Source organism: Pinus tabuliformis, chromosome X (genome assembly GCF_031772625.1).
Source record: "Pinus tabuliformis cultivar Carrire ecotype Pingquan chromosome X, CPIR1, whole genome shotgun sequence".
NCBI classification, from domain to species: Eukaryota; Viridiplantae; Streptophyta; class Pinopsida; order Pinales; family Pinaceae; genus Pinus; species Pinus tabuliformis.
In genome coordinates, this window is record NC_142308.1 from 1,642,492,946 (window position 1) to 1,642,565,034 (window position 72,089).

The following is a 72,089-nucleotide window of genomic DNA, read 5'->3' on the forward strand; positions in this document are numbered from 1 at the left end:
AACTAGTTTGACATCTGGTCAGCTAGCAACCTCTCCCTTAACCCTAAAAACCCCCAAAAAACCCACATTCCGCCCCTAACCCAAAGTTCCTGCGCATAAACATTAACCCGCGCCTTTATTTAACCCCGCAAACCCGTTTTCCTAAGTCTATAACCCGCCGCGCATATTAAATTCGGAATATTCCTGTGAATATTCCCGCCCGTTAACCCCATATCCCGTCGCGTCCGCCGCCAGCCGTCCGATCCACAACCCCGCAGATCTATGGCTGGCGGGCATCCTTATCCCCGACGCGCCCGGCCTTTAACGTCCGGGAGTTCGGCGGTTTTGCCGCCGTACTCCCGCCACGCGTCAGGCGCCGGGCTGTGGCGGAGCCCCTCCCTCCGAAACTGCCATCCCCCATAAGTGGTGCGCCACATACCGCTTACCGCCCGGTGACGTCACCAGCCCACGTCACCCCTGCACAGTCAACAGCCCACGTCACCCCCCTTGTACAGTCACCCGATGAGTCACCCGCCTGCGTGGCCTCCTGCCACGTCACTGCCACGTGTCCTGCCACCGTACCTGCCACGTCATCGACCGTACGTGATGACGTCATGCTGACGTCATCCCGCCACGTCACCATGCTGACGTCATGCTGACGTCACCCGTCGTACAATGTTGACGTCATCAGCCCTTTTTTTGACGCAGAGGCGCGAAAGTCGCACTTCGGAGCCCCGGAATTGAATTCTGAGGCAGTTTTTGATGAGCGATTTGCGCCGCAAATCGCTCATCGCAGGATTTTTTGGGCCGAAATGGAGAATCTTCAGGGAATCTTTAAGGAATCTTCACCCCATGCGGCCCCAGAAAGCCCGAAAAGGCGCAAAAATGATCAGTTTTCTTCACAGAGCATACCAAAATGATCAGAAGACAATTCCAGATGATACAGAGGCCGAACATCGGCCATTTACTGGTGATTAGACACGCAACACAGCAGATCAGCAGCCCAGATTTTGTCAGAGAGTATCAGTGGAAGAAAGGACGCCAGAAAGAATCAATCATGATTTTTTAGGGGCTCGAGGCACCTGAACATTGATGAAGCCCCCAGAAAATCAAATCGATAAGCATCAGCCCATCCTTGCTTTCAAATCACCGTCAAGACATTTAAGGCACCAGGACAGCAAGAAAGCATAAACCCATACCCATTTATTGCAGAAAGCACTGCAGCAAGCCACCGAGGACAGCATCATTCATTCAGTTTTGACACATCGGCCCTGAGCACGGCCCGAGACATTCTTTGCATTTATTTCTAGATAGGATTAGGTCAAGTAGTCATTTTTATGACCTAATTAGGTCAAGATGTAATAAAGGAACTCTGCAGAGAGTTTTGCCCTATATATACCACCCTCTGTATAGTTTTAAGGGTTGGTCAATTGATAATTTTCGCTAGAGACTCAGTGTGTATACCTGAATTTTTCTGTAATCAAAGATTGCTTAAAGCTTGGAGAGCGAACTGTCTAATGTTGATGAATGTGTTGAAGAGTTGAAGATGGAATTCCTGTGCTGCGGCCTGAAGCAATAAGTGCCTCTTATCTTTGTTTATGTGTTTGCCATTATCTGAATAGCAGGAAAAAAGAATAGCCTAGAATTAGTTTAAATACTCTCTATGCTCAATTCCTGCTGTTTCTTGATGTTTTCTTCTGAATGAATTGGTTATGAACATTGAATTCCTTCTGGCTCATGTTTACCCCAGTTCACCTGTGCTGGCCAATTATCTTGGGATTCTTAACTGCTCCTAGGTAGCGCCTTGTTGTTTCCTCTGCTAATCTGTTGGAGAGATTCTTAACTGCCTCTCTTTCTTTAGCATTCTTGCCATCCCTTGAAACCTGAAAGTTGCTTCTGCTTTAGTTATCTTGCTCCATTTTCCCCTCACTGTTATTAAGGAAAGACAGCAGTAGTTTCCCCTCCTCGACTCCACGCCCAATGGTTTGAAACATTCAGATTATACTCAGCCTCTCTACCTGAAAGTGTCAGTTTTCCCACCAAAACTCAATCAAAACCCCTGTGCATCATAACTAGCCTAAAATCACCCCCTTCAACAAAGCTAAATCATAAAGAGAGAGCCCTCTCTGACTGCAGGCAGGCTAGGGCCTGCAGTCCAAAGTTGGTTTGTGGTTACCTCGGCCGTATCCCTTTAGGAGTCAAAAGGGACAACCTGAGTGATAACATAATGGCGACTCCACTGGGGAATGAATCATGTGTCTATTAGTGTGAATCCTCAATTTTGACCAGTTCGCCTCGTTTTCTGGAGAAAGTCTTCCTTTTCTTCAGGGTTTTTCATGTTCAGCTCTGATCTGTGACGGTGGACAGAGATCAGGCACTTCAAGGTTACATCATCCACCTGGCGACTCCACACCATCCTCATAATAAAGACTCCGCTGGAGAAATGAACCCGAAGGAATTATATAAGCAGATCAGGTTCTTGATTTGGATGATCATCCAAGAGACCATGTTCTTTCTCTTGCACCAAATTTTGCTGTGCATATTGTATTTTAAAAGCGCATTTTATGTCAGAGTTTTGTGTTTTTCCTTTGGAAAAGATTGTTGAAAAGCATCCTTGCGCATCAGAGAAGCAGCTTTCAAATGCTGTTGAAGATCATCATATAGTCAAGGAGGAACCAAAAATAGAGTCCAGTCTTCTAGTTCCTGTACATACTCCCGTGCCTCGTAAAGTTCCTGAAAGATATAAGCTGCTCATTTTGCCTCCTGTGCTTGGTCCCCTGCCGGCAAATCATCCTGAATATCTCCCTAGATTTGATGGAGAGAATGGAACTACTGCCCAGAAACATATCCAGGCTTTTGAAGATTATCTTAATACATTTGAAGTGGAAGATGAAGATGTCAGTCTTAGACTGTTTGCCCTTTCTTTGCAAAGCGAAGCTGGGACTTGGTTTAAAGCGTTGCCTGAGGTGAGCATCTCTAAGTTTCAGTAGTGTGCCAAGCTTTTCCTTAATAGATGGATGATCAGAGGTAATCTCTTCTTGCTGATCGAACAATATAATCATTTAGAAAGGCATCCGGATGAATCTGTTCAGCAGTTTTCAGACAGATTCAATCAAGTTTATCAAGCCATGCCTCTAAATATAAGACCTCCCCTTGATCTAGCTCTATTGCAATATCCTAGAGCATTTGACACAGAAATGGAATTCTGTCTGAGAGAAAGATGCCCGTCCACCTTGAAACAGATGCAGGACATAGCTGTGGACGTGGAAGTAAATCTAAGAAGAAGGGAGGAATAGCGCAAAGCAGAGCAAGAAGAAAGATTTCATAGTGTGCTACAAAAGACAGAGGAAATGATGCAGCTGATCACAATGAAAGTAGAAAGTTCAGAGCACCAGAACAGATCTGTTTCACAACAGGAAAGTAGTGACATTCACGAACAAACCTGCCACAAAACAGATGACATATTCATCCAGCCATACATGATGGAGCAGTCTCCTGATATACTGTGTGAATATAATAGCTCCTCTTCTTTCAACTGTCTGCCCAAGGATGATCTGTATGATGAGGATTATGAGCCTAATGACCAAATCAGCCTTGCAGAGGAATAAGATCCTATTTTGGCAGAAAGCAGTGTTCAGGTTCAACAACTTGAACCTAATGATCAGCGTGCCCATCTTAGCTATGAAGAAAAGAAGGAAAACGCAGAGTGTGCCGATTTCAGTGAAGGAACTTTACCCTTTTGTTTTGAATCTTTCCAATTTATCAAGGATAACTATCATGCTATATATGATCAAGCGTCACCACCTATTGCTATTGACCGTCTGGAGATTAATCAAGATACTGTTCCAAAGGTATCGCCTCTAGTTCTGCAGCCCCAAAGAGCCATTGAATATCAGATTGAGGAGGACCCAGAAGCAGAAGCATATGACCAGATGATCCAAGTGGATCCCCTGCCTCTTTGTTCTCAGCCATCTGAATTATTCAAAGAAGAAGAAGACCAGCAGCCCGCACAGATCAGTCAGGCCCTATTCGAGCCAGATTGTAATAAATTGCAAACACCTCTGCAAGTTCCGAATGACCTATCCGCTGGCAGGCAAAATAATGAAAGAGATCAGTGCACGACGCCATCAACAGGCTGCAAGGCTCAGTATCGAGTTGTCAATGATCTCCCGACTCCAAGGCATGGTAGTGATCCTGAACCTTTGTACAGTTCTTTAATTCAGCCAAAAAATTGTATATATATGTTGCAGGACAGTTTTGTACAATATTTAAACACCGCAAAGGAGGTCAGTAGCTTCTTGATCTTCTAAAAGATTGACAAAGCCATAACAAATTGAAAAATCTCAGTTGATGTCACTAGCAAGCATAAGCAGCAAAGCCCACTCATGTTATTATTACTTAAGTGGCTGCATTGGTTATTTCACTTCACCTAACAACAAAGTAAGTGCTGGTTAGGGTAGGTAGGTAGGTAGGATCAATAAGGCACCCAGCCAAGAGAAATTAGCAGAACACAGTAACAGTTGAATACAAGGCAGCCTGACCTGCTGTTCTTGACTTTTCACAAGGAAAAGCCATCCCTAAGTGGAGCCACTGTTAGCCTCCTGCTGCAGCAGGTTAATCATCTTTCATGATCGACAGTTTTACATGCCAAATATGTCGTGCTATGCATGCTGCAATGCTCCATATTTGCTACAGATGGCCAAAAAGTATCCATAAGAGTAGGCTGGTCTAAGGGCCACTGCTGTGTTCCAATTTTGATTAAGCAATCCATTTTTGGTTTGAGGCAGTTTTTCAGTTGGAGGTACTCAGGTTGGAGTTCACTAACATCTTTTTTTCTCATCACCCTTATTATGTAACTCCCTATTAGTTTTTCCCTCCCCCTATTAAAATCATGTATATAAATCCCCCTATGTAAATACCCCTCCCTGGCATTATAGCCATACTTTCTACTAAGTCCGGGAAATCTCAGTCCATCTGGGACTGTTTTTAGCCCATCCGAGTCATTGAGGAACTAGTTTGACATCTGGTCAGCTAGCAACCTCTCCCTTAACCCTAAAAACCCCCAAAAAACCCACATTCCGCCCCTAACCCAAAGTTCCTGCGCATAAACATTAACCCGCGCCTTTATTTAACCCCGCAAACCCGTTTTCCTAAGTCTATAACCTGCCGCGCATATTAAATTTGGAATATTCCTGTGAATATTCCCGCCCGTTAACCCCATATCCCGTCGCGTCCGCCGCCAGCCGTCCGATCCACAGCCCCGCAGATCTACGGCTGGCGGGCATCCTTATCCCCGACGCGCCCGGCCTTTAACATCCGGGAGTTCGGCGGTTTTGCCGCCGTACTCCCGCCACGCGTCAGGCGCCGGGCTGTGGCGGAGCCCCTCCCTCCGAAACCGCCATCCCCCATAAGCGGTGCGCCACATACCGCTTACCGCCCGGTGACGTCACCAGCCCACGTCACCCCTGCACAGTCAACAACCCACGTCACCCCCCTTGTACAGTCACCCGATGAGTCACCCGCCTGCGTGGCCTCCTGCCACGTCACTGCCATGTGTCCCGCCACCGTACCTGCCACATCATTGACTGTACGTGATGATGTCATGCTGACGTCATCCCGCCACGTCGCCATGCTGACGTCACCCGCCATACAATGTTGACGTCATGCTGACGTCATCAGCCCTTTTTTTGATGCAGAGGCGCGAAAGTCGCACTTCGGAGCCCCGGAATCGAATTCTGAGGCAGTTTTTGATGAGCGATTTGCGACGCAAATTGCTCATCGCAGGATTTTTTGGGCCGAAATGGAGAATCTTCAGGGAATCTTTAAGGAATCTTCGCCCCATGCGGCCCCAGGAAGCCCGAAAAGGCGCAGAAATGATCAGTTTTCTTCACAGAGCATACCAAAATGATCAGAAGACAATTCCAGATGATACAGAGGCCGAACAACGGCCATTTACTGGTGATTAGACACGCAGCACAGCAGATCAGCAGCCCAGATTTTGTCAGAGAGTATCAGTGGAAGAAAGGACGCCAGAAAGAATCAATCATGATTTTTTAGGGGCTCGAGGCACCTGAACATTGATGAAGCCCCCAGAAAATCAAATCGATAAGCATCAGCCCATCCTTGCTTTCAAATCACCGTCAAGACATTTAAGGCACCAGGACAGCAAGAAAGCATAAACCCATACCCATTTATTGCAGAAAGCACTGCAGCAAGCCACCGAGGACAGCATCATTCATTCAGTTTTGACACATCGGCCCTGAGCACGGCCCGAGACATTCTTTGCATTTATTTCTAGATAGGATTAGGTCAAGTAGTCATTTTTATGACCTAATTAGGTCAAGATGTAATAAAGGAACTCTGCAGAGAGTTTTGCCCTATATATACCACCCTCTGTATAGTTTTAAGGGTTGGTCAATTGATAATTTTCGCTAGAGACTCGCTGTGTATACCTGAATTTTTCTGTAATCAAAGATTGCTTAAAGCTTGGAGAGCGAACTGTCTGTTGTTGATGAATGTGTTGAAGAGTTGAAGATGGAATTCCTGCGCTGTGGCCTGAAGCAATAAGTGCCTCTTATCTTTGTTTATGTGTTTGCCATTATCTGAATAGCAGGAAAAAAGAATATCCTAGAATTAGTTTAAATACTCTCTATGCTCAATTCCTGCTGTTTCTTGATGTTTTCTTCTGAATGAATTGGTTATGAACATTGAATTCCTTCTGGCTCATGTTTACCCCAGTTCACCTGTGCTAGCCAATTATCTAGGGATTCTTAACTGCTCCTAGGTAGCGCCTTGTTGTTTCCTCTGCTAATCTGTTGGAGAGATTCTTAACTGCCTCTCTTTCTTTAGCATTCTTGCCATCCCTTGAAACCTGAAAGTTGCTTCTGCTTCAGTTATCTTGCTCCATTTTCCCCTCACTATTATTAAGGAAAGACAGCAGCAGTTCCCCCTCCTCGACTCCACGCCCAATGGTTTGAAACATTCAGACTATACTCAGCCTCTCTACTTGAAAGTGTCAGTTTTCCCACCAAAACTCAATCAAAACCCCTGTGCATCATAACTAGCCTAAAATCACCCCCTTCAACAAAGCTAAATCATAAAGAGAGAGCCCTCTCTGACTGCAGGCAGGCTAGGGCCTGCAGTCCAAAGTTGGTTTGTGGTTACCTCGGCCGTATCCCTTTAGGAGTCAAAAGGGACAACCTGAGTGATAACATGTAGTACCAGTTGCAAGTGAGCTCAATGTTGACTGGAACTGCACAGAATGAAGTTCAGCTGGGCTGACTATGGAATGGAACTACATAATGCATAGTTAAGTCTAGTTGGGTTACTGGCTAGAATTACGCATTGTGTCGTTAGGTCCCTATAATACTAGTGTATTCCATTATTATTATTGTCATTGTAGCCCCTTATTATTATTGTTGTTCCCTTACATTATTATTGTTATGTTAGCTTTGACTATATTGTGACCCCTTAGACTCTTATATATAGAAAGGAGGTCTTTCCATTTGTATTATCCAATAATTGTTCATTTGTGTAATGTAAAGGAGGTTTCCCCCTTGAAGAGGCTGATTTTGAAGTCGTTGCTCTATCTTTTCTTCTATTTTGTGAGCTGGTTGCATAACAATTGGTATTAGAGCTTTGAATTCTAGGGTTTCACTGCTTCAAATAGGTCATCATGGAATTTTTGCTATAACTTTTTTTCTACGATGTTTCAAAAGATAAAATTAAAACTAATTTGAGCCGAAATCTTGATGAACCTCGCGTCTAAATTTCAGATCTTGTCTCGTTATATTTTTGGAGATATGATCCAAGGAAGTTAGGGTTTTTATAGGCTCCTGAATTATATCTCAAACAGGTCAGAAGGTCAAAACAGTGCCACGTGACACTTCGTACAAGTTTGTTCTACTAAACTAGTCTATAATGAGGTCATCATAGGAGATTTGGAATAACTCTTTCTTGGAGAATCCAATCGTGATTAGACTTGTGGATTTGGAACGAGGACTAAGAAGGCTACCACAGGAAGAAATTTCAAACCTTGGAGATCCAAAATTACAGAGATACAACAAATTTAATATCGAGCTCCTACTAAGCCAAAAAAGGTGTTTAGTCTTTTTAAAATTTTGCATATGTTTGGTTTGAAAAATTTAGTTTGAAGGAATTCAAAGGACATAGTGAACCATAATTATCATTAATTGATTCCCCGAAGAAAGAAAATGGAAACACCTATTAAGAAACCTAAAATTTCTAGCATGAATCATGAAGAAGAGGAAGAAATGCAACATGATATATCAAATTTCCGAGACCAAGTACAACAAATTTCACTCTCACAAAAAGTAACAGAAGCTAAGATGGATGTTTTAAAGAAAGGCGTGGAAGCTAATATGAATGGTTTAAAGAATGGCTTGGAAGCTAATATGGATGGCGTGGAAGCTAATATGGATGATTTAGAAGTAAACATTGAAGATTTGCATAAATACACAGAAGTTTGAAAGGAGGTTTGGCAAAGTTGCTACAAGAAATGCTTCCTAATGTCGAAAAGTTAGTAGAGGAAACTCATGATGAGAACAAAAGAAATGTTAGTCATGATTTCATGGACTCTAAAACTGGATTGAAGACCCACCATGTTCCAAAGATCAATATGAGGAAGTTTGATGGCAAGGGTCCTGTAACATGGATACTACAGATGGAGCAATATTTCGATCTCTATAATGTGCAAAAAACACAAAAGGTACACATTGTGACTTTATATTTGGAACACACTTAGTTTGTATGGTATCAATGGCTTTGCTCTCGTAAACAAATGGTCACTTTGGCAATTTTTACAGAAGAAATGATATCACATTATGAGGATAGAAAAAGAAATACCTTTTTAGCAATTGATAAATCTCAACCAAAAAGGTTCAATGGTGGAGCACATTGAGGACTTCCAAAAATTGAATATAAGGGTAAAAGATATTCTAGAGGAGCATAGGATTGATGTGTTCATAGAGACATTAAAGGGTAACATCCAACATGAGGTTCGCCTTTGGTAACCTAATTCATTGGAGAAGGCATTCAGGTTGGAAAGAAAAATTGAAAGAAAAATTATGGCAACAAGGAAGCCTACCAATCACAACTATAAAGATGGATGTGTTGTTTCTCCCAGCCTTCCACAACCTGAAAGGTTGACATGAAAAAAATTGGAAGAAAAAGGAGAAAAAGGGCTTTGTCATAGTTGTGATAACAAATACACTAAAGGTCATAAGCGTGTTGAGAAGAAATTATTTTACATAGATTGTGAAGAGGAAGAATAAAAGGAACAAGAAACTTCAAAAGAAGCGGATACACACTAGGAACAATGCCTAGAGAAAGAAAAAATGAATTTGACCATATCTAGTAATTCATTGGCTAAAATAACAACTCCTCAAACTATCAAGATAGAAGGACATATCAAGAAGAAAAAGGTAATAGTGTTGATTGATTCAGGCAATACCCATAATTTTATTCATTGTAAGGTAACTAAGTAATTGATTTGCTTGATACATCTAGCACTAGAGTATCAAGTGATGGTTGCAAATGGAAGAACCATAATTTTTTCTAGAAATTTCCATAATATAAAGCTATCCATGGGAGAATATGTTTTGAATAGTCCAATGCTTTCCATTCCAATGGGTGGTGATGATGTTCTACTAGGTGTCCAATGCTACAATCTTTGCGTACGATAGATTTTAATTTTCAAGAACTTTTCTTGACATTTTTTCACAAGGAAAGGAAGTTGAGTTAAGGGGTATCACAGGGAAACCGGGAAGATAATCAGCTCTCATGGCATGACAAAGCTTCTAAATAAAGAACAACATTTCGTAATTGCACAATTATGTTCGCTAAAGGTTCCCATGTCGAAATCATGTATTTCTCCAGATCTCCAAAAATTTTGGACAATCATTCCAAGGTATTTGAATCTCCCAAAGGCCTCCCACCTATTTGTGATCATGATCATACTATTCATTTGATTCCAGGAAATGTTCCTCCAAACATTGGGCCTTACAGATATCCATATTCCCAAAAGAGTGAAATTGAATGTATGGTTGCAGAAATGCTAGAGGCTAGTATAATTCAACCCAGTCAAAGTTCTTTCTCTGCTCCAGTAGTATTGGTGCACAAGAAGGATGGATCATGGTGCATGTTTCTAGATTATAGGGAGCTCAACAAGCTCACTATTAAAGATAAATTTCCCATTCCTGTCATTGATGAATTATTGGATGAATTACATGGAGAAATTTACTTCACCAAGTTGCAACTTTGTTCAGAATATCATTAAATCATAATGAAGACTGAAGACATTCTGAAAACAACATTTAGAACTCATGAGGGTCATTATAAATTTTTGGTCATGCCTTTTAGCCTTACCAATGCACCTTATACATTTTAAGGTTTGATGAATTCCATTTTCAAACCCTTCCTTAGAAAAATTTTGTTAGTAATTTTTGATGATATACTAATCTACAACAAGTCTTGGAAGGATCATGTTCAACATGCTAATAGAGTGCTCAAATTGTTAGAGGAGAAACAATTATATGAAAAAACCTCCAAATGTTTCTTTGGAGTACAAGAGGTCGAATATTTGGGTCATATTGTATCTCATGAAGGTGCTAAGGTAAATCTTAGAAAAATTAAAGCCATTAAGGAATGGAAAATCCCCACATCCATGAAGCATATGCGAGGATTTCTCGGGTTTATAGGGTATTATGGCAAGTTTGTTATAAATTATGGGAGAATAACGACACCTCTAACAACATTACTAAAGAAATATGCATTTTCTTGGAATCCAGAAGCAACGAAAGCCTTTGAAAAAATTAAAGAGGCAATGTGCCAAGCACCGGTCTTAGCTACGCCAGACTTCACAAAAACCTTTATTGTGGAATGTGATGCCTCAGGAAATGGAATTGGTGTTGTTTTAATGCAAGAAGAAAGACCCATTACTTTCGAAAGTCGTCCAATCAAAGGAAAGTATTTACACAAAGCAATTTATGAGAAGGAAATGTTTGTAATACTACATGCACTTAAGAAATGGCGACCTTACCTAATGGGAAGACACTTCAAGGTAGAAATAGATCATGATAGTCTTAAATACTTTTTATAAAAAATATTATCTTCAGAAGAGAAGAAAAAATGGGTCACAAGGATTTTGGGTTATGACTTTCAAATCATCTACAAAAAAGGGAAGCAAAATGTTGTTGCAGATGGACTCTAAAGAAATGATGAGGATGTGGAAGCATTTCTTAACGCCATTTCTATTATCCAACTAGATTGGATAAACAAAGCCAGGGATGAATGGAAGAATGATGAACAAGTGTGGGAACTCATTCAAAAATTACAACAACACCCCAGTACATCTGATACATTGAGCTGGAAAACTGATTCATTATGGTACAAAGATGAATTATACCTCTGTAAGAATTCCCAACTCAAACAAAATTGCACACCTCTCCCTTAGAAGGGCACACTGGATTTTTAAAAACTTACCACGGGGTTAAGAAGGAATTTTTTTGGGATGGCCTTAAATCTGATATTCAAAAGTTTGTGGTGGAATGTTTGGTTTGCCAACAAAATAAAGTTGAAACAATTAAGACCCCAAGTCTATTAAAACCTTTATCCATTCCAAGTCAATGTTGGGAGGAGGTTTCAATGGATTTAATTACAGGTTTACCCAAGTCCGAAGGAAAGAGTGTCATCATGGTGGTAGTTGACAGACTTACCAAGTATGCACACTTTTGTGCATTATTTCATCCCTTTAAAGCCAGTATAGTAGCTACTGCATTTATGGAAACAATTTGATGAGCCCCATCATTGGGTAACTATATGGACCTTAATACACCTCATATGTTATTAAAATCAACTCTTCTCATAATTCCTTACATATTTTTATTAAATTTTTCTTAATGAGATGAGTAAAAGTGAGATGTTATGTCTAGTGGAATAATGTGCATTGATGGCATGATTTTGAGAGAAAATCATGGCAATTGGCTAATTAAGGCCAAAAACTCAAATGATACAAGGAGGAGAGATTGTAGGATATAGATCCTCCTCATTTAATCCTCACTCATTCTAATATTCCTCCATCAAATCACACTAGCTCGGAGTTGCAAGCAGTCGAGCCATGAAGATCAAAAGGCAGCTGAGCCAATGATAGTTAAAGAGTCAATTCATCTTGAGTTTGGGAGTCGAGCCTCCCTAGATTTAAGAAATTCGTTGCAGACTTCAGTTGTATAAATAATGAGGCCTAGAGCCTCATTAAGATTCATATTTTTTATGTAAGAGCACTAAGCATTTTTGAGTTCAAGACTTTTGGAAGCCATTGTTATGTAATTTTTCTGATATGTTAATGAGAATGAGCATTTCCTTGATCCAACACTGAGTTGTCTCAAAGGGCTGAAGCTCTTGGGTTAGGGCCCAACCCTAGCAGCAAAGGCTCCTCTTCTTGTATTTGTATGTTTAGTTGATTTCATAGATTAATGGTTGAATTGGTTTTCACATTATTTGATTGCAAGTAGTTGTGGATTTTATTAGTTTGCTTCCATTTGTGCATTGCTTTACCAATAGCTTAGGAATATAAAGGAATACCAAAAAGCTTATAGTTGATAGCTTTGGCCTGACCCCTCCCTTTAGGGACCATTGTTTGAGGAAAGAACTCCTATGCCTCCCCAAAAAGATAGAATTCATATTTCTTATGGAATTTAGGGTTTTTTGCTGCTTAGGCCAACATATTTTCAGTTTTCAAGAATAGGATTTAATTGTCATTTCTGATATCTTCAGCCTTGCATTAGATCTCATAAGGGTTTCACATTATTCTTCAAGTTTTTCCATGTATGAAATAGGCAACTAGATAATGAAATTATGTTTTCTTATTTGATTGAAAGTCTTTCTCATTAGACATGATTCATGGATAAATGCCAGTACTTGATGCAGTTGTTATGAAGAATTTGGTATCTATGGATAAATACTAATTCCTTAGACAGTAGCTATATCTAGAACAACAGTTTAAAGAACTTTAACCTTTTTCTATAAACAATAGATAAGAGAAAGAGAATGAGAGGACCTACTTGTACTTTCGCTTTCCTCTTGTCTCCTTTGTATCGGTCCTGTCGCTCCTTCCCTTACTTAACACGCTTGAGAAGTACATGTAAACATAAATAGAAGACAAAGAACCAATCAAAGCAAAAGATCCATTGATTACAAGTAAATGGAATCAGATACATCCACACATATAAGCATCACATATCAAGATAAGCATATGGAAAAAGGTGCAAATACTTTATTGAATAGAAGGAAGAATTACAACCATGAAGCTTGATTCGAAGTCACTCCTCCAGCTTTGGTTCCACCCACATCACATCATAAGCATGACAATCCGACAGCATAACAACACTTACAATAGACTCAATTCTCAAACTAACATTACCTCCTTACGATCATCAAAGTCAACCCCCTGATCACTTAGATGAGTGATCAATTTATAGGAAGATGGAGGAGGTTTCGTCATCAATGAGGGTATTGAATGGCCTTCCATACTTAGAATTAGTTCCATGGAGGAAGGGATGAGAGGATAGGAGGTACCTTAACTCATTCCTCATCCATTTTCGAGCTAAGGAGATGATAAGAATATTCCCCAAACCCTATGTGAATTTCACTCAAACTTGCCTAGCGCATGTCAAAGAGGGCCTAAGTGCTCTACAGAGCACCCTGACATGGAATTAACTACTCTGCAGCACACCCTTGCATGGGCCTAACTGTGCTGGTCCGTATAGAGGTCATTTTAGGATGTCTTCAGGCCATGAAATTGTCTCGGAAGGAGGCATTTAAAAGGTTGACTTGTTTAGGGCATGTAGCAACTGAAATTATGGTTTGATGAGCCCTAAAACACTAATCTGGATGATTGGAGTGATGTGCCCAAATGGATATGTAACAGCTACCCCCTAAAGCATGAAGTCAAAAATGTAATGTCAAGTGAAATGCTTTACGATGTGATGAGGAGGTTCCGAAGTGGTTGGTGACCTGCATCGATTACAATACGTAATATCATGATATTTTGATTTTATTTTATTTTCTCATGAATTGCTAAGGGAAGGCATACCCATGCTCAACATATAAACTTTTATTACAATTACATAGACAGTCATCTACAGATATAGACCCATGATTGAAATGACCATCAATATAAAGCCATTATACGGATGATTTAGTACATTTCCTGAAATCACAAACCGGGTGGATGAAACTAGATCCGGGGTCTTCTATCACATTCAATTGTTCACTCAAGTATGAGTCTAACCATGCGAATATGTGATCTGAAGTCGAACATGGGAAGACACCATCTGATTACCAGCCAATGATGTAAGTCGCTAACACATGCGAGAGAAATCACCGATAATGATAATGATCCTCAAGGTACTGTAGTACATTCTGCATGGTGTGAATGTATGTTTTAATGTCGAACAACATGCAAAGTCTTTTGGTCAAAGGCCAGTGATGTCAACCTATTGCCGAAAGTGAGCATCTTGCCATTGATGTATGCAAGTCTCAAGGTACTGGAAGGGTGTTTCTAAGTCAACTTCTTGGATAATGAGCTGATGTTGAAAAGAAGCGACTCATCCCAGGAGGGACTTGATGTATCCCACATCAATGACACGAAACGAGTGTAATGATTTTGGAGATGGAATTTGATTGACAACACAAGGTTTAGGATTGGCGGTCATGAAAATGAAGGTTTATGGTATTGCAAAGGATGAATTTTGACTGAATGACTTCTCTTGAACATGTCGGAAACACTGAAATGAATTGGTAGCATTGACCCAAAAAAAAGTGATGGATGGTATGATAGACCAACAGTATGATAACCCAACCCAAATAGTCACGGTGATGAAGTGAAAGTGTCATGTTCAAGAGCGACCTACTACCAAAAGTGGTTTACCCTTTTTCCATTTTCCCCAGTCATTGCTAACCAGTACCTCTTTATTTTTTATCAAGCTTGAGGAGGATAACATATGCTTGTTGTATAATTCCACCCTTCGATTGAATCCATCGCTATGTGATGTTTTAACGAGTCTAGCGAAGGTGAAACTCAATCTTGTCATGATTGACAAGTTTGTCGCTATTTGATGTTTTAACGAGTTTAATGAAAAAGATAACTCGGTCCTTTTCATGTTTAGAGAGTTTAAAAAGGGACGAAAAGAAAACTCCACAAGTTATTTTTCGTAGATTTGTCTCTCAAGCCTGAAAAAGCGTAAAACAATACAAGAGAGAACCTATTGACCATGTTCGGTCAATGTATTCCTTTTTCGTAGATAATCTATCTCAGCCTGAAAAAGGGTTAAACTTATACTGAGTAGTTGTTGTTTCCAATCCATTAATGAGATGAAAAGGAAAAGTGCTCGACAATCTTTTCATATTTAGAGAGTCTGAAAAGAGCTTAAAGAGGACTCTAATGGGGTTCCTTTTTCGATGTTTAACAGAGCTCGAAAAAGAAATAAAAATATGCTCTGTGGTCAAAGATGCAATTTACAATTGATCACGTCAAATTCTATAAGTCAGCTGTAAAACCTGCTCAAAACACCATCATATGGATTAAACATACCTGTTTCATGAGTAAAACTAGGTAAATACTAAAGTTTATTCGATTAATGAACATGAAATAAACATAAAACAAGTTTTTACCATGTCATTTTTACCATTTGATATTTACCATTCAGTTTTGTGCTCTGGGCTAGTTTTTTACCTCGAACTTCAGCAACTGATTGTGAGATATTCTGTGGACGATTTCTTGTGTCGTCCGGACCAGGTAGGAGATCTATCCCTCCTCTTTCTTTCTATGCCATTCTTTTACTGTTTCATGCAAGTTTTAGGGTTTTTTGGGGCCTCTGGGGTTAGATTTTTTCTCCATGGGATCAGTACAGGCTTGCATGTCAAAAATTATGTTGAAAAGCACCCAGATAGAAGGTTGTCTCCTCTGCAATGTACTGTCTCCTTGCCTGGGCTGCGCTGGGCAAGTTTCCCAAAATTGTTTCACCTGTTTGCTCCAAAATTTGTCATGTTTTTTGCATGAAAAGGATCCTAATTAAGCTTATGGTTTGATTGTAGGCTTTCATCGAATCAGAATGACTATTACTTGGTGAGAAAGAGAGCATGAGGAACAAAACATGATTGCCCTAAATAATACAGGTACAGTTGAGGCCCTCAAAAACTGTGGGTTGCTCAAATACTTTAGGTTGTTCGGAATGAGGCAACAAATAGAACTATTGTAGTTCCTTGTTCATGCATGGGATCCGACAGATTGGGATTTTCACATAGGGGACAAAGTGGTCCATATTGTGATCGATGATGTTTACTTTCTTACCATACTGTTACACTAAAAAATGTCACCATGGCTATTTACAGTTAGTATGGCTCTATCAACAGTCATGCTATCCTCCTGGGCAAGTCTTATGCCTCTGCTCTCCATGTCAAACTCCAAAAAGAGAGAAAGTCTTAGTAAATGTGTTTATCTCTGGGTACGCAGATTCTCTCGGCCTTACCTGCGTATACGCACCTAATGTTCACAAAAACTGCGTACTTGTACGCTCTGTATGTAAAGGGGCAGGTGCGTACCCCTGTAAAGGTCAAAAGGCGCAAGTTTCACTCCAAAAAAGTTACTTGTGGTCATTTCTAGAGGCTTCTAGAAGTATGTTTGACGTGTATGAAGCGCCTCCAGATGGTTCATGTATCCCTACCAAAGAGGAACTTATCCCATCAATAAGGGAGCTATCCCATCCAAAGAGGGGATTATCCCATTGATGGTGGACCTGATTAACTTCCTCTTGAGCACTATAAATACAGGCATTGGGCCAGAAGGAGAGGAGGTTGAAAGCTAAACATTTCTAAGGGTAGATGCTGCTGGAATTAGGACTCCCATTTAGAAGCTTGTGAGGAGAGATTACCATCTTTGCTTGTTCTATTTGGAAGTGGGGTGAGCTTTGTCAAAGTAAAGGAGAACTCTTGATGGACCCTGGGAGGGACTTGCACAACACCAAGGCTCAGGTTGTAATTGTTCCTTTTGTTTCCTATTAATGCAAATGAGTCCATTCTTCTCAATAACTTGTTATTTATGAGTTGTTTCATGTACTCCTTGGTCTATATGTTAAATATGTTTTATTTTATGAGATTATCAAGTGCTATTTAATCGTTTGATTGTTAGCGAATGCAGGTTTCGAAGTGAAGGAGGAGCTCATCCGGATCGGCGAAGCTGGACTGCTGCAACAACGTTGGACTACAGGTAGGATCTAAACACTTGATTTCTCGTATAGTAAATGCATGTTTAGAGAAGGATTGCTCTTGTTTGTCTTGTTTGTCACTAGAGAGTCTTAGGCTACTAGGGAGGTTGGTTGTGTCCGCACTATCGACTCTTTCCGCCTGACACATACTGTCGAGGCGAGGTGCCCCCATCTCACTTTCAGGATTTTCCCGTGGAGGTGAATCGGTGAGAGATTACATTCTACAGTTTTATCGGCCAGGTACATAGCCTAGCAAGGATGAAAAAATAAACATAAGGGATGTAAGTGATTTGCCTTTGAGAACTATCCTTTTCACTATCGAAAAGTTGGCTAGCAGTGTGACACTTCATCTAGTGACTATATCATATATGCAGTATGCACTAGAGTGTCTTGAGCCAAAAGTATTCAACTGGTGTGAGGCCGTGCTTTCTTCGCTGAAAGAACAACTGACTGAGGTAAAAAGTGGTAAGATGAATAATTTTAGTTATGGTTCGATCTTAATCACTTTTTCCTTAGAAAGAATTCCATTGATGCAACCATAGCATGTAAAACTGGGTGTAGCTGGTCCTAGAGATCCACAGATGTAGCGGTGGGTCGAGTTGATGGCTAGACATGCGGGTGAATCAACAATCATCTTTTCCACGACATTCTTTAGTTGGCTCGATCGACAACACATTGTCGTCGAGGAACATCCATACTCAGGTATGGATTTTTGTGGAGATCCAGATTTGATTTTACCAGTGGGCGCTCAATGGGGTGCTATAGGTAAATTTTTGACCAAAATGTTTTTTGATTTTTCAGTTTCTACATGTTTTTGTGTTTTGATGTTCCAAGACTAAACTAAAATCATTTTCATGCATGCAAATGTGGGTACTGTTCAACCTATGAGGCACCAATAGGAGGCAGGTGGGCTAGCGAGGAGAAACATTGGGAGAGCGGTCCTCCAGGATTTGGATTTGGCTGAGACCTTGGCAGAGTTGCAGGATCATGTGGAGGGATTAACCCTTGGTATTCTGGATGTCTGGATCGAGGAGTTACCTATGATGCTGCAACGCCATACTATTGGTGTTCCAAGTCATTGGATGCGGCTCTTGTGCATGATAGCTCAGGCTGTGACATGTTATCATGAGCATCACTAGGTCTACTTAGGATGTTTTTGCATGAATTTTGAGTTTTTAGGTCAGACAATCAAACGTGTCTTGGACCCAAATTTTGTAAAAACTTTTAAAACATCTATCTATTTTACTTTTAGAGTTTTTTATATGTATGGCTATATGCAACCCTATTCAACTAATGATGTGAATTGAAAATTTTACTTTTACATGTGTCGCAAATGTCGATTTAAACAGTTTGCTAATAAGTCGGTTAATGTTTTAAAGATTATGGAAATATGTTGATATTGAATGTACTCAAAATGTCTTTCTAAAAGACGAACTTGTTGGGTGCATATAAGGTGTCTTTTAGAACTCCTAATTGCCTCACATTAATTATCAACCTGGGTAAGTCTTTTTGTTTCAAAAGTGTACACAATATGTGCAAGTGATGGAAATCGTTATATCTATAGAGAGTAATGCTTTAAGATAAATTATCAATTTCAATACAAGAGTAAATGGATCAAAACATAAATATCAAGCTTGTAACTTCAAGGAAAGTAACCTATTCAAGCATCAAAACTAAATCTTAATCTAAACCAAAACTCAATTTTAATGAAGGGATTCTAATTGCAATTACATCAACTGAGTGCACCATAGCAATAACAGAGCTCTTTTAGCTGAATCTAAACTACTGCATAGAAATAAAGCATCTAATCTAATCAATAACACTCTATCCTTTAATTAAAAAGAAATGATTCTTATCTAATAATTAATTCAATCCACGACATAAATGAATGAAATCAATTGATAGAATTAAGAATTAATGACATGAATATACAAACTACACACTAATGAAAGTAAATCAATCGTAAAGCTGTAAAACAAAATAATTAAACTTTCATTAAAAGAAAAGTAAAAATATAACACAGGGAATAGCAGTGAAATCCACCAGTGACTGGGCCAAGCCGCCAGTGATTGCTACTTAACTACTTCAGAATATCGCCAATGAACAGCAACACGAATTATGTATTATTCATCAGATCCAAATTTCATTACAGCATGATGTGTCCTTCAAAATCACACTCTGTGTATTAAAATTACAATTGAAGTAAAAAGGCAAGAAGTTTCCTCCTCTCTATTCTCTCCTCATCTTACCCCCCTAATCAAAAAGTGATACTAATAATGACAAATTAGCGGCCCAATATACCCCCAAACTAAATATGTTACATGTCCTCATGCAACCCCAAAGCCTCTGTAGTAACCAAGCTATAAGAAATGTTCATCCCAAGTCATGAAAGTCATGGAACAAATGAGTTCTTCCTCAAATAATGAATATTCAATTTTAGCAATGTTGATGAAGGCGTAACAATTTTCGCATTGACTTTCAACCATTTGTATATGAAGTTGCAACAAAATATGATATAAGTAACGACAAACTTCATTAACAAAAAAACTACAAATCAGATCATTTTGATGCACGAATCATGAGATATAAACAAAATGGCTGTAGGTGACAGTGCATGATTTCTGAAATTTTACAAACTAATTTAACTTGAAATTTTCCGGGTTTGTGTATTTTAATGATACCTCTTTGCTATCAAAAAATTACAAGAATTCAGTTCATAGTTTTAAAGGTATGCACAAATCAATTTCTACACTGTATAAAAATGAAATTATATGCCTTAAATGAGAAAGAAAGTAGAAAACATCCATCATGTGTAGCAATTCCTCCCCCGAACTGGAGAATTAGCATGGCCTCATGTAATACTAGAAAACAAATTGAGGTGGTTGCTACAATCGTGGTTGAAATGTATGCTTGGTTTAAAACAATATGGAATAAGAAAGGTTTTGAGAATGAATAAGGAGATCAGTGGATGATGGCATGATCATAATAAATAAATGAGTAAAAGTAACACTCCCCCAAACAAAAATCTTCTATGTCTCTAAAAAATGGGAAGTGGTAAAGATGTGCAATGAATGATGATAAATAATGCTCAATGGAATTTCATGAAATTCTCCTAAACTTTTAATAAATTATGTTAGTGCCTAGATTTACCTCAAGTTGAAAAGGTAAGATCCAGGGCCAAGATCAAACCACACTTAGCCTGGTAGCTAGCCCTACCAGGTCAGGAGAGGGCTCTCTACGGGTCAATCTCAGCAAATAATGATCGATGAGGGCTTGAGATGACTGAAATATCTTCTGATCTTAGGTTAGGTATGAGTGCAAGAGAGTTTGATTGAATAAAATAATGTTTTGTTGGCTCAGAGGGAAAGACACATTTTGGGGTGTGGGGATTGAGGCTCAGTTCTGTAGAGATCTCAATGGGGCAAGGTAGGCAATCGTTTTGGCACTTAAATTTGAGTGAGATGGAAGAAATAGACAAGTGAGGTGTTGAAAAGGGCAAGAGAAATCATGAATCCTCCCCAAACAGCTGAAAACATCAAATAACTAAAGCAAACTTCAAGTAGAGCATTGCACTTTCAATGGATTCTACTTACACTCTTGTTTGTTTAGTTCATAAGAAAATAAGATAGATAATGGCATGCAATCACATAAACAAATTCACAATTACAAAGAGAAGCACTGTACCAAGACAAATTGCCACATGAATCCCAAAGAGTGCTGCAAATCCTGGTCTCAATTCCTTAGCCAAAATGAAATATGAGTGTACAATGAAGTTCTTTTCTTTCTCAAGAGTCCAACCATGCTAATGACTGAAAAACAACATAATATAGATAAACATAGCTCATCCTTGCCTCTAGGGGTCGAGCTCACATGTTTAGGAGCTGGATCAATTGATTCTAAACTGAGAATTAGAAACAAGGCAACATAACAGCATGCCTCTAGAAACAAGGGAATTGATTCATTCAGTTTCAAACAACCTTTAAATTGATGAATCTACCTCTACAAGTGAAAATATAACATATTTACATCATGATCCATCAATATACATCAAATTACATCACAAATTTGTCATTAGGAAAGTAAAAAAGTCAAACTAGGCAAAGCTGGACGAAAAACAGAGCAAAACTTGGTCAAACTGGCAATTTTTCCTTTATGCGCCGCGCCTGATTCTCTATGTGTCGCGCCTATTTGGACCCACGTTTGGAGGACTCCTGGTGTCCAAATGAGCTCCATGTGTGCTTGCTGAAAAGGTCTACCTATCTACTTTCCAACCCAAGCAGAATTTTTCAATTTGGCCTCCATTTGCCCCTCCAAAAGTCCATTCTCCCAACACTTCTTCCTATGTGTCAAAATAGGGGTAGTGAGGTCATTTTTTGAGTGTTTTTGACCTTTTTGAGAGTTCAAAACCTGCCCAAATTTCTTGGCCATAGGTAGGAAAGTGTAATTTTGCATGAAAAATCCAAAAATTCCAAGTTTTTGTGATTTAGAGGCATCTAGCAAAAGTGAGCGCCACGTGGCACGACGCATAGGGCAGAAAAACCTGTTCTTTGTGCCAAAAAATTTGCAAATATGCAAAAATTGCTCCAAATTTCTTGAAATTTGGGTTGATTCTTCTCTATCAAGCATGATGTTGGGCCAAGGAGCCTCAACCAATATCTGAAGTCCTTCATCCTCTTTTTGCCTCCTTGATGCTCTCTTCAATTTTGCTTTCAAACTCCTAATTCTTGCTTGGCACACCAAGTTTTGAGACAAGTAATGATAGGACAGGTTTCTAAACATATTATTTTCATTGATGGCCTTTTCCAGCTTCCTCTCCAAGTGGAAATTGACTCTTTCAAGCCATGACTCCCTATCAGCATTGATCTCTTGCTCCAATGAAGTGAACTCCACCCTCCTCCTTTGGGCAGCTTGGCGATTCTCCCGAATGTTTTGCAACTCCATAATCACCTGTTGGTCCTCAAGCTGCTTGTTCCTCTGCTCCAGGTACTGTATAGTCCATTGGGCTCTATCCAAGTTGGTAGACAAGGCATCAATGTCCGCCTGCTGCTCCTTAATGATTTCTCTAAGATTTGTGCCCATATCAGTATCATCACCCTCAATGAGGATGAAATCAGTCTCCCGCTCACCTAATGGTCCTTCCTCCTGTAGTGGCCTCTTGCCTCGGTCCTGAACCTGCTGTGCTGATGATGGAAGTGAGGCCCCTTCCACTTCGGGTGGAGATAACACTCGCTTTTCTGTTGTAAACAACCATCTAGTGCCCTTCTGATAGGTGATGAACACTGGCACACTAGCGGTCTGTGTCTCATGGCCCTCATGCTGATAGGAAGGTCCACCTGTCTCATGCCCAGCCTCTGAAGGTCTCTGTGAAGCTATGAAAAACTCATGAGAGATGAAGTCATCCCAAGTGATTCCCGGTAAACCAAGCTGATGAACGACCACAATTTTGATGAGAGAAAATGATAAATATTGTTGAACTGTTGCTAAGGGGTCTTTTGCTGAACAAAAGTGGTCATCTTCTCTATGTTTCGTCACATGAAGTAAGGAATGTTCATCATCCGTACCCGGGTAAAATGCATCAGCAGCCTGATATGATAAGCATATAAGCGGGAGAACCGGCCCTCACAGCTGAAATACTTCATGATGAGTTTCATTAGAGGAGCATATTCATCTTTGAGGTACCAAAAAGGAAATACTCTCTTGAGCTGTCTCAAAAAGCTGGGCTTGATATATGGTTCATAATGCTGCCAGTCAATTTTCTGCCTCTTGTTCCATGGCTCTCCAATGTTAGGTATGCCGGTTGCTAATGAAATGGATTCTGGTGTTAATGTGAAAGTGACACCAGCAAGAGTGGCTTGATCACCATGCAAATGCAACACAAATAAGCGGGCCAACTCATGATGAAACTGAATATTAGCAACCTTCTCACAAAATTCATAACATGACTGATGCTGGAAATAGAAGATGGCAAGAGGGCAGGCCTGTAACTTAGCAAGAGTGGTTGGTTCTTCTCTGATATGTTTGCCACCTCTATGAGGCCTCCTAGGTGCATGTCCCTCTGTGGGTGAGTCACTTTGGGTCTCCTCTTCATAATCATATGAAGGATCAGATGCCATGTCTGCTGGTAGGTAAATTGTCTTGGAGAAATAGGTGTTGATATGTCAAACTGTCTTGGACTGCCTTTGATGATGTGTTTGACCTTTGCCACCAAGGGAAAACAATGAAATGAGGGACTGTAAGGGGAGGGAAAAATAGTGGAGAATTTAGGGACTGTTGGGATAGATTTTAGTTAGGGAAATATGGGATGTTTTGGGAGTTTTTGTATGGGATTAGGGTTTGGGGATTTACATTTGAGAGTTTGGAAAAGGGAATTTAGGATAGGGGATTAGTGAATTTAGGGGGTTGGGAAACTTAGGGAATAAGGGAATCAATGAAAAAAGGGGTAAGGGAGTAAACTTGGTGGCAAAACAGTCAATCAAAACCCTAGGCAACAACTTTTTTTGAGGAATTTCAAATGGTAGGGTTTGACTTCTTTAAACAATTACCATTCATCAACCACTGGCACTGAGCCATCTGCCAACAAACCAAGCCAAAGGGACCAAGAGGCCGAGATGGACCACCATGAGCTAATCCATAGAACCTAAGGGGTTAACACCATCCTGTGGAGGAATCGAATTGGGATTGCGCCGAAGGCACACTGGAGCTTACCTGGACCTAAGCATTGTTTGTTTCACCTGACATCTCCTCGATAATGTAGGATCTATATGGATCGAGGTGAGGAGAGGAGGAGGAGGAAACGAGAATGTTCACAACAAAAGGAGGAGGAGCATGGTCAATATCTTTGCAGATGGGGGAGGGACGACGAGCGGTGGCTAAGGTAATTGGGGGAGAGGATGATCCCATAGGAGGAGAATTCGAAGGTGAGGGAGTAAGGGAGGAGGGGGATGTCACATTATGAGGGAAGTCGATACTCAGGTCCTTGGCTAGCCTTTTGGGGGAGGATGTGGTGTGGTTGTGATAAGTCAAAAGCTCTATAATCCAACTAGTGGCTCTTGACTTCTCCTCCTCTCATTCCTTGAGGTAGCGACCTAGAAGGTTGTAGAGAGTGCAAAGCATGGCCCAACCACGACTCGCCTCAGCCTCCTTAGATTCAAGCATTCAACATCTGATATGGGGAGGAATATTGCGATCAACGAGGCGCTGGAAGTGTTGTAGTCAAAGGTGGTGGGGGGGTGCCCTCTTCCCCTCCCCATGCTCGCGCGACATCCCTGACCTCTCTCACAATCCATGGCAGAGATGCAAGAGGTTGAGGATGTGGAGTGAGGCTCAATAGAAGAGGTCGCCACAGAAGGGAGATTAGTCACCCTAAGAGACCAGGATCTGAGTAAAATGACCAAGGGAATGAAGCGCAGGGAGCTCATATTGCAGAGAGATATAAATTTGGAGGTGAGAGGAGAAGTGGAGGGATGAGCGTACAAGGACAGACCTTGGTCGCTGAAGAATTTAATTGTCATTGAAACCACCTGGAGGATGGTTGTTGCCAAGTGGAGAGCGTCACCAGTTTTCTTCGCAGTTCATGGCCTCATTCATGCAGGAACTCAGATCCGGGGATCATTAAATAACACATTATTTATATTCTATAATGTATATTTAAGAGTGAAATTTACTGAATAAAAAAAGTAGTATTTAATTGTTTTAATTGAATGAGGATTAAGGAAAATAATATTTTCATCTTTATTATTTTTATAATGATATACTTTTTTTCCCTTTTAATTTAACTTTGATTTATAAGATTAATATTTGGTTAAGAAATCATGATCCAAAGTCATTTAAATTGTCAAAATCATCCTCGGTCACATCAACCCTTATGATTAGATTTGTTTTGTATCCATGAACTTTTCAACCAACAACCTTCGCATAAGGAGTAGCTTAACATAACACTTTGTTGCTAACTATTTTACATCTCACATAAGGAGTATCTTAACATAACACCTTGTCATAACCAATTTTACATCAAACACTCTTATTATACCTCTATATGGAAAATATATATATAACCGACATAGATCCATCTAACTTCAGATCTATTGATTGCTAAGAGGGATGAAATCTCTGAAGACACAAGCTTCTTTTTGAATGCGAAGCTTGAGGACAAATTTTCACCTGGAGAGGTTTGATTCGTCTCATCACTTGGTAGATCTTTAATTAAGGTGGATCTATGTTGGTTCTTAATAATATTATCGATATTTTTTTGTTTGCTAGTTTATGTGAGTTCTAAAATGATTGCACGACTATTCTGTGGCTTGCGCAGCCACCACCCAGGGGCATCTAAGCCATCAAAATCACATGCAGATCACACTCAGCTTGGGCTACACCAGTCCTTAGCATGATTGGATTTTTGCCCATAGAGTTTTGAACCGATGACCTTTACACCATAGAGTGCCTTAACAGAATACCTTGTCATTGTCTATTATATGCCTGGTGGACAATAATATTATTTATATTATATAAAATTCACATCTCTATGTATATGTATAAAAGTATTATCATTTTTAATTACACCGTAAGTGTTTCCTCCACTGAGTTGGTTTGGCAAACACTATTCATCCCAACCAATCGAAGCCCCTCATTTTCGTCCTCCTGTCCACTGAAAATCTGACACGTGGAATGGTTTCCCCCGGTTTCGCATGAGCCATTTTTCTGGAGGATATGACACCGTTTTCCTGACAATCACTTTCCTGACATTCTGTGCTGTGGTAGTCATTCTAGTGAGCCTCTATGCTCCGCACGGAATCGTTCTGGTGTGGCATGATCACTTTCCCGAGAGTTTGTGAAGCTCTGCATAAAAATACCAGTCATGATCTTAATACTTCAGGCTAGACCTCTGTTACAGCTAGCAATCCACCTCTTTCGTTTCAAATTTTCCACTTCAAAGGGAGCAGATTATAATTTCCCACCAGAAAGCTACATGTGCTTTGATAGTAGTGGCATTATGTGCCTGCCAATGTTACCGAGTTCAAGCAAAATTATGATGCCATTCACTGCTTCTCTTCATGTGAAGGAAAGAAAACATGTTCTTTATGACTTTGACTTTGTGACTAAATAAAAATGTCAAAAATGAGAGAAGAGAAGCATGAAAATGTGCCCAAAAAAGCGCATCAATTACTATACAAATTATAAATGCAAATATTCAATCTCAAAATTGGCTACCATCCCGTCCATTTAAAATTGTAAATTTCTGCAATCTTATTTTCAGATTCATGTTTTTAGTGGCTTATGTAATTTTAATAATAAATATTACTAAATTATGTTATTGATTCCCCTGAGTCTTTCAATAACTTTCCGTAACAAACTATTTCCTTTTATGAGATTATCAATATTCATGATAAGAAAACCATGGTTCATGGTTCGATGAATTCAAAATTAGAGAAACAGACATGTTTATTTGCCTATAGTCTTAAAAACTATTTAGATATTCTTATAATTTAGCATACACAAACTCAAATTTGTATGGTATTTTCTGTTATCAAACAATAACAGGTACCTACTCTAATAATCTAATATAGTGTAGAATTTTTAATAGGAAAAACATATCCATCTGCTTGCTTACAAGGCATCGCAAATTGTCGGTGCAAAAGAAAGCATGTTCGTCACGTTGTCATAGAGAATCTGGTAGTTCTGCTGTTAGGACAAATCTGCGTTGCTTACTATGTGTTAGAAGTACCAACATATGTAACAATTGAATACCAAACGTATGTAAAATTTAATGCAATTGTAAGGACTCGTCGTATTTTTATCTCGGCTTTCCATGATGCCATCCCTAGAAGGCTGTTGAAATAAGCTCCGAGTGCCTGCATGGTTCGGGTTTCAATTTTTTGTTTTTGTCTATGTTTTGTTTTTTCTACTATCTGGACTATCAGACTTTTTTTCAGCACGCAACAACGTCCTCTTTGTTGCGTTCTGTTTCTATATGGATGGCGCAATGTGTTGTGTTCTTCTTTTGCACCTCTCAAAATCTGTAATATTTGTCCATCTATAGTTTCTGCTACTTTTTTACTCCGACTCGGGAAACCACAAGTTTCCTCTATATGTACCTTATCAGGTTTTTTTTGCTTATATTGCCTCAATATATATATATATATATATATATATATATATATATATATACTGCTTTTTCTTCTGAAAAAGAAGGACTCGTCATATTTTTATACAACAAAAGTCTATTTTTCAGACCATGCCCACCCAAAAATTCAATCATGTGTTTGACATTTTTTTGAAAGATGGTTGGTCTACATTTTACAAATTGGTAAATTTGAAATTGATAATGTGCACTGGCACCTGGGGCTCTTCTAAAAGGCTTAAGAGCAAATGCATTATAACATTCTTGTTGATGACATAATATGCTATGAGGAAACCTTCGATGAATTAACTTCCCACATATAGAAATCTCTAATAGATTGGTGGGATTCACTCCTTCTGTTGTATTTGAGGTCTATCAACACTTTATGCTCATGCATAGGTTGTGAGCAATGGGCTTGCTTGGTGGTGCTTGCATTACAAAGTTTGCCAAATCTTGGGCACATGCATTCATCTGTGGCCTCTATTTATGGCAAAATGAATTTCCAAAAACTTATATTCCTTCGGTGTACCTTTGCACCTTTAGGGGCAACTACTAGTTTTATTAAAAACTTGATTTAATCTCCATGGAATATCCACGAAATATTTTTAGTAGCAGCGAGGATAAGGGTTTAGACATATCACAAAAGTAATTATAACCATTTTGCTTTTTTATTTAATTTAAAAAATGTTATAAAATTAAATTAAAACAAAATATTTTGATTGTGAAATGAGTTATGGTTTTTGGGCATGTGATATTGATAAGCCATGGTATTGTAACAAAGCCTATTTATAAATTAACAATATCAATGATAAAGTGGGGGTGAATATCCATGGTTAAGAATCTTGTTATATTGTAAGTATTAGGTTTTTATGTGCTTATTAATTAAATTGAAATATTGTTACAAAATCATTATTTTAATTTATATGATAAAATGTATCTTAATTTATAGCTACTATGTATATGCTATATATTTTAATGTGATATGTATAAATTTATTTTCTTTTATCAAAAAAAATATTGATAATTTTATTAATAAAAACAAAATTACAATGTAACAAATTGAATTTTATTATTTTTATTACTTTTAACTTGTTATTATTAATTGAACCAACATTTAAATGTTTACATTAATTTAACAAACCTACAACATCTCCGCCACTGGGCTCTATATTACTTTTAACCTTTTATTATTTTTAATTGAGCAGACATATAAATGTTTATAAACAAACATTTACACCACTACAACATCGCCCCATACTGGGCTATGAAGCCCCTCTCAACACAATCCCTTTTCTTTTGACTTGCTATTTGTTTTATGTTTTGATCAAATATTTTGAATATTCTAAAATTTTATATTAGTAATTTTTTTTCTTTATTATTTTGAAATTCATTTATTTATTTGTGATTGGTTGGTTAATTTGGAGGTTTTAATAATAATAATCTAATTTTAAGGTCACCCCAAGATAAACACTAAATTCTCATATGAGGCATCTTTGTTTGTGAGACAAGGGATTAGTCTTATAGAAAATTTAACTACTAAAATTTACAGATGTGTATATACTCCACCCATCTCTAGATTTGAGGAAACACATATTCTTAACTATTCAACCCAAGTTTAAATTAAACTCATTTTTTAATCTTTGTTCACTTAATGATTATATTCAATTTATTATATTCAATTTATAAGCATCACAATATACCATTATATTAAACATAATTGGGAAAGCAATTAAGAAAGATGACCATAACAAATTTATACAAGAAATACCATCATATTAAACATAATTAGGAAAGCAATTAGGAAAGTTGACCATAACAAATTTATACAAGAAATGGGTTTTATAAATTTGAAAGAATAAGAACGATTGGATTCCGTTTATGAAGTTTTAGATATTAAATGGAGTGATTAGGAAAGTTAACACGATTGGACAAAAAAGTGAATGAGGTCTTTTATGTTCCGAAGGACAAATAAGAATGAGAAAATAGCTGAGGTGAAAATTTCCGAAAAGTTATAATTATTTTTTGGTTTGATGTAAAGTATAATTTTAAATTTGTTATTCGTTATTATGTATAAAGAAGATATAGTTTGTTTGTTGTTTTTATACTGGTATACATTTATTTTAGTTTTGTTGAGAGGTTAAATTTTTCAAAACATTGTGTTTTGAGTATAAAATTTAAGAGAATATTTATACGTAGAGGGATTTAATTTTTTTTGTTTTTGGTAAATCTCAAATTAAAATAAATTTATACCGGTTTTTAATAATACTATTTATGTTAAATATGAATTTTACATTTTTATGTATAAATATATTTTTAATTTTAATTTTATTAAAAATTTAATAATATAGATGAGTATATATATATATATATACACGTGTTTACCATTTTTTTTGACATGTTTAATTTTTAATGTAGTCATAACATTGATTATATAGCGATTTTATTTTTAAGATTTGCACAAAAATCACCCTAAATTAAAATATTTGAAAATAATTCATACTCACCTAAATAACATATTTATTTTTCCACCTATTGATGGTGCTGGACCCGCCAACATGTCAAGGGATCTCCCCAGTAAGAAGTCCCAACTAGAACACAGACCATTTGGAGTAGGAATCCCAGTAGTGGGTAGTAAAGGTATGCCTTGACTGTGATAGCGCGTACAGGTAAGAAAAATATCTTTGTCGAAAGCAAGTGTGTGACGTTGCAGCGAGTCAAGTGAGATGCATGGGGATTCTAACACACTAAGGGGGAAAATAAGTGTATCCCTTAGAAGCTTGTAATAGTATGCAGCCTGAAAGGAGCACACACGCTGAATGACATCACAAGCTGGAAAGCAGAATAGTCGAAAATCCAAAGTGACAGGTTAAACCAACAACACGACTTCAACAATATTCATTCAGTCGTATAAAAAATAGTTCATACACAAATGCGTAAGTTAAACAACATGCATTGCTAAAGCAACAAAAATAGTCGAACTACAATAACAACATATGCATGAAGACGTGTTGGCTATGTTATATATATATATATATATATATATATATATATATATATATATATATATATATATATATATATGTATATAGATATATATAGTGAAAGTTCCATCCATACATACACCATTGACAACCACTAGCCCCAATAGTGGAACATTACAGTTAACATTCCCTGCTCCTCCAAAGAGATGTACTCGCTCTACGCTGTGGAGATGCCAAGACTCGTCACAATACTCTCCAAGCCTTCTCTAAGCAATGCCTAGCCAAATGCTTGGATCCCAAAAGCCTCTTCTATGAGTTATGAGGTTCTATTTATAACGAAGGGTGGGGTGACCCTTGACATTCCCCTTTGTGACTCCTAGACTACCCTCATGACTCTTCAACTTCATTATATAACTCTTAACATTACATATGACTGTTTGCATTCCATAATGACACTTGGAATTTCACTTTACACCATATTTACAATAATAATACAATTTGCACATATACCCATGTGGGACAAAAATAAGCTTGAGTCATCCAGACAAGACAACACCAAGACTTGGATGATTGTGGAAAGACCACCTCGTCAACATTCTCTCTATGATCTTCGATGACGTGCTGATGCCAATATTGGTATTGTGCAATGGTGTCTATGTATTGTTTGATGATGTCCATCTAGAAATAGACTATTTCCTCCATCGCTTTCGGGTATACTGATATGGAACCTTTGTCTAACTCGTCCTGTAACATGCACAACTTAGTCCTGAGCATGGCCGAACGGACGACATATCTCTGCATGTTCTTTGTGTTGATCTGCAAATCTGTGTTGGTGGTCATGTGCATCAAATGATCAAAGTACACATCAATCTCTAGTCGTACTTGGTTCTTCTCTTTGGCTTCAGTGAGTGTTCCAATTGACGGGATGCCATACTTTCTCACCACAACATCCAAATTGCTGAACAAATATGAGTACGACGCCTCAAAATTGGTGATGAGTGGCAGGAGTTCCTCATAGTTCCAGATCAGACTCCAAATGCGTGTTTTGTCCAACTCTACGTGCAGCTTCATCATCTTGTGCAAGTGAAGTGGGGCTCCCTTGTACCTCATTTTCCATGTATGTACATGATCAACAACAACATGTATGTCTGTGAGTGTGCACGCTATCTTGATGCAGCGTAGCTCATGACCATGTAGATGGACAACTGCCTTGTGCATGGTGACGAGCCTATCATACAGTCTTTGCATGATTGTCTCAAGAGTCGACACTTCAACAAGTATCACTTTCTTCATCTCTTCTCTCACGGATCCTGTTGATTTTTTCTCTCTCTACCTAGCTGCTTACAATTCCTTAGCCATGCGCTCACTTTCTACTATCAAGAACTTCACACTTGAGCTTGTGGCTTCAGCATAAGCCTTCGTAGCATCAGCCAAGGCAGTCGATCTGATTAAGAAAATTAGTTTTGATGTGCAAAAATTCCTTTTCAGATTATATTAAATATGCTTGAGGATTCATGTGATTGTTTGCAAGTTTAAACATGGATTTTTGAGTGTTTTTAAATAACTTTTATCTGCAAATTTACATAAACAAATGACTGAACAACAACAAATGACAGACATAAACATCACCATAAATAGTATCACAACATCACATGATGAAGGAGTTCACCCCTCCTTGGCTACGTCTCCTTGGTCCAACTTCCAATGGCTTGACCCTCTCTATTATGCTAAAAAATGTGAATACATTTGTTTAGAATGCTAAGAATTCTCTGAAACCTATTCCAATGGCTCCAGAATGCCAAAAAATGCCTGTGTAGCCTCTTTTTGCTCCTCATTTGGTAAAAAACTGGAGAATATATGGTCTTTCCAAATATTCTGCTAATCGCACTACAAATTCACCAAAATCCAACATCATCCTACAATTTTTCCCCAGAAACGTGCTAACGGATCGACAATTTAGCCGAAAACTGGGTGAAATTGTTAGACAATTTAAATGTCTGCTAACGCTTAAGTTCCAAAATTTGTGGCCATGTGGGGGGCCACCTGCGTGGGGCTAAGGCCAACGGCCCACCCCTACCGACCAGGGCCCCACTCCTCCTCTGTGGTGGTCACATGCAGTGGTGTGTCCACAGGCTGGCCCATCCTCTAAACTTAGTGCCAACGTAATTTAAATTTATGTTGAAACCATGCTTTATTAAGAACCATTATTGTGGCACATTGGTAGAGGCTTTGGTGTTGTGTTGAGAGGTCGCAGGTTCGACCCTCGCTGCCTCCACTTAGACTTCAAAAAAAAATTGGTGGCCTCTTGGGATGCCACGTGGTGGCCTCCGGCTAGGCCACATGTCAACTCATGGTTAGCCACCCCAACAACCAATCAAAACCGCATAAATTCAACTAATAAGAATGTGCCACTTGGCACGATACCATTCGCTGAGAAGCCTATTGGCCAAGTCAACGACCACATACCCTGCCCAATCAGTGCCACGTTAGCAATACAAACTGCTGACTGGGCTGTCCATTTTCTTTTTAAATTCGCTTGTCTGGGAAAGTGAACATAACTTGTTTCTAGAGTCATACGGAGTTTGTTTCACGTGAAACAAGTTGCGCCAGATTCAGGATGACGCGCGCTATGCGGTCATCTAGGTCCCACACCAATCTGAAAACTTTGAATTTTGAGCTATTTTTTGAGTACCTGATCATTCCTCCCCACTGGAAGCCTTTTAGACCCCAAAATATGACTTCCAGATGTCCAACAAGTGATGTTATGGTTCCCTCACCTTTCCAATCTCGATCCATTTGGAGTTTGAAGGATTTGTTCGATCCATTTGGAGTTTGAAGGATTTGTTCACTTGAGCCCCACTCGAAGGTAATCCACATTCCCTTGTTTTAAAGACCTTGTTCTTCTGTTAAGTATGTTGTCTTGTTGTAGTTCATCAAGGTATTCAGGAGAAAAATCCTCAATGGAAGGAATTTGGACATTTTATCCTTGATCTTCAATCAAAGGAGGCTCATACAACCTTAAGTTCTCAACATTAACAACATCATAAATTTGTATATATGAAGGAAAATCCAACCTGAAGGCATTGTTACCAATCTTTTCCAAAATTTTGAATGGACCATATCTCATTGGTTTCAATTTTACCTTTTCCTTGGAGCCTCTTTTTTCTAATGTGAAGCCAAAATTCATCACCAAGTTGGAACTTGTGATCTACATGATGCTTGTCATGCCTTGCTTTGTACTTGCCTTGGCTCTTTTCAAGTTGTTATAGAAATCTTTGGTGTACCAATTGGATATTTCCAATGAACCTTCTTGCTTTGCCTATGTCACTATGACCATCAATAGAAACATCTTTCCCAAAAATAAAATCCAAAGGAGACTTAGGCAAGTATCCCAAACATGCCTCAAATGGCGATGTTTGAGTTGAAGAGTGCTTGGCCCTATTGTAAGCATGTCGAATATAATTCAAATGTTCATTCCACAACTTAGGATGCTTGCTGCAATACCCACGAAGAATATGTATCAATGTCCTATTCACCACCTCTATTTGATCATCTATTTGCAAATGAAAAGTTGTACTCTTTTTCAATTTGGTGTCCATGAATCCCCACAAGCTTAACCAAAAATTCCCAACAAAGTGAGATTCTCGATCACTAACAATGGATGTGGGCAATCCAAAATGCATCTGTACATTCTAAAAGAATAACTTAGGATTTTGTTCAGCTGTAACTTTCTTTTTACTTGGCATCAAAATACACATTTTGTTGAACCTATCCACAACTACATACAAATAATCATGAATTCTTTTGACAATGGAAGACCTCCTACAAAATCCATGGAAACACTCTCCCATGGTTGTGAAGGAACTGGAAGTGGTGTGTACAATCCTAACTTTCTATTGCTAGGCTTACTGACTGCACATAATGAACATCCTTTAATAAAATGTGACACGCTTTCAAGCATACGAGGCCAATAACAATACCTCTGTAGATGTGTCGTCGTCTTACTTACACCGAAATAGCCAACAATAAGAGAAGTATGTGCCTCTCTTATGATGTTGACTCTTTCTCCCTGTGGAATGCAAAGCTTGCCAAGATGGTACAACAAGTTATCATGCAAATGAAGCTTGCATAAACATTCTGAAAGTCATTGTCTAATGCATATTTCTCAATATAACTTTCATGAAAAACATAATTATGCTTGAGTAAAGTAGTTGCACTAATAATAGGCCTAGAAATCATATCAACAACTTTATTGTAGACACCTTTCTTATAACTTATTACCAAGTGGAATTGTTGAAGAAAACCCATCCATCGGAAGTGCCTTGATTTCTGCAACTTTGATTGAGATTGCAAGTATTGCAATGGTTGATGATCAGTGTGAACGATTGTTTCCTTACCCATCAAGTAGTGTTTCCATTCTTTTACACTTTGCACCAATGCATACAATTCGTTATCATATGTAGGATAATTAATCACTGCACCATTGACAGTTTCTGAATGAAAATAGATAGGCTTACCTTGTTGCATGAGGAATCCACCCATGGTGTAGTCATTAGCATCAGTCTGAATCTCAAATGATTGTCTCAAGTCTGGAAGTACAAGTACTGGAGCTAAATTGATCTTTTCCTTCAATGCACAAAGCCCTTTTGTTGTTTTCCTCCCCACTAAAAAACCTTTTTCACACTTGTCAATGCATGCAAAGGAGCTGCTATAGAAGAAAAGTTAGCAATAAATTTCCTCCAATATTGGGTTGCTCCAAAAAAAAATCTTACCTCAATAACTGTGTTGGGCCTTGGCCAATTCAAAATGACATCAACCTTGGAGGTATCTATTTTCATCTCACCTCCTCCAACAATATGACCCATGTAAACTAAAGAAATTTTTCCAAACTCACACTTTGACATCTTTAGGTAGAATTGTTCTTTCTTTAAGACATCAAGTACTTTTCTCACATGCATGACATGTTCATCACGACATTCAATGAAAATTAAGATGTCATCTAAATAGACTATAACAAAATCATCAATAAATGGCCTCAACACATCATTCATCACACACATGAAGGTAGCAGGAGCATTACATAAACCAAAAGGCATAACTAGCCATTAAAACAAACATTGTTTTGTTTTGAATGTTGTATTCCAAATGTCTCCTTCAACAATTCTAATTTGATGGTGGCCACTCCTTATGTCCAACTTAGTAAAATACTTTTTATCTTTCAATTGATCAAGTAAATCATCTATTCTAGTCAGTGGGTAATGGTTCTTTCTGTAATCTTTTTCAATGCATGAAAGTCCACACACATGCACCATGTTCCATCCTTCTTTGGCACCAAAACAATAGGTGAACCACATGGTGAATAAGATAGCCTGATGATCCCTTTATCCAACAACTCTTGAATTTTCTTTTTAATTTATGCACTTTCCATCACTAACATCTTGTACATGCCAATGTTAGGAAGATGACTATCTTGCTGCAACTCTATCTCATGTTGGATTCCTCTCTTGGGAGGAAATCCTTTTGGTTCCTGAAACATCTCATCATATTGGTTAACAACATCAACCAATTTAGATTTCAATCTTGAATCACAACCTTGGAAAACTTCATTATCAACATCATTCCTTGGTTTGATCATTAGAAGCAGAAATGTTTTGCTTGAATTCACTAGTCTTTTCATATGCCTTGCATTAACAAGTGAAAGATTTAGTTTCTTTCTATGATCTCTCACAATATATTCTACTCCATCTTTGAACAAATGGTATTTGTTTTCATGTCTATGGAAGATAGCTTTTATGTCATAGAGATATGGGTTGCCCAAAACTATACCACATATGTCTAATGGATCAACATCAAGCTCCACTTCATCTATGAAATTTGCAGTAATGGCAAATTTCAGTTTACACTTTCTAGTTACTTGCAATTGTGCATTATCATACACCCATCCAAGTGGATATGGTCTATGATGTGGAATTGTTTCAAAGTTTAAACTTTTGACAATGTTTTCAGAGATAAGATTGGCTTGAGAGACACTCTCGAAAAGTGTATCAATTTTGCTATGTTTTGAGATCACCCTTATGTGAAAAAGTTCTATCCTCTTCTTTTCATTTGGAGTTTCATTGTGTGAATTTGAAGTACTAGTGCTAGGAATGGATTATTTTCCTTTCATATCCATGGTTGTAATTTTAGTTTCATCACCTGAATCAGATCCCAAATCTTGTTGAGTGGTTGCAGTCATTAGGGGAATTTTGAGGTCTAAAATGGGCCTCCTAAGGAAATTATAAAATAATGGTGGAAATAATAAAATAAGATTAGATTACATCATCAAATTTTAGAGGGGAAAAAAGGAAAAAAACTACTTTTTCAACTCATATTTTCAACTTATCTCCGTATGGATTTACTCAAATTTTGAGCGGAAACACTCGTTGTATGCAAAATTGGATTCTTCATCCAAGGAGTACCCATGTTGCATACTTTCGATGGACCCTACTACATGAAAAATGAGAAATACATGAAAAACGTGATTGCAATTATGTTTTTTCATGTATTTCTCATTTTCGTGTAGTAGGGTCCATCGAAAATATGAAACATGGGTACTACTTGGATGAGGAATTAAATTTTGCATCCAACAAGTACTCCCGCTCGAAACTTGAGTAAAACCTTAGGGAGATAAGTTTAAAATACAAGATGAAAAAGTAGTTTTATTATTTTATTATTTTTTAATCTTTTTACTTTTTTACTCCATAAATGGTGAATCATCCCTCATGGTTGACATCATCATTTTTAATCCTATTGGTTCAATAAAGTTTATTTTGGTTGTACATTTTTCTTAGGAGGCCCATTTTAGACCTCAAAATTCCCCTAATGTGTCTTTTGTTTTCCCTTCTTGTTGAATTTCTTTGGTTTCATCTCATTATGAATCTTCCAACAGTGAGCTTCATCATGACCCTATTTGGAACAATGATTGCATGTTAATTCCTCTCCTTCCTTCTTGATAAATGCATTTTTCTTTTCCTTCCCTTTGAAACCCTTTTATTCTCCTTTACCCTTAAATGACTTTTTACTACCCTATTCTGGAGTGCTTTTCGCTCTTGCCTCAAGATGAGTGGCTTGCACACACACCTCATCTACGTTATTGGGATTAAACATTAGGATAGTATTCCTAAGGTAACTATGTAAACCTCCTATGTACTTCAGCAATGCGTCTTGTGATTGCAAGTCTACACCTAACATTAGAGACTTTTTTATGAATTCTTGGGTGTAATCTTGCACATTTTGACCTTTAAGTTGTCTAAAGTTTTGCCAATTCATGATGGATTTCTGCATATAAGCTAGAGGGTAGAATTGTATTTTAATTGAAATCAGACCAAGAAATTTAGATCTTACCATGTTTTTTATCTCCTCTTGTATCTTTGATTCCCACTATACTAGTGTTACACCCTCCATCCTCAAGGAAGCTAATTGACTCATTATGTCATCCTCTTGAAGGTTTTGAATTCTGTAATAGACCTCAAAATAACGAACCCAATTGTTAAGATTCTCTACATTCACTTCACCATTATACATGGGCAGTTCAAAATTAACATTAAGTTCTAATAAGGGTGATTTACCAGTTCCTTTTGAGATATGTTGATGAGTATGAGTAAGGGTTGTGTTAGTGGAAGAGGGTGAAGATGCCTGTGAAGAAGAAGATGAAAAATATGGTGGAGAGGGTGGAAGTTTACCTCCATTTCCATTACCTCCTCCTCCTGAATAACCTTCTCCTTTGGGATGTTTGGATCTTTCACCCTACAGTCAGGTATTCCTCTCCTCGTAGAGGACCTTCACCATATCTATCATATCAAAAAAATCCTTCCTGAAGACCTTCTCATCCTTTGTCATTGTAGGCTCTCCTTCATGAGACATGCTCACTAGAGTCTCAACTGCAACTTGAGGAAGAAATAGTGATGGAGATTGTGGAAACCTTTCCCTCCTTCCCCTTGACCCAACTTTAGGGCTTTCAACCAACTTCCCTTCTCCTCTCTTGAGTTTTAACCTTGTAAGCATGACATTCACTTGCAAACAGTTAAATCCTTCTTGCACAAGTAAAACCAGAGCTCTGATACCAAACTTGATTTGATTAAGAAAATTAGTTTTGTTGTGCTAAAATTCCTCTTTAGATTATATTAAATATGCTTGAGGATTCATGTGATTGTTTTCAAGTTTAAACGTGGATTTTTGAGTGTTTTTATGTAATTTTTATCTGCAAATTTACATAAACAAATGACTTAACAATAGTAAATGTTAGACACAAAAATCACCATAAACAGTATCACAATAGCACATAATGAAAGAGTTCACCCCTCCTAGGCTACGTCTCCTTGGTCCATCTTCCAATGGCTTGGCCCTCTCTATTATGCTAAAAAATGTGAATACATCAGTTTACAATGCTCGGAATACTCTGAAATTTGTTCCAATGGCTCTAGAATGCCCAAAAATGCCTATGTAGCCTCTTTTTGCTCCTTCTTTGGTTAAAAATTGAAGAATTTATGGCTTTTCCCAATATTCTGATAATCACATCATAAATTCCCCAAAATATGGCATCATCCTACAATTTCACCCTAGAAACGCACTAACGAAGCGACAATTTCGCCAAAAACGAGTGAAATTGTTGGAGAGTTTAAATGTCCACTGACGCTTAAGTTACGAAATTTGTGGCCACGTGCTTGGGGCTAAGGCCAACGGATTGCCCCCACTGGTCGGTCCCCCACTCCTCCTTCGTGGTGGTCACATGCGGTGGTGTGTCCACGGGCTGGCCGAACCTCTAGACTTCACACCAACGTAATTTAACTTTATGCCGAAACCATGGTTAATTAAGAACCATTCTTGTGGCGCATTTGTAGAGGCTTTGGCGTTGTGTTTGGAGGTCGTGGGTTCGACCCCTATTGCCTCTGCCCAGTATTCAAACAAAATTTTGGTGGCCTCGCGATTCATCCTATTGAGCAAGTTCTTGTTTATATGACTACTCACCTTGTTCATCGTCTGTTGCTGGTGGATCTAAGTCTTCAAACTGTATCATCGCAGTCTGAGCGCCTTTCACTTCCATTTTTTTCATGTTCTTTTTCCTGTCCCTACTATGCTTCCTTCTCTTCTGCACAACTCTTGTTCTTCTTTGAGCTTCTACTCTACTTCCTGCAACTTCCTCTCTGTCTCTTCCAGTCTTTTCTTACATCTCCTTTTCTATGCTCCTCTCTTGTCGTGTTGTTGCCTCCTTGCTTCTATTTCCAAAGCTACTCTTTGAACAAGTGGATCTTCCTTAAACTTATACCTTTGCTCCAGCTCTGCGCTTTCAGAAATCTTCCTCTTCCCTTTGTCTTGTGCAAGTTTGTTTCTTGTTGATGTTGTTGTTGCTGCTCCCTGTGGTGTTGTTGCCTTGAGTGTTGCTAGCCATTCTACTTCCATGTTGACCGGTTCATTGAGTCTAGAGGAGTTATAAAAATATCTCCAAGGGTATTCCTCTGGCCAATGACACACCCCGTGGATCTAAGGATAGTACACTCTCGTATAGTGGTCCCAACATATGCCATGCGGATAGTACATATTGAAACTCTTGGTTACGAACTTAAAATTCTTGAAGTCCTCGACCTCTGCATTTACTTCTTTCAAACTCTGGATCACATACAACCCAATCCACAAAGGAAACATAGGCCATGGTTCCTTCTTTCTATGTATCCCAACTAATAACCCTGTTGAGATGTGGTACGCAACCTCCTACATGACCAGCTTGTCTGTGGCAAACTTCGACAACAAATGTGGAGCCTTATTCACATTGTACGTCCTGATGAAGGTTCCATTGGGTGAGGTGTACGAATCAACAATGTTCAACAACGCCTCCATTTCTGCCCAGGACATGCAAGGCGGATCTTGTTCAAAGATCATCGTGTATAGAGAGGAAATGAAGTGGTCAGATAGTCTACCCATGACTCCTCGGTAGCTGCAATCTGAGAGCAACACGCAATATACATTCACAACATTCTTTGAAGGTGTCCATGCCCAACCCATTCCAGGAAACGGTTGACGGGCACAGATTGCATCAATCAGGTAGGTGGACATGAATAATCTTTCTTGTTGATCCTTGGGTGGACTCTGGGCATTCGATACATGCACTTTCTACTAAAGAGCCAACATTTCAGACTAGTTGAAAGGATTTCCTTCACTTTCCAGCTGATCCAACATAACAACCCAACTTTGTGGGAAGGTCTCTGTACACTCTTAGCCATGCAAGCAACATGCAAAGACGACCAAGAGTTGGTAAGCCTTCCTAAGTGTCTTTGTCTTGTATATATGGTTGGGTTTCATTTTGAACTTTGATGCCTTCCTTACCCAACACTTCAAGATGTCTCTCGTGTTCGTATTGTTGTTGGGAGTCTAGAACGATACATCCATCGTGTTCGCTGGCTGCGGAAAATGATCCATCTACTGATAATCTTCCACCCTGAAGGTAGAAATCTCTACTCCACTGACACTGCTCAGTATCATCATCTCAAGATCAATGTGTGATACAATACAGTGGATCACATCTGCGCATAGGAAGATGTGTTACCTAGATGAAACCTTGTACAATCCTGACTTATGAATGTTGACATAGACATTACGGTCCTCCAAATTCTCCTCAAAGTTGTCTGTGAATATAGTGTTGATGTCTTTCCATGTGATCTTGATGTCTTTCTCAATGAACAGATGTGTGTCTGCATAAACGGGAAAGCTCATAGACACTTATTCAACCACATCTCCAGTACTATTTTCAACTGTGTCCTTTGATCTAGCTCTCTTGGAGGCCATGTTACCTGTACTGTTGAGAAGCTTCTCAACACCTGTTGTACCTGGAGACAGAGAAGACACTCACGACAAGCCAATGTTAGCTAAAAAACAAAATGCACTTCACAGATCGATCATGTAATAAACTAGGTGTCTGCTAGGAAAGGTGGCATAGTAGTGACTCTGGGAGGTCGGGGACTATTAGCTGGAACTGCGCATTGTGTAGTACCAGTTGCCAGTGAGCTTAATGTTAACTGGAACTGCACAGAATGCAGTTCAGCTGGGCTGACTATGGAATGGAACTGCATAATGCATAGTTAAGTCTAGCTAGGTTACTGGCTGGAATTACGCATTGTGTCGTTAGGTCCCTATAATACTAGTGTATTCCATTATTATTATTGTCATTGTAGCCCCTTATTATTATTGTTGTTCCCTTACATTATTATTGTTATGTTAGCTTTGACTATATTGTGACCCCTTAGACTCTTATATATAGAAAGGAGGTCTTTCCATTTGTATTATCCAATAATTGTTCATTTGTGTAATGTAAAGGAGGCTTCCCCCTTGAAGAGGCTGATTTTGAAGTCGTTGCTCTATCTTTTCTTCTATTTTGTGAGCTGGTTGCATAACAATTGGTATCAGAGCTTTGAATTCTAGGGTTTCACTGCTTCAAATAGGTCATCATGGAATTTTTGCTATAACTTTTTTTCTACGATGTTTCAAAAGCTAAAATTAAAACTAATTTGAGCCGAAATCTTGATGAACCTCGCGTCTAAATTTCAGATCTTGTTTCGTTATATTTTTGGAGATATGATCCAAGGAAGTTATGGTTTTTATAGGCTCCTGAATTATATCTCAAACAGGTTAGAAGGTCAAAACAGTGCCACGTGACACTTCGTACAAGTTTGCTCTACTAAACTAGTCTATAATCAGGTCATCATAGGAGATTTGGAATAACTCTTTCTTGGAGAATCCAATCGTGATTAGACTTGTGGGTTTGGAACGAGGACTAAGAAGGCTACCACAGGAAGAAATTTCAAACCTTGGAGATACAAAATTACAGAGATACAACAAATTTAATATCGAGCTCCTACAAAGCCAAAAAAGGTGTGTAGTCTTTTTAAAATTTTGCATATGTTTGGTTTGGAAAATTTAGTTTGAAGGAATTCAAAGGACATAGTGAACCATAATTATCATTAATTGATTGCGCGAAGAAAGAAAATGGAAACACCTATTAAGCAACCTAAAATTTATAGCATGAATTATGAAGAAGAGGATGAAATGCAACATGATATATCAAAATTCCGAGACCAAGTACAACAAATTTCACTGTCACAAAAAGTAACAAAAGCTAAGATGGATGTTTTAAAGAAAGGCGTGGAAGTTAATATGGATGGTTTAAAGAATGGCATGGAAGCTAATATGGATGGCATGGAAGCTAATATGGATGATTTAGAAGTAAACATTGAAGATTTGCATAAATACATGGAAGTTTGAAAGGAGGTTTGGCAAAGTTGCTACAGGAAATGCTTCCTAATGGCGAAAAGTTAGTAGAGGAAACTCATGATGAGAACAAAAGAAATGTTAGTCATGATTTCATGGACTCTAAAATTGGATTGAAGACCCACCATGTTCCAAAGATCAATATGAGGAAGTTTGATGGCAAGGGTCCTGTAACATGGATACTACAGATGGAGCAATATTTCGATCTCTATAATGTGCAAAAAACACAAAAGGTACACATTGCGACTTTATATTTGGAACACAATTAGTTTGTATGGTATCAATGGCTTTGCTCTCGTAAGCAAATGGTCACTTGGGCAATTTTTACAGAAGAAATGATATCACATTATGAGGATAGAAAAAGAAATACCTTTTTAGCAATTGATAAATCTCAACCAAAAAGGTTCAATGGTGGAGCACATTGAGGACTTCCAAAAATTGAATATAAGGGTAAAAGATATTCTAGAGGAGCATAGGATTGATGTGTTCATAGAGACATTAAAGGGTAACATCCAACATGAGGTTTGCCTTTGGGAACCTAATTCATTGGAGAAGGCATTCAGGTTGGAAAGAAAAATTGAAAGCAAAATTATGCAACAAGGAAGCCTACCAATCACAAGTATAAAGATGGATGTGTTGTTTCTCCCAGCCTTCCACAACCTGAAAGGTTGACACGAAAAAAATTGGAAGAAAAAGGAGAAAAAGGGCTTTGTTATAATTGTGATAACAAATACACTAAAGTTCATAAGCGTGTTGAGAAGAAATTATTTTACATAGATTGTGAAGAGGAAGAATAAAAGGAACAAGAAACTTCAAAAGAAGCGGATACACACTAGGAACAATGCCTAGAGAAAGAAAAAATGAATCTGACCATATCTAGTAATGCATTGGCCAGAATAACAACTCAAACTATCAAGATAGAAGGGCATATCAAGAAGAAAAAGGTAATAGTGTTGATTGATTCAGGAAATACCCATAATTTTATTCATTGTAACGTAACTAAGTAATTGATTTGCTTGATACATCTAGCACTAGAGTATCAAGTGATGGTTGCAAATGGAAGAACCATAAATTTTTCTAGAAATTTCCATAATATAAAGCTATCCATGGGAGAATATATTTTGAATAGTCCAATGCTTTCCATTCCAATGGGTGGTGATGATGTTCTACTAGGTGTCCAATGGCTACAATCTTTTCGTACGATAGATTTTAATTTTCAAGAACTTTTCTTGACATTTTTTTCACAAGGAAAGGAAGTTGAGTTAAGGGGTATCATAGGGAAACCGGGAAGATAATCAGCTCTAATGGTATGACAAAGCTTCTAAATAAAGAACAACATTGCGTAATTGCACAATTATGTTCGCTAAAGGTTCCCATGTCGAAATCATGTATTTCTCCAGATCTCCAAAAAGTCTGGACAATCATTCCAAGGTATTTGAATCTCCCAAAGGCCTCCCACCTATTTGTGATCATGATCATACTATTCATTTGATTCCAGGAAATGTTCCTCCAAACATTGGGCCTTACAGATATCCATATTCCCAAAAGAGTGAAATTGAATGTATGGTTGCAGAAATGCTAGAGGCTAGTATAATTCAACCCAGTCAAAGTTCTTTCTCTGCTCCAGTAGTATTGGTGCACAAGAAGGATGGATCATGGTGCATGTTTCTAGATTATAGTGAGATCAACAAGCTCACTATTAAAGATAAATTTCCCATTCCTGTCATTGATGAATTATTGGATGAATTACGTGGAGAAATTTACTTCACCAAGTTGGAACTTTGTTCAGAATATCATTAAATCATAATGAAGACTGAAGACATTCCGAAAACAACATTTAGAACTCATGAGGGTTATTATAAATTTTTGGTCATGCCTTTTAGCCTTACCAATGCACCTTATACATTTTAAGGTTTGATGAATTCCATTTTCAAACCCTTCCTTAGAAAAATTTTGTTAGTAATTTTTTATGATATACTAATCTACAGCAAGTCTTGGAAGGATCATGTTCAACATGTTGATAGAGTACTCAAACTATTAGAGGAGAAACAATTATATGCAAAAACCTCCAAACGTTTCTTTGGAGTACAAGAGGTCGAATATTTGGGTCATATTGTATCTCATGAATGTGCTAAGGTAAATCCTAGAAAAATTAAAGCCATTAAGGAATGGAAAATCCCCACATCCATGAAGCATATGCGAGGATTTCTCGGGTTTATAGGGTATTATGGCAAGTTTGTTATGAATTATGGTAGAATAATGACACCTCTAACAACATTACTAAAGAAAGATGCATTTTCTTGGAATCCAGAAGCAACGAAAGCCTTTGAAAAATTAAAGAGGCAATGTGCCAAGCACCGGTCTTAGCTACGCCAGACTTCACAAAAACCTTTATTGTGGAATGTGATGCCTCAGGAAATGGAATTGGTGTTGTTTTAATGCAAGAAGAAATACCCATTACTTTCGAAATTCATCCAATCAAAGGAAAGTATTTACACAAAGCTATTTATGAGAAGGAAATGTTTGTAATACTACATGCACTTAAGAAATGGCGACCTTACCTAATGGGAAGACACTTCAAGGTAGAAATAGATCGTGATAGTCTTAAATAATTTTTATAAAAAATATTATCTTCAGAAGAGAAGCAAAAATGGGTCACAAGGATTTTGGGTTATGACTTTGAAATCATCTACAAAAAAGGGAAGCAAAATGTTGTTGCAGATGGACTCTCAAGAAATGATGAGGATGTGGAAGCATTTCTTAACGCCATTTCTATTATCCAACTAGATTGGATAAACAAAGCCAGGGTTGAATGGAAGAATGATGAACAAGTGTGGGAACTCATTCAAAAATTACAACAACAACCCAGTACATCTGATACATTTAGCTGGAAAACTGATTCATTATGGTACAAAGATGAATTATACCTCTGTAAGAATTCCCAACTCAAACAAAATTACACACCTCTCCCTTAGGAGGGCACGCTGGATTTTTAAAAACTTACCACGGGGTTAAGAAGGAATTTTTTTGGGATGGCCTTAAATCTGATATTCAAAAGTTTGTGGTGGAATGTTTGGTTTGCCAGCAAAATAAAGTTGAAACAATTAAGACCCCAAGTCTATTAAAACCTTTATCCATTCCAAGTCAATGTTGGGAGGAGGTTTCAATGGATTTAATTACAGGTTTACCCAAGTCTGAAGGAAAGAGTGCCATCATGGTGGTAGTTGATAGACTTACCAAGTATGCACACTTTTGTGCATTATTTCATCCCTTTAAAGCCAATATAGTTGCTACTACATTTATGGAAACAATTTGATGAGCCTCACCATTGGGTAACTATATGGACCTTAATACACCTCATATCTTATTAAAATCAACTCTTCTCATAATTCCTTACATATTTTTATTATATTTTTCTTAATGAGATGAGTAAAAGTGAGATGTTATGTCTAGTGGACTAATGTGCATTGATGGCATGATTTTGAGAGAAAATCATGGCAATTGGCTAATTAAGGGAAAAAACTCAAATGATACAAGGAGGAAAGATTGTAGGATATAGATCCTCCTCATTTAATCCTCACTCATTCTAATATTCCTCCATCAAATCACACTAGCTCGGAGTTGCAAGCAGTCGAGCCATGAAGATCAAAAGGCAGCCGAGCCAATGATAGTTAAAGAGTCAGTTCATCTTGAGTTTGGGAGTCGAGCCTCCCTAGATTTAAGAAAGTCGTTGCAGACTTCAGTTGTATAAATAATGAGGCCTAGAGCCTCTTTAAGATTCATATTTTTTATGTAAGAGCACTAAGAATTTTTGAGTTCAAGACTTGTGGAAGCCATTGTTATGTAATTTTTCTGATATGTTAATGAGAATGAGCATTTCCTTGATCCAACAGTGAGTTGTCTCAAAGGGCTGAAGCTCTTGGGTTAGGGCCCAACCCTAGCAGAAAAGGCTCCTCTTCTTGTATTTGTATGTTTAGTTGATTTCATAGATTAGTGGTTGAATTGGTTTTCACATTATTTGATTGCAAGTAGTTGTGGATTTGATTAGTTTGCTTCCATTTGTGCATTGCTTTACTAGTAGCTTAGGAATATAAAGGAATACCAAAAAGCTTATAGTTGATAGCTTTGGCCTCACCCCTCCCTTTAGGGACCATTGTTTGAGGAAAGAACTCCTATGCCTCCCCAAAAAGATAGAATTCAGATTTCTTATGGAATTTAGGGTTTTTTGCTGCTTAGGCCAACATATTTTCAGTTTTCAAGAATAGGATTTAATTGTCATTTCTGATATCTTCAGCCTTGCATTAGATCTCATAAGGGCTTCACATTATTCTTCAAGTTTTTCCATGCATGAAATAGGCAACTAGATAATGAAATTATGTTTTCTTATTTGATTGAAAGTCTTTCTCATTAGACATGATCCATGGATAAATGCCAGTGATTGATGCAGTTGTTATGAAATGGTATCTATGGATAAATACTAATTCCCTAGACAGTAGCTATATCTAGAACAACAGTTTAAAGAACTTTAACCTTTTTCTATAAACAATAGATAAGAGAAAGAGAATGAGAGGACCTACTTCTACTTTCGCTTTCCTCTTGTCTCCTTTGTATCGGTCCTGTCGCTCCTTCCCTTACTTAACATGCTTGAGAAGTACCTGTAAACATAAATAGAAGACAAAGAACCAATCAAAGCAAAAGATCCATTGATTACAAGTAAATGGAATCAGATACATCCACACATATAAGCATCACATATCAAGATAAGCAGATGGAAAAAGGTGCAAATACTTTATTGAATAGAAGGAAGAATTACAACCATGAAGCTTGATTCGAAGTCACTCCTCCAGCTTTGGTTCCATCCACATCACATCATAAGCATGACAATTCGACAACATAAAAACACTTACAATAGACTCAATTCTCAAACTAACATTACCTCCTTACGATCATCAAAGTCAACCCCCTGATCACTTAGATGAGTGGTCAATTTATAGGAAGATGGAGGAGGTTTCGTCATCAATGAGGGTATTGAATGGCCTTCCATACTTAGAATTAGTTCCATGGAGGAAGGGATGAGAGGATAGGAGGTACCTTAACTCATTCCTCATCCATTTTCGAGCTCATAGGAGATGATAAGTGTGGGAATCTTCTAGAAGGCTCCAGAAGATAAGAATATTCCCCAAACCCTATGTGAATTTCGCTCAAACTCGCCTAGCGCATGTCAAAGAGGGCCTAAGTGCTCTGCAGAGCACCCTGGCATGGAATTAACTGCTCTGTAGCACACCCTTGCATGGGCCTAACTGTGCTGGTCTGTCTAGAGGTCATTTTAGGATGTCTTCAGGCCATGAAATTGTCTCGGAAGGAGGCATTTGAAAGGTTGACTTGTTTAGGGCATGTAGCAACTGAAATTATGGTTTGATGAGCCCTAAAACACTGATCTAGATGATTGGAGTGATGTGCCCAAATGGATATGTAACAGCTACCCCCTAAAGCATGAAGTCAAAAATGTAATGTCAAGTGAAATGCTTTACGATGTGATGAGGAGGTTCCGAAGTGGTTGGTGACCTGCATCGATTACAATACGTAATATCATGATATTTTGATTTTATTTTATTTTCTCATGAATTGCTAAGGGAAGGCATACCCACGCTCAACATATAAACTTTCATTACAAGTACATAGACAGTCATCTACAGATATAGACCCATGATTGAAATGACCATCAATATAAAGCCATTGTACGGATGATTTGGTACATTTCCTGAAATCACAAACCGGATGGATGAAACTAGATCCGAGGTCTTCTATCACATTCAATTGTTCACTCAAGTACGAGTCTAACCATGCGAATATGTGATCTGAAGTCAAACATGGGAAGACACCATCTGATTACCAGCCAATGATGTAAGTCGCTAACACACGCGAGAGAAATCACCGATAATGATAATGATCCTCAAGGTATTGTAGTACATTCTGCATGGTGTGAATGTATGTTTTAATGTCGAACAACATGCAAAGTATTTTGGTCGAAGGCCAGTGATGTCAACCTATTGCCGAAAGTGAGCATCTTGCCATTGATGTATGCAAGTCTCAAGGTACTGGAAGGGTGTTTCTAAGTCAACTTCTTGGATAATGAGCTGATGTTGAAAAGAAGCGACTCATCCCAGGAGGGACTTGATGTATCCCACATCAATGACACGAAACGAGTGTAATGATTTTGGAGATGGAATTTGATTGACAACACAAGGTTTAGGAATGGCGGTCATGAAAATGAAGGTTTATGGTATTGCAAAGGATGAATTTTGACTGAATGACTTCTCTTGAACATGCCAGCAACACTGAAATGAATTTGTAGCATTGACCAAAAAAAAAGTGATGGATGATATGATAGACCAACAGTATGATAACCCAACCCAAATAGTCACGGTGATGAAGTGAAAGTGTCATGTTCAAGAGCGACCTACTACCAAAAGTGGTTTACCCTTTTTCCATTTTCCCAGTGATTGCTAACCGGTACCTCTTTATTTTTTATCAAGCTTGAGGAGGATAACATATGCTTGTTGTATAATTCCACCCTTCGGGTGAATCCATCGCTATGTGATGTTTTAACGAGTCTAGCAAAGGTGAAACTCTATCTTGTCATGATTGACAAGTTTGTCTCTATTTGATGTTTTAACGAGTTTAATGAAAAAGATAACTCGGTCCTTTTCATGTTTAGAGAGTTTAAAAAGGGACGAAAAGAAAACTCCACAAGTTATTTTTCGTAAATTTGTCTCTCAAGCCTGAAAAAGCATAAAACAATACAAGAGAGAACCTATTGACCATGTTCGGTCAATGTATTCCTTTTTCATAAATAATCTATCTCAGCCTGAAAAAGGGTTAAACTTATACTGAGTAGATGTTGTTTCCAATCCGTTAATGAGATGAAAAGGACAAGCGCTCGACAATCTTTTCATATTTAGAGAGTCTGAAAAGAGCTTAAAGAGGACTCTAAGGGGGTTCCTTTTTCGATGTTTAACAGAGCTCGAAAAAGAGATAAAAGTATGCTATGTGGTCAAAGATGCAATTTACAATTGAGCACGTCAAATTCTATAAGTCAGCTGTAAAACCTGCTCAAAACACCACCAAATGGATTAAACATACCTGTTTCATGAGTAAAAATAGGTAAATACTAAAGTTTATTTGATTAATGAACATGAAATAAACATAAAACAAGTTTTTACCATGTCATTTTTACCATTTGATATTTACCATTTAGTTTTGTGCTCTGGGATAGTTTTTTACCTCGAACTTCAGCAGCTGATTGTGAGAGATTCTGTGGACGATTTCTTGTGTCGTCCGGACCTGGTAGGAGATCTATCCCTCCTCTTTCTTTCTATGCCATTCTTTTACTGTTTCATGCATGTTTTAGGGTTTTTTGGGGCCTCTAGGGTTAGATTTTTTCTCCATGGGATCAGTACAGGCTTGCATGTCAAAAAATATGTTGAAGAGCACCCAGATAGAAGGTTGTCTCCTCTGCAATGTACTGTCTCCTTGCCTGGGCTGCGCTGGGCAAGTTTCCCAAACTTGTTTCACCTGTTTTCTCCAAAATTTGTCATGTTTTTTGCATGAAAAGGATCCTAATTAAGCGTATGGTTTGATTGTGGGCTTTCATCGGATCAGAATGACTATTACTTTGTGAGAAAGAGAGCATGAGGAACAAAACATGATTGCCCTAAATAATACAGGTACAGTTGAGGCCCTCAAAAACTGTGGGTTGCTCAAATACTTTAGGTTGTCCGGAATGAGGCAACAAATAGAACTATTGTAGTTCCTTGTTCATGCATGGGATTCGACAGATCAGGCTTTTCACATAGGGGACAAAGTGGTCCCTATTGTGATCGATGATGTTTACTTTCTTACCATACTGTCGAGGCGAGGTGCCCCCATCTCACTTTCAGGATTTTCCTGTGGAGGTGAATCGGTGAGAGATTACATTCTACAGTTTTGTCGGCTAGGTACATACCCTAGCAAGGATGAAAAAATAAACATAAGGGATGTAAGTGATTTGCCTTTGAGAACTATCCTTTTCACTATCGAAAAGTTGGCTAGCAGTGTGACACTTCATCTAGTGACTATGTCATATATGCAGTATGCACTAGAGTGTCTTGAGCCAAAAGTAATCAACTGGTGTGAGGCCCTGCTTTCTTCGCTGAAAGAACAACTGACTGAGGTAAAAAGTGGTAAGATGAATAATTTTAGTTATGGTTCGATCTTAATCACTTTTCCTTAGAAAGAATTCCATTGATGCAACCATATCATGTAAAACTGGGTGTAGCTGGTCTTAGAGATCCACGGATGTAGCGGTGGGTTGAGTTGATGGCTAGACATGCGAGTGAATCAACAATCATCTTTTCCATGACATTCTTTAGTTGGCTCGATTGACAACACATTGTCGCCGAGGAACATCCATACTCAGGTATGGATTTTTGTGGAGATCCAGATTTGATTTTACCAGTGGGCGCTCAATGGGGTGCTATAGGTAAATTTTTGACCAAAATGTTTTTTGATTTTTCAGTTTCTACATGTTTTTGTGTTTTGATGTTCCAAGACTAAACTAAAATCATTTTCATGCATGCAAATGTGGGTACTGTTCAACCAATGAGGCACCAATAGGAGGCAGGTGGGATAGCAAGGAGAAACATTGGGAGAGTGGTCCTCCAGGATTTGGATTTCGCTGAGACCTTGGCAGAGTTGCAGGATCATGTGGAGGGATTAACCCTTGGTATTCTGGATGTCTGGATCGAGGAGTTACCTATGAGGCTGCAACGCCATACTATTGGTGTTCCAAGTCATTGGATGTGGCTCTTGTGCATGATAGCTCAGGCTGTGACATGTTATCATGAGCATAACTAGGTCTACTTAGGATGTTTTTGCATGAATTTTGAGTTTTTAGGTAAGACGATCAAATGTGTCTTGGACCCAAATTTTGTAAAAACTTTTAAAACATCTATTTATTTTACTTTTAGAGTTTTTATATGTATGGCTATATGCAACCCTATTCAACTAATGATGTGAATTGAAAATTTTACTTTTACATGTGTCGCAAATGTCGATTTAACACAGTTTGCTAATAATTCGGTTAATGTGTTAAAGCTTATGGAAATATGTTGATATTGAATGTACTCAAAATGTCTTTCTAAAAGACGAACTTGTTGGGTGCATATAAGGTGTCTTTTAGAACTCCTAATCGCCTCACATTAATTATCAACCTGGGTAAGTATTTTTGTTTCAAGAGTGTACACAATATGTGCAAGTGATGGAAATCGTTATATCTATAGAGAGTAATGCTTTAAGATAAATTATCAATTTCAATACAAGAGTAAATGGATCAAAACATAAATATCAAGCTTGTAACTTCAAGGAAAGTAACCTATGCAAGCATCAAAACTAAATCTTAATCTAAACCAAAACTCAATTTTAATGAAGAGATTCTAATTGCAATTACATCAACCGAGTGCACCATAGCAATAACAGAGCTCTTTCAGCTGAATCTAAACTACTGCATAGAAATAAAGCATCTAATCTAATCAATAACACTCTATCCTTTAATTAACAAGAAATGATTCTTATCTAATAATTAATTCAATCCACGACATAAATGAATGAAATCAATTGATAGAATTAAGAATTAATGAAATGAATACACAAACTCCACACTAATGAAAGTAAATCAATCGTAAAGCTGTAAAACAAAATAATTAAACTTGCAGTAAAAGAAAAGTAAAAATATAACACAGGGAATAGCAGTGAAATCCACCAGTGACTGGGCCCAAGCCGCCAGTGATTACTACTTAACTACTTCAGAATATCGCCAATGAACAACAACACGAATTATGTATTATTCATCAGATCCAAATGTCATTACAGCATGATGTGTCCTTCAAAATCACACTCTGTATATTAAAATTACAATTGAAGTAAAAAGGCAAGAAGTTTCCTCCTCTCTATTCTCTCCCCATCTTACCCCCCTAGTCAAAAAGTGATAATAATAATGACAAATTAGCAGCCCAATATACCCCCAAACTAAATATGTTGCATGTCCTCATGCAACCCCAAAGCCTCTGTAGTAACCAAGCTATAAGAAATGTTCATCCCAAGTCATGAAAGTCATAGAACAAATGAGTTCTTCCTTAAATAATGAATATTCAATTTTAGCAATGTTGATGAAGGCGTAACAATTTCGCATTGACTTTCAACCATTTGTATATGAAGTTGCAACAAAATATGATATAAGTAATGACAAACTTCATTAACCAAAAAACTACAAATCAGATCATTTTGATGCACGGATCATGAGATATAAACAAAATGGCTGTAGGTGATAGTGCATGATTTCTGAAATTTTACAAACTAATTTAAATTGAAATTTTCTGGGTTTGTGTATTTTAATGATACCTCTTTGCTATCGAAAAATTACAAGAATTCAGTTCATAGTTTTAAAGGTATGCACAAATCAATTTTTGCACTGTATAAAAATGAAATTATATGCCTTAAATGAGAAAGAAAGTAGAAAACATCCATCATGTGTAGCAATTCCTCCCCCGAACTGGAGAATTAGCATGGCCTCATGTAATACTAGAAAACAAATTGAGGTGGTTGCTACAATCGTGGTTGAAATGTATGCTTGGTTTAAAACAATATGGAATAAGAAAGGTTTTGAGAATGAATAAGGAGATCAGTGGATGATGGCATGATCATAATAAATAAATGAGTAAAAGTAACACTCCCCCAAACAGAAAGCTTCTATGTCTTTGAAAAATGGGAAGTGGTAAAGATGTGGAATGAATGATGATAAATAATTCTCAATGGAATTTCATGAAATTCTCCTAAAATTTTAATAAATCATGTTAGTGCCTAGATTTACCTCAAGCTGAAAAGGTAAGATCCAGGGCCAACATCAAACCACACTTAGCCTGGTAGCTAGCCCTACCAGGTCAGGAGAGGGCTCTCTCTGGGTCAATCTCAGCAAATAATGATCGATGAGGGCTTGAGATGACTGAAATATCTTCTGATCTTAGGCTAGGTATGAGTGCAAGAGAGTTTGATTGAATAAAATAGTGTTTTGTTGGCTCAGAGGGAAAGACACATTTTGGGGTGCGGGGATTGAGGCTCAGTTCTGTAGAGATCTCAATGGGGCAAGGTAGGCAATCGTTTTGGCACTTAAATTTGAGTGAGATGGAAGAAATAGACAAGTGAGGTGTTGAAAAGGGCAAGAGAAATCATGAATCCTCCCCAAACAGCTGAAAACATCAAATAACTAAAGCAAACTTCAAGTAGAGAATTGCACTTTCAATGGATTCTACTTACACTCTTGTTTGTTTAGTTCATAAGAAAATAAGATAGATAATGGCATGCAATCACATAAACAAATTCACAATTACAAAGAGAAGCATTGTACCAAGACAAATTGCCACATGAATCCCAAAGAGTGCTGCAAATCCTGGTCTCAATTCCTTAGCCAAAATGAAATATGAGTGTACAATGAAGTTCTTTGCTTTCTCAAGAGTCCAACCATGCTAATGACTAAAAAACAACATAATATAGATAAACATAGCTCATCCTTGCCTCTAGGGGTCGAGCTCAGATGTTTAGGAGCTAGATCAATTGATTCTAAACTGAGAACTAGAAACAAGGCAACATAACAGCATGCCTCTAGAAACAAGGGAACTGATTCATTCAGTTTCCGACAACCTTTAAATTGATGAATATACCTCTACAAGTGAAAATCTAACATATTTACATCATGATCCATCAATATACATCAAATTACATCACAAATTCGTCATTAGGAAAGTAAAAAAGTCAAACTAGGCAAAGCTGGATGAAAAACAGAGCAAAACTTGGTCAAACTGGCAATTTTTCCTCTATGCGCCACGCCTGATTCTCTATGTGTCGCGCTTGTTTGGACCCACGTTTGGAGGCCTCCTGGTGTCCAAATGAGCTCCAGGTGTGCTTGCCGGAAAGGTCTACCTATCTACTTTCCAACCCAAGTGGAATTTTTCAATTTGGCCTCCATTTGCCCCTCCAAAAGTCCATTCTCCCAACACTTCTTCCTGTGTGTCAAAATAAGGGTAGTGAGGTCATTTTTTGAGTGTTTTTGACCTTTTTGAGAGCTCAAAACCTGCCCAAATTTCTTGGCCATAGGTAGGAAAGTGTAATTTTGCATGAAAAATCCAAAAATTCCGAGTTTTTGTGATTTAGAGGCATCTAGCAAAAGTGAGTGCCACGTGGCACGGCGCATAGTGCAGAAAAACCTGTTCTTTGTGCCAAAAATTTGCAAAATGCAAAAATTGCTCCAAATTTCTTGAAATTTGGGATGAGTCTTTTCTATCAAGCATGATGTTGGGCGAAGGAAGCCTCAACCAATATCTGAAGTCCTTCATCCTATTTTTTCCTCCTTGATGCTCTCTTCAATTTTGCTTTCAAACTCCTGATTCTTGCTTGGCACACCAAGTTCCGAGACAAGTAATGATAGGACAGGTTTATAAACATATTATTTTCATTGATGGCCTTCTCCAGCTTCCTCTCCAAGTGGAAATTGACTCTTTCAAGTCATGACTCCCTATCAACATTGATCTCTTGCTCCAATGAAGTGAATTCCACCTTCCTCCTTTGGGCAGCTTGGCGATTCTCCCGAATGTTTTGCAACTCCATAATCACCTCTTGGTCCTCAAGCTGCTTGTTCCTCTGCTCCAGGTACTGTATATTCCATTGGGCTCTATCCAAGTTGGTAGACAAGGCATCAATGTCCGCTTGCTTCTCCTTAATGATTTCTCTAAGATTTGTGCCCATACCGGTATCATCACCCTCAATGAGGATGAAATCAGTCTCCCACTCACTTAATGGTCCTTCCTCCTGTAGTGGCCTCTTGCCTTGGTCCTGAACCTGCTGTGCTGATGATGGAAGTGAGGCCCCTTCCACTTCGGGTGGAGATAACACTCACTTTTCTGTTGTAAACAACTGTCTAGTGCCCTTCTGATAGGTGATGAACACTGGCACACTAGCGATCTGTGTCTCATGGCCCTCATGCTGATAGGAAGGTCCACCTGTCTCATGCCCAGCCTCTGAAGGTCTCTGTGAAGCTCTGAAAAACTCATGAGAGATGAAGTCATCCCAGGTGATTCCCTGTAAACCAAGTTGATGAACGACCACAATTTTGATGAGAGAAAAATGATAAATATTGTTGAACTGCTGCTGAGGGGTCTTGTGCTGAACAAAAGTGGTCATCTTCTCTATGTTTTGGCACATGAAGTAAGGAATGGTCATCATCCGTACCCGGGTAAAATGCATTAGCAGCCTGATATGATAAGCATATAAGCGGGAGAACCGGCCCTCACAGCTGAAATACTTCATGATGAGTTTCATTAGAGGAGCATATTCATCTTTGAGGTACCGAAAAGGAAATACTCTCTTGAGCTGTCTCAAAAATTCGGGCTTGATATATGGTTCATAATGCTGCCAGTCAATTTTCTGCCTCTTGTTCCATGGCTCTCCAATGTTAGGTATGCCGGTTTCTAATGAAATGGATTATGGTGTTAATGTGAAAGTGACACCAGCAAGAGTGGCTTGATCGCTATGCAAATGCAACACAAATAAGCGGGCCAACTCATGATGAAACTGAATATTAGCAACCTTCTTACAAAATTCATAACATGACTGATGCTGGAAATAGAAGATGGCAAGAGGGCAGGCCTGTAACTCAGCAAGAGTGGTTGGTTATTCTCTGATATGTTTGCCACCTCTATGAGGCCTCCTAGGTGCATGTCCCTCTGTGGGTGAGTCACTTTGGGTCTCCTCTTCATAATCATATGAAGGATCAGATGCCATGTCTGCTGGTAGGTAAACTGTCTTGGAGAAATAGGTGTTGATATGTCAAACTGTCTTGGACTGCCTTTGATGATGTGTTTGACCTTTGCCACCAAGGGAAAACAGTGAAATGAGGGACTGTAAGGGGAGGGAAAAATAGTGGAGAATTTAGGGACTGTTGGGATAGATTTTAGTTAGGGAAATATGGGATGTTTTAGGAGTTTTTGTATGGGATTAGGGTTTGGGGATTTACATTTGAGAGTTTGCGAAAGGGAAGTTAGGATAGGGGATTAGTGAATTTAGGGGGTTGGGAAACTTAGGGAATAAGAGAATCAATGAAAAAAGGGGTAAGGGAGTAAACTTGGTGGCAAAACAGTCAATTAAAACCCTAGGCAACAACTTTTTTGGAGGAGTTTCAAATGGTAGGGTTTAACTTCTTTAAACAATTACCATTCATCAACCACCATGATATAAGCACCAAACTTGGATAAAAAACAATGATGGAGGCTCTACCTACTTGTCACAAGACCGATCCATGCGATTTGGGGCGATTGGAGCGAGTTTGGGCAGTGTTCGGGCTCTCTGGCTGTGTGCGTCGCGCATACAACCCAATGCGCCACGCCTAGCATATGTGCCGCGCCCTTGCAAAATAACACAGGAGTCTGAGGCCTAGTGCGCCGCACCTGGTGAGTGTGCCACGCCTCCTACCCAGTCTGCCGCGTCGGTCGATTTTCACCCAAACTTGTTACTTACTCACCAAAATCGCTTTGCCTTGCTTCTCTTTGCTCTTGGAGTACAAATGAACTTCAAACATTTGGAGAAATGATTTATACATGGAGCTTTTAAATTTTATTTTTTCCAAACCCACTTTCATAATGTTTTGCAAATGACTTTATTTCAAACTCTGTTTTTTGGACTTTTTCACTTCATTTGAGTTTTGTGATGAACTAAATGACCTGAGCTTTGCTTGTTTTGTAGGTGTTGGAGCTTCTGGGCTAAGGAAAGAAACCAGGATTACAAATGGAGTGCTATGCAATGAAGGAAACAAAATTTCATGATTTTTATACAATAAATGCTAAATACTTTGTTTTTTCCTCAAAACAAAGTTTTGAGGAAAAACACATTTTCGAACACTTGGCGATGAAATTTATTGATGTTGAAACCTCCTCATGTCCTGCTGGTAATTATTGGACACTTTGAAACATTTTTTGATGAAACCCTAATGAAACCCTAGACCTAATTGACAATGAAACCCTAAAGACAACCTTTGCAATTTTAAGATAAAAGAAGACTGTATATGTTTTTTTTAAATGAACAAACATGAGCCAGCAGGTAGATAACATGAGGGAAACTGGAGGAATTCCACTACCGTCATATGATCTATGCACCTAATGGAATGCAGATGACTGGGCGAGACACCTAATATGAAATGCAACAAGAGGATTTGATCTCTGACGGAGGGATGAAAATACCGACTCTAACAAATCAGAAACTTATTCTATTTTACCTCCAATTTTACCTCCGGGAAAATGTGGAATAACATGTATGGACTGATATTTGTTGAAGCTGATGTTGGTTGAGATGATGTTGAAAGTGATGCAAAAGGTGGAAGCCATGCAAGCACATCCTATCTGCGAGTTGCTCAAGCCTCTTCTGTTAGTTGTAATAGTGTGGACTCATTGCGAATAGAGTTGCCCCCATACTTGTTGTTCTCTTGTAAACAATTCACTACTTTGTATGCAATTTTCTTGAATTCATAATTTTAGTTTTGAACAATGACAGATAAGGTGCATGCAAAAATGTGAATTAGAAAAAACCTTTGTATATATGCAATAATAATATTTTGTCAAATCAACAAGTTATGGCAGAGTTCGGTAATTATTACACTCGCTATTCCATAAGGCATATCTTCCCCCCTCAAATATGAAAAGGGCGTCCATGATCATAAAGCATAGGAAAAAAGGAAAGGACATTGAAGATTCATAAGTGCAGCAGGAAAATTAATCAAAGCAGTGTAAATATAGCAAAAGAAATCAAAGCAGTACAGGTCAAAAGATGTGAAATGCCTGTAAAATAAAACATGGATTGAGATCATTATGTAAATAGATATTTACCTTAGGTGGAAAAATATGACAAAAGCATGACCAATGATAAATGTTAATGACTGGTGGTAGAGTGATTGGACAATAATGATATAATGCGTATAAATATATATTTTACCATGCATGTTGTCTAATTGAATTAGAAATGTTGTTCAAATGGTAAATTCTCCTTTAGAAATGAATCCATAGAGGGTAATAGGATAGAGAGTATTTGGCAGTATAACATAGTACTTCAATAAAACAAGCAGAGCCACTGCTGCCAGCAGTCGTTCATAGCCTCGACATGGTTGATTTTTAACCCAAAAATGAGCCAGAGTCCTCCATTTAGTATTTAGATGGTTTTTTATTTTTTATTGCTACAAAGAGACCACTATGCTGGCATGGTAACCAAATAATCATAGTGCCATTTACTAGTATATAACAAAGTGATCAGGCTAGCTCATGATGAGACCCCCTGTCCTTCTGATGGTTTTAACTATCAAGAAGGTCATTACCTTGGTGTGGTGGCCATAATGGAATGTCACCTATTACACCCTTATGATCATGGTAGGCTGGCTCATGATGAGACCCCCTATCCTCTTTAAGACAATGCTTGTTACATTTTCATATTTTTATATTTTAATGCTTTTATTGTAAAGAGAGGGAGGCTCATTTACTCCTTAAGAGTCAGGGATGGCGTAAGAAGTAAAAAAAAATGCCAATGAAAGTTATGCTTTCCCCCCATATCATCATATCAAAGGGATTTATCCTTTTGAAAGTGTAAAAGATAAACTAGCATGGTATTAGAATAATGAATCATTTTATGATGTGTCCAAAGATATTCAATTAGTGATTATATAGGTGCACCATGTCAGCTTCAGAATAAAGATGACCATCAAAAGGTTTTATAAGTCATAATGGTATTAATATTACTGTTTTTCTTTATCTTAGGCACAAATCCAACTAGATGGTTTTTTTATTCAAAACATAAAAGAGAAAGAAAAATGACAAAATGACTGGTGATGAAACAATAAAGAGAAATCACAGTTATTCCTAAAAATACACAAAAAGTGTTGCTCAAATGATTGAATTGTACTTCATGCCATGAAAAGAAAACAAAATGAAGAATAAAAGAAAAATAGGGCTGAGATAAGCTAGAAGCAATCACACAAAAGGAAAAAAAGTGTTGTTCAATAGATTGAACAATAACCGTTTAATAGATTAAATAACAGTTGTTCAATTAAATGAACAACAACCAATGCAAAAAAGAAAAGAAGTGTTGTTCAATAGATTGAATAATATAATAATGCAAGAAAAAGGTGTTGTTCAATATATTAAACAACAAAATAATCGCAAAAAGTAAAGGTGTTGTTCAAAGGTTTGAACATCAAAACACGCAAGAATAAATGTTGTTTAAAAGTTTGAACAACAAAATACGCAAAAAAGTGTTGTTCAAAAGTTTGAACAACAAAACACGCAAGGAAAAAAGTGTTGTTCAAAAGTTTGAACAATAAAATACGCAAGAAAAAAAGTGTTGTTCAAAAGTTTGAATAACAACTGTTCAAAAGTTTGAACAGCAAAATATGCAAGAAAAAAAGTGTCCTTCAAAAGTTTGAATAGTGGCTGTTCAAAAGTTTGAACAACAAAATACGCAAGAAAAAAAGTGTTGTTCAAAATTTTGAACAACAAAATACGAAAAAAAAAGTGTTGTTCAAAAGTTTGAACAGCAAAACACGCAAGAAAAAGTGTTGTTCAAAAGTTTGAACAATAGTTGTTCAAATGTTTAAACAGCAAAATACGCAAAAAAGTGATGTTCAAAAGTTTGAACAATAAAACACGCAAGGAAAAAAGTGTTGTTCAAAAGTTTGAACAACAGTTGTTCAAAAGTTTGAACAGTAAAATACGCAAAAAAAGTGTTGTTAAAAAGTTTGAACAACAACTATTCAAAAGTTTGAATAGAAAAACATGTAATAAAAAGTGTTTTTCAAAAGTTTGAACAACAAAATACGCAAAAAAAATGCTGTTCAAAAGTTTGAACAACAAAACACGTAAGAACAACCGTCGTTCAAAAGTTTGAACATTAACTGTTTAAAAGTTTGAACAACAGCTGTTCAAAAGTTCGAACAACAGCTATTCAAAATTTTGAACAACAAAATACGCAAAAAAAGTGTTGTTCAAAAGTTTGAATAGCAGTTGTTCAAAAATTTGAACAACAAAATACGCAAAAAAAGTGTTGTTCAAAAGTTTGAACAGCAGCTGTTCAAAAGTTTGAACAACAAAATACGCAAAAAAGTGTTGTTCAAAAGTTTGAACAACAAAACAAACAAGGAAAAAAGTGTTGTTCAAAAGTTTGAACAACAAAATACGCAAAAATGTATTGTTCAAAAGTTTGAACAACAAAACACACAAGAAAAAGTGTTGTTCAAAAGTTTGAACAACAAAATACGCAAAAAAAATGTTGTTCAAAAGTTTAAACAACAAAACACGCAAGGAAAAAAATGTTGTTCAAAAGTTTGAATAGCAGTTGTTCAAAAGTTTGAACAGCAAAATACGCAAAAAAGTGTTGTTCAAAAGTTTGAACAACAGCTGTTCAAAAGTTTGAACAACAAAACACACAAGAAAAAGTGTTGTTCAATCGTCAATGGAGCGGAAACTACAACTTTGAAAGAAGCAACACCTGAAATACAAAAACATAAGAGAAATTAGAAAATAAACAACTTTTTACTTAAAAACAGTAAATAAATTAATTAATATGTTACAACAGCTATGATGTTTTTTCCTAAGGGAATATCAACCTGTCAATGGAAAAAAATGATCTCTTGGAAAAATATTTTCACAGCAGTCACATGAATCTTTAAATGGAAATCAATTCTCCATTTCTTCTGTTATGAATCCATTAAGTAATGAATTGGATGAAATGCCCTTGTTTAAATTTTTTTTCAAGAATCGCTCGTTCATAAATTGACCTTCTTTATTTTCCTAGGACCTAGCAAAAAAACGAGTGTCTACCTGCAATAAAACATTAAATCATGGAGAAAGAGAGGTCATTGGGCTCCTCTAATCTAAGAATTATGAAAAAAATAACAAGTAGTTACTCTTTAAAACAAATCCACGAAGAAAATAACAAAGTACAATTAATTTATTACCTGCGGGAGAGCAGTGACCAATCATGCTAACCTGCAATGTTTTAATCATAACTTCTTCTTTTTTTGTATGATTTGAGTGATTCCAAAGCCAAATGAAAGTGAATTCAGAGAGATATCTCTAATAAAAACAAGTTTTAAAAATTCCATGATATGATATGTCAATTTTACTTAGAATGACGTACATAACATAGTCATTTTTGATTTCTCATCTTAGACCAACAGTTGATATTTTAAGCATAATATTTTCGTTTGATGACGGATTGAGTTGATTAAAATTGGAAATGAAATTAGATTCATTTATTTATATCCAATAGAAACAAATTTTGAATACAAGAAGAATTGATGGGTAAAATACTTTAATGAACAACTGGAAAAATAGAGTTTTAAGAGTGCTAATTTAGGATAGATAGTCAATGTTCGGGTCATACCTTTCTCATACGATATCAAAATCAAGTGATTCAAATTTCCTTGTAAACTAGATTCATGGAGGAATATATATTAGAAACCGATTTTAAAAATATATTCATTTAAGCCTCCAAAAACTGACTGTCCCAACTCTGTTTCTGAGCTACCTACTAGACGTCCTGCCAATGTTTTGGTTATAACATTTTCATTTCAAATCCAAATGGAGTGATTCAAATTGGGATGGAAAGTAGACATCAAGGGATACTTCAGATAGAAATATGTTTTTTAAATATTCATTTTTGGTCCTTAAAAGCATGACTGTCCCGACCATGTTTTCAGAATTTTCATCAAGACCGCAAGCCAAAAAATATAATATTCAAGAAATTTTTTCAAATTGGTGATAAAAATGAATATGAGTGTTTGTAGAACTGTTATTTTCAATATAATACATCTAAATATACAAATAAATTAAAATATTTATCACCGATGTTGATTTCCACAGCGTGTTGCAACAAAACAACTATTTTTACATAATAATAAAAAAATGTATTTATTTATGTTCTTATTTATTTTATTTCCTACACTAACCTACTCTACTTTGAAAAATGAATATGCTTACGTATAAGAGTACTTCCAGTGGAGCCATTTTCAAAATAAATCCTCCAGTATGTACATACCCAAATTTGAAAAATGCATGTTAATAAATAATAGGGTATGAGAGCCAACTTCCCTTGAAAAGATGGTGCCAAAAATTGTTAAAGTATGGAGTGAGGCTACAAACAAATGATGGAGTGAAACCAATCTTTCTTGATTTCTCATAGCCATCATATCATAAAGTTATTCGAGTTTTTAAAATGGCTTGTTGATGCAGACTAGAAGAAACCTCATTTTCTTCCATAACTTCTACAATTTTTGGATTTAAAACATTCCCAATCTCAATATAAGTTTTCTGCAATGGTGCATGTGAGATAGAATGGGTAGGAAGGTGTTGTGCTTATCAACAACCCCCTATTTATTAGTGTTAGTAATAACATTAATAAATGGGGACCCTTCCAAAAAAATCAAATCTTAGCATTTAATCATGCCTTTCTTGTTTTTAGAATAAAATAAGATGTCAAAGTGGAACTTGCTAAAACATGGAAATTTACCTTTTCATACTTTAAGTGCATAAAACTTCACAAACTATAAGTTTCTTATAAAAAGCGCTATATGATCAAAAAGCCTAAGAATAACTTTATAATGGAAAGTCGTGAATATTAAAGTAAACCTTTAAAAAACCCGCTTTAAGAGGATTATTCTCGCATCACAAAACAATTACGACGGACTTCCCTTATAAAAGTTACCCCTTGAAAATGCGATCTGCGAAAATGCGAGATCATAAAATTCTATAACCTTATCACATCGCAGTTTCAAACACGTGACACCACTTCACAAAGCATAAGCAAAAATTGCGAAATGTGATAGCATCTCGCAAATCACATATCGCAGCAACTCATGTAGTGGTGGGTTTTAACGAAAACAAGTTTTGCGATATAGCAATCTACGATATTGTGAAGCAAATCGCAAAATCACTTTTATCGCAATTCGAAGGGCTCAGGGTTCTAGGAGAGTACTTCTCGACTTTCGATGTGAAGTTATGAACATTAAAGTTAAGCATAACGGTTCATTAGTGATCATTTATTAAAAGAACGATTAGGATCAGTGTAAAGGACCATTTGACGCAAGTTAATATCTTTTGATATGATTTAGAATTAAAGACCCTCCGTCACTTTATTTTTGTCCTTCTATTGATTATTTTTGCATTCATTATCATTTTTATCATATTTTTCTCTCTGCTTGCAACTTTCCAGAAGAACACACAGAGCAGAACATATGAAGAAATGGTGAAGAAATGAAAGGCACCCATTGCTGAAAAGTCAGAAATGACCCCATTGTTCATAGACACTACTTGTAATCGGAATGCAGGGACATCTATGTGGGAAACTATTTATCAGTTATTAGAGGAGGAACAACTGAGAATTATGGAAGTAACAGTTATAACGGATGGACGCAGCTCGTCTGATGCATCCCTAACTGAACTTGCATGCTCATTTCTACATCGCATTGTTGCAAGACCAAAGATACTCCCTTATACCGATATGGTTAAGTGGATTATAGATGACGTGGACATATCTAACAGAGAATTCAAGATAGCGAGCCAAGAAGTCATGGGATCATTTACTCCAGACAACCTGAGGCTTATGTACCATTTACTAGAACCCCGGGCCATCTACAACAAGCAATTTGTCGAGAAGTTCACCAAGGAGAATGAAGACTTGGCAGAATGCACGAAGCACTGGTCAAACAATGAGGAGAGACTCAAGAAAGATAAAAATGGTATGTATGCCACTGGTTCTCTTTGTTCCCCTTACTGTTTTGTCCCTTCTATGTTACGTAGACTGTTTGGTAAACCAGACAGCAACAAATTTTCATCAGAATGGTTACCACTAGTGGATGCGGCTACCAATGCCACAATAATGAATTGGGCTCAAATCCTGTCAGATAATTTAGCCACTGCAATTTTAGAATACAGAAGAAAAAGAAGCATTGCTTTGAGGGTCTACCCTCCATTTTTCATGAGCGCCTATGTTATGGACACTGTTTGTTTTGTTTCCAAATTTCTTGTTATGCGATGGAAGTGGACGGTTCAAAATCCACTTCCCATTCAAATTTATCAAAAATTCCTGTGGGAATCAATTTTTGTGCCACATTTATTCAAAAATTGTCATAGAGTTATACTCCTGATCCATAAAAAGATCTACAACAAAGATGCCCCAAGGTTTTCCCAAGAAGCTGAGGTAGATATTCTCCCCATGGCGAGATGGTTTGGGGAAGAATTGTTCACGTATATTAGAGTGTTTGGCAGCATTGCTTCACCCCATGTGCTACCTTTTTACGTCCCAGACAAACTGATGGCTAGGGAGATAGCCTATCAGACCTGCGGCGAGGGGGGAATGAGCAAAGTACTAAAAGATTCCAAGAAGGCCATTTGGCCTCAATTTCCTATAATATGCAGAGCATTTGCATTGCATGACTTAGGTCATGCTTTCAAAGAAGTTAATAATGTATTATCTTTACAACTACCCAAGTTCTCGGGAAGGAAATATGATTCCTTTGGTGTTGTAAAAGATTTTACTACAATGGTTAAAATAAAAGTATTTTCCCATGAAAAATATCCCTTTGATGATGATTTTCTGCAAAAGAACACCTTCAAAGAAGTTCAACATACAACACGAATTCTTTTTGACCAAGAAGGTCTCCAAACTTTTGAGAATTACAGAAAACAGAGGTTATCTAAGGTCCCATTGGACCAATTACTCATCGAACCAATAAGAGATCCTACTCCCAGCGTTAGCATAAGTGAGGATTCAAAAGTGAAATCCAAAACAAGTTCTCAAAAAGAATTAGCAGAAAATTCTGGCGATCAATCTGAGAATGAACACAGTAAAAGTGAGGAGTCAATAAAAGACACAACTCAGTCTACAGCAAAGTCTGATCAGCAGACTTTGTTTGTAAAACAAGCTGAAACCTCAACTCCCCTTACAAAGCAAACAAAGCCGCCCGTAATTGATCTAGAAGGGGAATGGGAAAATTTTAATAAGATACTTAACATAGAAGAACAAAGCGCAGAGCCACCAACAAATCCAAAAGAGACGACTACAGAAATGGTAATAGAAAGGGTTGTTAACACTCAGGAAATGGAGCATATTCTCATTGCTCCCTCATCTGAGATTGTACTAAGAATAGAGGAAATTCCTCCTCTAGATGTATTCTACAGCCCTCAACATAAAGTTGTCGTTAGAAGGCAAAGAAAGAAAATAAAGTTGGATTTTGTGCTTGCTCCCAAGGATGAACCTCTGGATGTTCTTTGGAAAGACCTCTTTATAGACCCATTTGCAAATCTCACTAGGCTCTCATAGGTCACAGGTGCATATGCTTCAATGACTATTGATAAGGCAGCAGAGGTTCAATTGCTACTTAAAGAAAAAGAAGATAGGATTTTGTTTTTGGAACAATAATTACAGCAAGTCAACATCAACCAAAAAGAGGAAACACAGTTGGCAAAACTTCAACAAGACTTTCAACAAATGCAATTGGCACATCAAAGCAGTTTGGCTAGTAAAGAAAAACAATTACAGAATATAATAGAACTGCATAAAGATGATCCCAAAATTGAAGAGTTTATCACAGAGGCACTTGGTCTCAATTCCCAGCTCTTGCAACAGAAAGAACTATTATGCCAGAAGATTTCGCAGTGGAATTCCCACTGCGAAATGAGTGATAATATAACAAATCAAGTCGTGGAATTACGACTTGAATATGATTCAATTTTTAAGAAAGTCTCAGACTTCTTAAACTGGTAGAAATCTGAAGAAGGGAAAAGAGCAGACATGCCCAAAATTGATGAATCGCACAAAGAGATTTTATTTGTGAAATGGGATTCTCGGCTAAAGGAGGCAGAACAGGCAATGGAGGATGCGGCGGCAACAGCGAACAATGTCATCGAATGCATAAATGAAAATCTACACAAGGCTAATTTGGTGGCAGAAACTACCCCTGGTTTTCTTCCAAAAGCACAACAGCTTCAAGCAGTATGGAAACAAGCATCGGAGGAAAGGGCAGAGGCAATTAAACAGGTAAACAGATTGAATTGGGAAGCATACTGGCAATACCTGGTGAAACCACACAGCCAATGGATGACCCTGAAGTGCCTGATGACTTCCACCGAGAAGATAGTGCCAACTCTCACCAATGTCATATTTGCAGGACAGTTAAAAGCTGAAGTCAGCCAACCGACACTCTTAAAACCAATGCTAGATATTTGCAATCTAAAGAATCAGATGCAGGATTAGTCATAGATATATTTTGTTTTTGTTTTTGTTATTTTTGCTTAAAATGAGGCAGGTTGTTTAAACCCCATCATCTATTTTTGTAATATTTATTTTTAGATTTCATAGATTAGTATTTAAACCCCTCTCATGCATTTAGAGAGTGGTCTAGAGTTTTATCAAAAACATTCTTTAGAACGTGCATCTTGTCCCCCACTGAGGAGGTTTTGGTAAAATCAATGGAACGAGATTTATTTTCTATTTGAGTTTAACATTTGCTACTGAAATTGCACTTTTGTACTCTTAGTTGATGTTAAGTGATTTGAAGATAGATCGATATTGCTGCAGCTCATGAGTAGGACGTATTACAAATGGTACTTTTATCTCCTAATGTTTTTTACTTGTGTGTTAAGCAATAAATCATTTTCAGTTATTTATATATGAAAGTTTAAATGTTTAGTTATCATTATTGCACTTTTGTATGGTGATGACTTACTCTTTATGCTGAATATGTGAATGAATCTTTATGCGATATATTTCTCATATTGTTTCGGATAACTTTTTATATGAAACAATCATTCTTAAATGGATTCTCTTCTTATTGTGATTGAATGATCTTCATTATCAATCACTTTCAGAAATTATTTTAGATCGCATATGTAAACATTACTCCTAGAATAGTCTTAAACGTAGATGTTTTCTTTGATTATGATAGATTGCATATAATAGTTAAAAGATAGAGTAAGATTAGAATAAGTATTCATCCTTTAAAACCCCAAAAAGAAAAACATCATCCTGTTAGCACACACATCATAAATCGATTGGTAAATTGGTCCGATCATCCCCAGTCGGAGCCACTATTCCAAACGAAAAAGGAGTTGTCTTAAGGTCCAGATCGGGTGGTTATCCCCCTTGTTGGAGTCCCAATTTTTCGAGCCTTCAACATATTTGGCGCTAGAAGGAGGGCCTGACTATGAGTGGCAGGTAAATCTACATCTTCACGCCATTCTAAGAGTAAAACTCCTTCACTATCACCCTGTTATGAAACCAGCTCAAGAAAAGATAGAAAAGATAGATCAACGCCTTAGAATTCAGCCTCCTCGAGGGGGCAACCTCCTTTACATTACATAAATGAACAATTCTTGGATGATACAAATGACACAACCTCCTTTCTATATATAGGAGTCTAAGGAGTCACAATATAATCCAGCCGACCTAACAATAATAATATAAAGCCACAAAAATAACAATAGAGGGATTCTATGGGGCACAGAAATAACAATATGGGGGTAATAGGGGCACAACAATATAAATAAGGGGTATAACTACAATAGTAATGGGGTAATCACTAGTATTATAGGGACCCAACATGCCCCTCTCCTTCAAAAAAGTGTTGTCCTCAACGCTTGAGTAGTTCTGGATACTTCTGCATAAAATTCTCATCCTCCCATGTGGAATCTTCAGCGGATAAGTTCTTCCACTTGATAAGATACTCTGAAATTGATCGATTTCGTAGCTGTCGAGTTCTTGTTTCTGTGACTGCTTCCGGTTCCAATATAATTTTTCCTTCCTCATCAAGTTCTGGCAATATTGTTTGAATTGGGAGCTTGTCACCTATAACCTTCTTTAAACATGAAACATGGAAAACTGGGTGCAATCGAGAAGCTGCAGGAAGCTCCAATTTGTATGCCATAGTACCAATCTTTTGCAACACCTTGTACGGACCATAATACTTTGGTGATAATTTATTATCCTTCTTAGCTTGCTTTAGGGACATTTGCTTATATGGTTGTAGCCGTAGGAATACCCAATCACCTACATCAAAACTTCTTTCACTGCGATGTTGATCTGCCTGTTGTTTCATTCTATTTTGTGCCAACACGAGGTTATCCTTTAAGAGTTGGAGGACTTGTTGTTGATGTTCGATGTGATGTTCCACTGCCTGAACCTTAGAATTTTCTCTTAAATATGATGTGATGGATGGTGGTTGATACCCATAAAGTGCCATAAATGGGGTCATTTTTGTTGCTGTATGGAAGGAAGTGTTATACCACCATTCAGCCAGAGGCAACCATTTGACCCATTGTGTCTGTTTATCAGATACAAAGCAACGAAGATATCCTTCCAAACATTTGTTTACTATCTCAGTTTGCCCATCAGATTGAGGATGATAAGATGAGCTATGAGCTAACTGAGTACCAAGACAAGAAAATAATTCTGTCCAAAAATTTCCAGTGAAAATGGGATCTCTGTCACTTACAATAATCTTTGGGTTTCCATGTAGCTTTTGAACTGTTTCCATAAATGCAGTAGAAACTGTACTGGCTTTAAATGGATGTGATAATGCACAAAAGTGTGCATACTTGGTAAGTCTGTCAACTACCACCATGATGACACTCTTTCCCTCAGACTTGGGTAAACCTGTGATAAAATCCATTGAAACCTCCTCCCAACGTTGGCTTGGAATGGATAAAGGTTGTAATAGACCCGGTGTCTTAATTGTTTCAACTTTATTTTGCTGGCAAACCAAACATTCCGCCACAAACTTTTGAATATCTGATTTAAGGCCATCCCAAAAAAATTCCTTCTTAACCCTGTGGTAAGTTTTTAAAAATCCTGAGTGCCCTCCTAAGGGAGAAGTGTGCAATTCCATAAGAATCTTTTGTTTTAGCTGGGAATTCTTACAGAGGTATAAGCGATCTTTGTACCATAACGAATCATTTTTCCAGCTAAATGTATCAGAAGTACTGGAATCTTGTTGTAGCTTTCGAATAAGTGCCCACACTTCTTCGTCATTCTTCCATTCCTCCCTTGCTTCGTTTATCCAATCTGGTTGGATAATAGAAATGGCACACAACAATGCTTCCACATCCTCATCCTTTCTTGAGAGTGCATCTGCCACCACATTTTGCTTCCCTTTTTTGTAGATGATTTCAAAGTCATAACCCAACATCTTTGTGACCCACTTTTGTTGCTCTTCAGAGGATAATCTTTGTTCTAAAAAGTATTTAAGGCTATCATGATCCGTTTTTACCTTGAAGTGTCTTCCCATTAGGTAGGGTCGCCATTTCTTAAGTGCATGGAGTATTGCCAACATTTCCTTCTCATAAATAGCTTTGCTTAAAAACTTTCCCTTGATTGGACGACTTTCAAAAGCAATGGGTCTTTCATCTTGCATTAGAACAACACCAATTCCATTTCCTGAAGCATCACATTCCACAATAAAGGTTTTTGTGAAGTCCGGTGTAGCTAAGACCGGTGCTTGGCACATTGCCTCTTTAAGATGTTCAAAGGCCTTTGTTGCTTCCGAAGTCCATGAAAATGAATCTTTCTTCAATAATGTTGTTAGAGGTGCTGCTATTCTCCCATAATTCTTAACAAACTTGCGATAATACCCTGTCAACCCAAGAAATCCTCGCAGATGCTTTATGGATGTGGGGATTTTCCATTCCTTAATGGCTTTAATTTTGCTAGGGTCTACCTTAACTCCTTCATGAGATACAATATGACCCAAATATTCCACCTCCTGGACTCCAAAGAAACATTTGGATCTTTTTGCATATAATTGTTTCTCCTCCAATAGTTGTAGCACCCTGTCAACATGTTCAACATGATCCTTCCAAGACTTGCTGTAGATTAGTATATCATCAAAAAATACTAACACAAATTTTCTAAGGAATGGTTTGAAAATTGAATTCATCAAACCTTGAAATGTTGAAGGTGCATTGGTAAGGCCAAAAGGCATGACCAAAAATTCATAATGACCCTCATGAGTTCTAAATGCCGTTTTCGGAATGTCTTCAATCTTCATTCTGATTTGATGATATCCCGAACGAAGATCCAACTTGGTGAAGTAAATTGATCCATGCAATTCATCCAGTAATTCATCAATAACAGGAATGGGGAACTTATCTTTAATAGTGAGCTTGTTGAGCTCCCTATAATCTGGACACATGCGCCATGATCCATCCTTCTTGTGCACCAATACTACTGGAGCTGAGAAAGAACTTTGACTCGGTTGAATTATACCAGCCTCTAGCATTTCTGCAACCATACGTTCAATTTCACTTTTTTGGACATAGGGATATCTGTACGGCCTGATGTTTGGAGGAACACTTCCTGGAATCAGATGAATAGCATGATCATGATCACGCATAGGTGGGAGACCTTGGGAGTCTCAAATACCTTGGAATGATTGTCCAAGACTTTTTGGAGATCTGGAGAAATAGATGATTCCAATGTGGAAACATCTAGCGAACATAATTGTGCAATTACACCTCTTTGCTCCTTTTTTAGAAGCTTTGTCATACCATTAGAGCTGATTATCTTTCCTGGTTTCCCTGCAATACCCCTTAATTCAACTTCCTTTCCTTCCGAAGAAAATTTGATGAAAAGTTCTTGAAAATTAAAAGCTATTGTACCCAAGGATTGTAGCCATTGGACTCCTAGTACAACATCAGCACCTCCCATTGGAATGGTGGGCTAGTCAATACATATTCTCCCATGGATAGCTTGATATTATGGCACTTTCCAGAGCAATTTATTGTTCCTCCATTTGCAATCATCACTTGACACTCTGGTGCTGGATATAGGAAGCAATTCAATTCTTTTGCTACCCTACAATGAATAAAATTGTGGGTGCTTCCTGAATCAATCAACACTATTACCTTTTTCTTCTTGATTTGTCCTTCTATCTTGATGGTTTGAGGAGTGGTAATTCCCGCCAATGCATTACAAGATATGGTCGGATTTATTTGTTCTTCATCTAGGCTTTGTTCCTGGAATATATCCTCTTCTTTTGACCTTTCTTGCTCCTTTTCTTCTTCCTCTTCACAATCTATGTAGAATAATTTCTTCTCAGCACACTTATGACCTTTTGTGTATTTGCTATCACAATTGTAACAAAGCCCTTTTGCTCTTTTTTCTTCCAATTGTTGTGGTGTCAACCTTGTAGGTTGTGGAAGACTATGGGCAACAACACTTCCATCTTTATAGTTGTGAATGGTATGCTTCCTAGTTGCCATAATTTTGCTTTCCATTTTTCTTGCTAACCTGAATGCCTTCTCTAATGAATCAGGTTCCCAA